The 72,089-nt window shown below is 30.5% G+C and overlaps 7 protein-coding genes, 2 long non-coding RNA genes and 1 pseudogene across 11 annotated transcripts; 4 read left to right on the top strand and 6 right to left on the bottom strand.

Annotated features, from left to right (window-relative positions):
* The first annotated feature begins 11,609 nt into the window (after positions 1-11,609).
* Positions 11,610-13,786, top strand: LOC114392346 (GATA transcription factor 21-like). 2 transcript variants are annotated; one of them, XM_028353444.1, is made up of 4 exons: positions 11,611-11,745; positions 11,848-12,056; positions 12,253-12,642; positions 13,039-13,786. In XM_028353444.1, exons 2-4 carry the CDS (start codon positions 11,874-11,876, stop codon positions 13,396-13,398), a joined length of 933 nt encoding a protein of 310 aa, XP_028209245.1. In that variant the 5' UTR covers positions 11,611-11,745; positions 11,848-11,873; the 3' UTR covers positions 13,399-13,786. The 2 variants fall into 2 exon arrangements, with proteins under 2 accessions (XP_028209244.1, XP_028209245.1); XM_028353443.1 differs by having other exon boundaries at positions 11,610-12,056.
* A 1,866-nt stretch (positions 13,787-15,652) lies between these two features.
* Positions 15,653-18,094, top strand: LOC114392886. Its single transcript, XM_028354141.1, has 2 exons — positions 15,653-15,940; positions 17,324-18,094. The coding sequence occupies exons 1-2, from the start codon at positions 15,823-15,825 to the stop codon at positions 17,599-17,601; spliced, it is 396 nt and encodes a 131-aa protein (XP_028209942.1). The 5' UTR covers positions 15,653-15,822; the 3' UTR covers positions 17,602-18,094.
* A 2,315-nt stretch (positions 18,095-20,409) lies between these two features.
* Positions 20,410-21,328, bottom strand: LOC114392197. The gene is made up of 2 exons (XR_003662260.1): positions 21,047-21,328; positions 20,410-20,712 (listed from the first exon to the last, which is right to left on the bottom strand). It is a non-coding gene; the product is annotated as an uncharacterized LOC114392197 (long non-coding RNA).
* A 7,126-nt stretch (positions 21,329-28,454) lies between these two features.
* LOC114392031 (enhanced ethylene response protein 5-like) lies at positions 28,455-33,417 on the bottom strand. Its single transcript, XM_028353070.1, has 12 exons — positions 33,036-33,417; positions 32,851-32,944; positions 32,674-32,763; positions 31,946-32,011; positions 31,610-31,699; positions 31,290-31,346; positions 30,667-30,728; positions 30,163-30,250; positions 29,506-29,582; positions 29,341-29,415; positions 29,117-29,222; positions 28,455-28,989 (listed from the first exon to the last, which is right to left on the bottom strand). Exons 1-12 carry the CDS (start codon positions 33,338-33,340, stop codon positions 28,858-28,860), a joined length of 1,242 nt encoding a protein of 413 aa, XP_028208871.1. The 5' UTR covers positions 33,341-33,417; the 3' UTR covers positions 28,455-28,857.
* Positions 33,418-34,509: 1,092 nt separating this feature from the next.
* Positions 34,510-35,259, bottom strand: LOC114393277. Its single transcript, XM_028354550.1, has 2 exons — positions 34,998-35,259; positions 34,510-34,921 (listed from the first exon to the last, which is right to left on the bottom strand). The coding sequence occupies exons 1-2, from the start codon at positions 35,068-35,070 to the stop codon at positions 34,641-34,643; spliced, it is 354 nt and encodes a 117-aa protein (XP_028210351.1). The 5' UTR covers positions 35,071-35,259; the 3' UTR covers positions 34,510-34,640.
* A 2,738-nt stretch (positions 35,260-37,997) lies between these two features.
* On the bottom strand, positions 37,998-41,615 carry LOC114392435 (signal peptidase complex catalytic subunit SEC11A-like). Its single transcript, XM_028353571.1, has 8 exons — positions 41,454-41,615; positions 41,000-41,112; positions 40,800-40,871; positions 40,640-40,675; positions 39,381-39,426; positions 38,893-38,980; positions 38,471-38,528; positions 37,998-38,244 (listed from the first exon to the last, which is right to left on the bottom strand). The coding sequence occupies exons 1-8, from the start codon at positions 41,563-41,565 to the stop codon at positions 38,194-38,196; spliced, it is 576 nt and encodes a 191-aa protein (XP_028209372.1). The 5' UTR covers positions 41,566-41,615; the 3' UTR covers positions 37,998-38,193.
* Positions 41,616-48,197: 6,582 nt separating this feature from the next.
* On the top strand, positions 48,198-50,141 carry LOC114393377 (ribosomal RNA processing protein 1 homolog). Its single transcript, XM_028354688.1, has one exon. It carries the CDS (start codon positions 48,298-48,300, stop codon positions 49,918-49,920), a length of 1,623 nt encoding a protein of 540 aa, XP_028210489.1. The 5' UTR covers positions 48,198-48,297; the 3' UTR covers positions 49,921-50,141.
* Positions 50,142-53,532: 3,391 nt separating this feature from the next.
* On the bottom strand, positions 53,533-55,204 carry LOC114392760 (annotated as a pseudogene).
* A 6,262-nt stretch (positions 55,205-61,466) lies between these two features.
* LOC114391900 (cold-responsive protein kinase 1-like) lies at positions 61,467-65,206 on the top strand. Of its 2 annotated transcripts, XM_028352903.1 has the most exons (8): positions 61,467-61,715; positions 62,208-62,369; positions 62,533-62,592; positions 62,696-62,826; positions 63,254-63,467; positions 63,663-63,894; positions 64,324-64,474; positions 64,556-65,206. In XM_028352903.1, exons 1-8 carry the CDS (start codon positions 61,673-61,675, stop codon positions 64,859-64,861), a joined length of 1,299 nt encoding a protein of 432 aa, XP_028208704.1. In that variant the 5' UTR covers positions 61,467-61,672; the 3' UTR covers positions 64,862-65,206. The 2 variants fall into 2 exon arrangements, with proteins under 2 accessions (XP_028208704.1, XP_028208705.1); XM_028352904.1 differs by lacking the exon at positions 62,533-62,592.
* Positions 65,207-67,260: 2,054 nt separating this feature from the next.
* LOC114393205 lies at positions 67,261-68,934 on the bottom strand. Its single transcript, XR_003662487.1, has 3 exons — positions 68,796-68,934; positions 68,076-68,519; positions 67,261-67,999 (listed from the first exon to the last, which is right to left on the bottom strand). It is a non-coding gene; the product is annotated as an uncharacterized LOC114393205 (long non-coding RNA).
* Positions 68,935-72,089: the final 3,155 nt, after the last annotated feature.

The following is a 72,089-nucleotide window of genomic DNA, read 5'->3' on the forward strand; positions in this document are numbered from 1 at the left end:
TTATTTTTTGATAGAAAGATTTTGTTTTTTTCAAGTAAAATCCAACAACTTAAATTTAATTTTATAATTAAAATAAAAAAATTCTTATATCCTATATGCTATCATCAAATTTATAAAAAATTATCTAAGAACTCAAAAGTTAAAAGATTTTTCCCTCTAATAATTTTTTTGACTGAAAAGTCAAAAGGATCTTGTCAATGAATTGAAAGAAAAAATATTTATTATAAAATTTAAAGAATTTTAATTTTTAAATCTCTTAAAATAGGGCTTGAAAATAATATTTTAGTTATAGAATTATTTTTAAAAAAATATAAAATTAGAGTAAAGTGTATTTGTATTTATCAAGGGAGAGAAATGGATGTTTTAATAATACTTGCATATAAAATATTATTTCATAATGGTATTTTTAACAAAAGTTAACAAAATTCTAACAAAAAAATAAAAAATAAAATAAGAGGATAGTATATTGTAATATTCACATTTTTCTGATAGAAAGATATAATCTCCTCTTGATTTTATCGTTTATAATAATAATAATGATAATAATAATAACGTATTATTGCAATGATTGTCAATTTGTCATAATGAATTCATACGTAGCTTGAGAACAAATATTAATCTAATTGGTTATGGCACAAGGTCTATACTAATACTTGCGAACGCTGCCACATTCTGCCAAATGTTGTTTCAATTGTAATCAAACTATAAAAACGCTAGTTGTATTATTTCTTTATGTATTGAAATTTCAAATTTATACATGCGTTTATATGTAGATGTAACTAGTTGATGTTAATTTTTTTATAAAAAAAAATTTATACAACTAATGCAGTTCAATAATTATCTACCAATGCAACTAATGTAGTTCATATGATTAATAAATACACTTGTCCATTATGTCATGATAAAACTGAATTTCTCGAACATGCTATTAGAAACTGCAATTGGGTGAAGCAGATTTGGAACCATTTCAAGTTTACTGCTAATATTTTGTTTTATCAACAAGATATGAGTAGTTGGATGAAAACCAATGTTAAAAGCAATAAAATGTTAGAAAACACCAAATGGAGTATTATATTTGGAGATATTCTTGATTGCATTTGATGGAGACATAATGAGATAATCTTTAAGATATTTGGCACAACATCGACGGAATTTTGTTTAAAGCCTGGACGTTATTGAGAGATATCGGAAGTAGCCAAAATATGTAAAATGTACTAAATCTGATTTATCCAAATTTGAATACTGACGAGTCTGAAATATGGAATTATCCTACGGAGGGGTGTATGAAACTTAGTTGTGATGGAGCTTATCTTCCGGTAATAAGAGAAGCTTCATGTGGTGGTGTTGACATAAGAGGTCATAATGGTAGCTTTATTCGGACTTACTCTAGAAGGTTGAAGCACTTTTCGAATTTAGAAGCATAGCTATGGGCTATTTTATATGCCTTGAATATAACTTGTGGTGAAGGGATAAGATTGGTAATGGTGGAAACATATTCTTTTGATGCTATAAAATTGCTGGATGACAGGAATGGTGAGGGGGAGGGCTTTAAAGAGTTTGTAGCTGAGATTTGGAAAATGCAAGGAAAATTCCAGCTCTACATGTTAAAACATATTCATAGAGAAACGGATAAATTAGTAGATTTTATTGGAAAACATGGATTGTCTTTATAATCTAATGTATGTTTTTATAGCAGTGTGCTTGATTTTGCAGTTCACTCGTTTAGGGGGTGTTGATGTACTAAACTCAAATTTAAGTAATATATAATTTTGTCTTGATGCTTTGTCCAAACAACTCAAAAAAAAATAAAATTCACATTACATATATTAAAGTTCCAATTAGTTTTTTTTTTTGTTAGCAAAGTTGCAATTAGTACTTGCTACTTCTTGAACTTTTCATGCTCATCAATCTCGTCATAGTTAGAAGTTGCAAATTGTGATTGCAACTTTAGCAATCCTTGGTTGCACCTTTGTTGATTGATTTGTTGTGCTTCAATTTGCAGGCCGCATCCTCGATTAACTACTTTAAAAAAAATGTAACACTGAAACTGCTAGTCAAAATTGCGGTTTGACTTGATCTACAGTAAATATATAAAAAAATATATAAAAAAATCCATGAAACTAATTAGTTTTGTTACCGTCCCATTTTGAAAAATGTTTCTAAGTGACAATGCTAGTTAGCTTACTTTTTGTTAAAAAGAATATGTGACACTAAAATCGCTACTCAAAGTGGATAAACAACTTTTTTCAACTTACCATATGTTATAAGTATGTATTTGTGAGAGTTTGAAAAGATTTATAAAAATATCTCATGATTGATCCAATAGATGTGAATTTAAACTTTGCCTTAATTTAAAATTAACATAGTTAAACATTTGAATATAGGAGATCAAATTCAACATCACTCAGACTGATAATTTATTGATTATATTATATTATAATAAATTTAAATAAGAAAAAGTGTTGGCTTTCTACCATATGAGCTCCATATATTCAATATTTAACAATTTATAAATAGAAAACGATATGATATTGACTTTTTTTTTTAATTAGGAAACAAGGGAGTTGTGCTGGATTCATTTCATACTTACATGTTGAAGTAATCTCTCCTCTCTACATTTTGTTTATTTGGAGTATGTAAGTTATAATTAATCGGTAAAATTGAAAACAAGGGCATTTTAAGCAATATAAATTGAAAGTGAAATCAGGTCACGAATGGTGATGTCCTGCAATAAAAGAAACCCAATTCAGGCTTCAACACACGTTAATGGGCCGCCTGCCTGCACCTGTCACCAACTTCGGCTATCTAATTGTCCTCAACAAAACAAAATGAAATCATCTGATTTTGTCGAAAAATGTCGACCAAAAAATTTATTAATTAATTGATTAATTATATAAAGCTTTCCTCCAATGAATTTCCTACCTTGATCGTTCACAGTTTTGCGTTCCAATAAACAGGGTCAGAATTAAAATACATTATTGGTGATAATAGAATATGTAATGTTCCAATAAATCACATCGAAAAAAGAATGATCTAAAGATTATATAGGTATAAAATTATATATATAATTAACGATGACTTAAAAAAATTAATTAATATTATTTATACTAACAAGATATATTTATTTTTTATAATCTATTATTTAATAATTTTACCGTTAAACGTACTTGGTTTAAATAATTATAAGATAAGTGATTTTTTAATAAGTTTTCTAAAAAGTGTGTGAAGGAAGATAAGTTAAAAGATTTTGTGTTAATTTGTACAAATATTCATTGATCTTGAGTGAAGTATTATCCTGCATAGTAGTGTGAGAGATAAAAAAAAAAAAAAAAGACACTTAGCCATGTTACATAATGGATAATTGTTTATTTTTTATAAACTTTTGTTTAATTATGTATCCAATTATTTTATAGTACTGACACTACATTAGGGATACTGACCATGCAATTTGGTTAATGAATCCTTGACTTCCTAACATTACTTTTATTAGGTAACAGTTGAAGAATTGAAATGATCTGAAGCAAAACTAACCTTGTTTTCTTTTAGTTAGACTGTCTCGTAGACTCAATATATAATTATTGATTGATCAACGTTGATCCATTGGTTAAGATCCGTCCTTATTTTTACTTTTCTTTTTTATTTGCTTCAGTCAACACAACAATATACTCGTCTGAGTCGTCTCCCAAACTACAAAAACAAAATTGCATTTCATTTTTCTTGGATCAATCATTTACATTGGGAATCTATAGATCTACATATATTATAGATTTGAGTACCATTTTGCGAGTTAAAGTTTAATCTGACTTGCTATATATACCTTTTTCTAATTACTTGAAATCCTTTCAAGTAGTAGCTAACGTTGTTACTAAGCCATTGGCTTCTCAAGCAATTTCATCATTTGCATGCAAGCTTAGCTTGACATGTTTGACCTCATGCCAATTTATCGTGGGAGGGGGAGGATGTTAACACCTAGTTGTCGTAATCTAAATAATTAAAGGCTACAACCCTCAGATTCAGATCGACTACAAATAAGACTAACTACTACTATTATTAGTTCTTGCCTTGTTACTAGATCATGAAAGATTCATTCACTCTTCCCTGAAGCAATTTCCTTTATTTGATATGAACTATAATGGAGTAATACTGAGATTATATGTGCTTAAAAAATAAATTGGAGAGGAGTGAAGAAATTAAAGAAACGCATGCTAAATTTAAAGTTTGGAAACTAATTTTACAAATTTCAGTACACTGTTGCAAATTCTTATACACCAAATGAAAAATGAAAATATTGTTTTCAGAATAAAAATATTTTTAGACTCTCGCTCCCAACTTTAATGCAAACATGCAATTACGATTTGATGTGAACCGAATCTGATTATTTCATCCATAAATTGATCATTATGCAACCCACAACCACTGGGATTGCGCACATCCTAAACTAACTTAGCTGTCTTTTGCTTTGCTCATCTGTTTCCAGTTTCCACGGCTCCACACCTTTTTTGGCAATAATGGATAATGGCGTTAGCCACGTTACATATCTCATAGCCCTGTAACCTTATTATATCCTAAACTTTGGAAATAATCCTCTGTGGCCTCTTATGTCACATCATTTCGGATGCCGATGCTTAAATCTTGTTTAGTTCCCCCTCCTTTTTTTTAAGTTGCACGTTTTAGATATGGACATGTGTGTTAATTTGTCTTCCGGATGTGTCAAATGACTTAGATCACTGTATCAATCAGATAGTTGTGCGAAACTTTTATCTAATCTGGATTTTTACGAAATAAAATGCAGTACCTGATGTATCAGTAGAAGGACTCTTTCTTAGTATGTGTTTGATAGAGTGAAATAAAATAGAATAAAAGTGAACAATTAAGGTAAAAGTTTAAATTAAAATGGGTTATAAAAGTATGAGTTTCATTTTATTTTATTCATTTTACTCAGTTCTCTTTTATTTCTACCAAACAGGGAGGATTAGTGATTGGGCCTTGTTTTCATTTTGGGTCTTAGAGTCCAACGTTAAGAAAAGGGCTTTTATTATGGTACACCACATTGTGAGTTGCGATCACGTGGAATCATTAAGGGTGTTGGCATCGCTATGACCATCCCCATCTCTATCACTATCAAGTTTGTGGTCGCGGCGGTGGGTGTGGCGGGGCACAACATCCAAACCTTGATGCTACTACTAATTGGTAATAACCAATAAGCCCCTTTCATGAATATTGGTCACGGAATTTTGGGTTACTTTTATCCTGGACCATAATAACATTTTTGTAACCCATTTTTCAGTTATCAAACCTACGTGTCATCCATTGACCCAAACAAACTGATATGTCTAAAGAAAGAAAAATCTTTCATGTGGTGTATATTTACAAGGTATTAAGACTAAGACATCTTAAATGTTTGCGTTTACCAAGTAGTACCAACATACATGTACCCTGCCGTGTTGCTTCTTGCTACTATTGCATTTTTACAGACTCTGCCCGAGCTATTGTTGTTAGTGTTATGTTTCAGACATACTTGAATTTAGGAGGGTACTAATACTCTTGCTGTTAGTATCTTTTTATTATAAATCAATAAAAAAAAATACTCTATTATCTATGCGTTAAAATCACATTAATTATAAATGAATTGGAATTTAATTCTAAAAACATTTTAATTTTTATAATTATAAAATCGAGGTTTAATTATTTCAATTTTTTCAAATTTAATGTTAAACATAAAAAATATATATATACTTTAAAGGTATTCAAGTGTACATAGTATTGTGCTTTATATATACTTTAAAAATAAAAACATAAAATTTGAACATATTGTGTACATAAAATATTAAACATAAAAATATGCTTTAAATATACTATAAAATCACAAAAGGTTGTACACTCTATTCTGCTTTACAATTGTTTAAAACAGGCTGTACAATTGTACACGTACTCTATGGAAAAAAACATTGTTTGCTTATAATTCATCTCTGGTTATTTCAAGTTAATGTAGTTTTAAAACTTCACAAGTTGATTTCCTTTGTAAGTAACATTTAATAAAGTAAAAAAAGAGAAATTGCATATATGTGTGTTTCGAAGTGTGTCCCAAACACATGCAGACGTACGCCAAAATATATAAATGTTAATAAATATAATTTTTGAGTCCAACCCTTCATAATGTAGAGTTTGAACGTGATATCAAACATGCAACTATACAAGGGCGATCTAGTTTATTCAGTTAACTAGATCAAAGTGAATGGTACGAGTTCGTATACACGTACGACAAACATTGGCATCACAAGCGAATGTGACCTAATCCTTCGACCTCGTTGATATTGCCGTTGTAGCTAGACAAATGAAGCTCTACAGCCTCTACTATCTATATATAGCCCAAATTAAAGTAATAGTATTACCCTTACAAAACTTTCTGTTAGGAATTATTGAGGACCACAACCCACCTAAAGCTTGTAAATTAATAATTCAATTCTTAACTTTGAAGTATATATCCTCTCAAAAGGAATCAAATCAAGTGGACTATGTACCTTATGTGAAATTCTAAACTATTAACAAAATATATATTTAGTTAGCCATTCTTCCTATATTTTTTTAAGATGGAATTTAATTTTCGTCGACAGTAGAATACTAGAATCAGACCAAAACCTTTATTATACCGAAATGATTTTTTTTTTTTGTCTTCTATCTAATTTCTCACGTACTAATCATACTTACTAATTCCTTTTGGTTTCGGCTTGATCTTCTGTATCTACGTACATGATCAGTCCCCTTGCTTGAAATCATTATCATTACAATGACAACAATCTAACAATTCCGTAAATACGAGTGGCTCATTAGGTTAGTAGCTTCCCATACCATAGTATTATGAAATCTTAAATTTCATCATAGCCTTACCCGTGCCCATGAAAATTCTGCACCCCACCATAACACGCTCAGATCAAGGGATAGAGAGAGAAAGTGTGTGTGTATGTGAGAGAGAGAGAGAGAGGGGGGGCCATGGGCGTTCTGGTATTGAGAGAAAAGAAAGTATGTCATGTTGCTGAAACGCGATGGCCCCCTTGCCAATTTTGAAAAGTACCATAATTTTGGACTTACTCTGTATTACAGACAGCAAATACATGATAATTTCTAATGAAGTCCCTGTCAGCGACAGCATTGACACTAGCATCAAACGTGTACAGGAGTGATTTACAACCCGCATACGTAGCCTACTTCGTTATCGTAAAAATTACAACCTTTTATTATTTGGGCTCTCATATTGTTTTTAGTTTTGTCGAAAAACCTCTCCTACGTTCCAAAATTGTTTATGGGTCACCATTCATGTTTCGGTTGGGAGTGTTGTACATTGGGTTATGCATGCCTCAATTTTCAACTTTGCGCTATGGGATATTTTTGCCGTTGCTTTAGTAATTAATGAATTGGAGTACTTATATATGTCCGACAGTTATTATAGTTAGAGTTCTACTTCAAATGCTTTGAGAGTTGTAAAAAAAATAACACTTTTGAGCAATCATGAAAATAGAATAAATTACATTTCTCAAGATTTGTCTTTCCCTCTTTACTTTAAAATATACGACAAAACTTAAATACATTGCTTTTAGATGTTGTTTTTATTGTTCTTCTGTCTGAATTCAAGTTTTACCTAACCTAAATAATTTGAACAAATTTTTAATGTAAACTTTTATTATACAAATTTTGTATCGAAACAAAATTTCAATTCTAATTGAAAAACATAAACAATATATATATATATATATATATATATATATATATACACACGCACTTTCTTTTATATATTTTTAAGACATTATTTTTTATTTCTTTCGTATATTATTATTTCATTATTTTTATCCTCTTTTTTTTTTCAATATCACACCTTTTAAAAAAAATATAATAAGATACGACAACAAAGGTATGACAACAATGAGAGATTCAAACTTAAAACATTATATAAATTGCACAATTGTTTTATTATCAGACAAACATTAATGAATATTGAGTCTTCAATGGTGTAATTGTTAGGAAATATGATTTCAGGTAAGAAAAAGGAGAGAAAGATATTATATTCAAAGTAAAATATTAAAAGGAGAAAGTAATATTTCAAGAAGTATAATGTTTTTTTTCTTATTTTCCTCACTTGGAATCATGTTTCCTACCGTGCTATCAAAGCAATATCACCCACGACCTTGAATGATATCTTCCTTTCTATTCATTTTTTTTCTACTTTCTCTTGCATCTGTTAATTAATTTTCCTTCTTCTTTTTTTATAGAAAATTTAGTGACATATACAAATGTATTAAAGTATATAAGTGAGGGAGGACTACTTACACTTTAGGAGAGTCAGTTTTATTGGATTAAATTAGATTCTAATCCCAAATTCTAAAATGTTATCAAAATTTATTTTAGCAATTATATTTATATGGTCTATTGAGTCATCTGCAGCAATTATCACCACTGGCAAATCCAGTAAATTTTATGTTTGATATGTCCAATTTTTTACTAGAGAGTATGTTAGAGATAATGATATGGATAAATTAAAGTATATAAATTGAAAATAATTATCATCTTACAAAATTTTAATTTTATAGAGTTAAATTAGATTTAAACACAAAATTTAAGAGCGATTGAATCATTTTTGTATATCTATGGGGGCACAACAACGAGCGAAAAAGAGCCCCCTATTGGTTTCTCATTGTTATCATTTATTGAAAACATACACAAGACATGTATACAGGTGTTAACTGGTTTGCGCCATAAGCAAGCCCTTACATGTATGAAATCAAATCAAGTATTACTCCGTTGAGATGATAAAGTTAGTAGTTGTTGTTATTATTATTATTATTATTATTTTTTAATTTAGCAGATCGATCCTGCTGGTTATTAAAAACCGGAGTATGGCATTTACGTGACACGAAACAGGAAGCAACATCATACTTTTAGGGACTATAAGTATTCTTTATAAGAAATCATTTTGCTCAAGTTGGACGAAAATCACTATAACCATTAAAATTTTAATTTGCATATGACAGCATAAGTATTTAAAATAATTATATATATATATATATATATATATATATATATATATATATATATATAAGACTTAAATTTATGATCACTAACAAGATAAGTAAAACTAAAGAACAACCCCACATTTGAATAAATAATTTTTATATTGCTATCCTATAATAAACTACTATATATAGTAAGATTATTCACTTTTATAATAGATATTTTAAAAGTTTCAGACAAACTCCTAATTGATTGAGTGCAAAAAATTTATGCTAATAAATAATAATGCATAAAAATTAAATTAAAAAAATCTAACAAATTTTATGTATACTTTTTTGAAATATGACTCACGTGTGCAGTAATAAATAATATCACTCATGTATAAAAAAAGATATACTAAAATATACATTTACTTATTTTATAAACTTAATTTTCAATTTTTAATTAAATTGAATATATTTCTTACTATACTTCATTTATCTTTATGGTATGTAACCTTGACATTAATTATTTAGTACTTATTTTATATTTTGGAAAATTCTAAACATAATTCATTAATTTTATTTTTTATGTTATGATTTCTTCATTTTAAATTTTCAAATCTCAACTTTAATTACTATAATTTTTTCCTTTTCATTTTGACATTTCTTTTATTTTTTATTTTCTCAAATCTTAGTTTCTTATATATATATTTTTAAAAATTTTGTAGCTGGCCAATATTGAGATCGGGTAAATCTACACCCGATCAGCTAAATTAAAATGCATATTAAATTAACATGGTTCATATTAAATTAAAAAAATTCAGAGTTAATATAGTCTAGTGATGTTAGGTTAGCATTTACATGTGAAAAAATAATCTATTTAACAAGAAATTTTATCTTCAATTTTTTTCGTGTATAAAATATTTTTGGACTAACAATAATTATTCATTACGGGCAAGATTAAGGTTGGAGTTAATAAGTTGAGAAACACCTTATTTTTCTGATCTAAAACAAAGACAAAAGACTACTAGCCCTCAATTTTTTTTTCGAGACGAAGATTTAGATTTATGATATAGTAGTTGATTTCTTTTTTACATAAAATTAAAAAAATATAGGTACAATACGCAGGGTAATTGCTCGTAAAATATCAATACATAATACTTTATATTTTGTACATAGTCAATAGCAGGTTAGCCATTGTTGATGATTTATGTGACTGTATAAATTAAGGAAAAAAGGAGTTAGGATTCGATCGTTTCGTCGGTCTCATATCTAGTATTAGAGAAATCGCTGCCTTATAACTTATTTTCTCTTTAGTTTGTTACAACTTCTGAAGACGTAGATGGCATCTAAAATTCTAGACGGTGCTAGACTACTGAGGATATTAGAAACTTAAAAATTGGGTGTGGCGCCTCCCCAAAAATATTCTCATTCTGTGTTGGGACCTGTCCATTTGCCTGCACCAGCATTCAATGCTTTTTGGCAATGCACATGCAAAGAGCTCTTGCTAGCTCATATCTTTCTTTCACCTTGTTCCAGTCCCCAAGCAAAAACTATACACCGCTAGGGTTAGTAATGCAGCAATAGCAAGGGCTTCTAGCGGTAAAAAAAACTTTTTGCAGATAAGGTTTTGTCATACCTATGGGGTCAGCGTAGTAGCATTCCACACACCTTTTATTTTGTCTTTTTAACTTTGTCTCTTTTAGGTGTCATGAAGTCACGTGAACCTCTTATAGCGATGGCTATTAATTTGTTACATACTACTGCGCACTTCAGTTACTTATTTATCTTTTTAATCTTATATACTTACCCTTCTGTTCACTAAATTAAAACACATGTCTAAGGGGAAGCATACCAGGAACCTCTGGGAATAGAAATTTTTCCTATTTTATATTAGGTTTAATTACACTTCTCATGTTCTTACTATTGTCATTTTGCCAATTTGATATCTCTACATTTTTCTTTCATAATTTAATTTCATTTTCTATTATTTTAATTGTATAATTTTAATTCTTTCATTATCTAAACATACATGAGAGTATAATATGATGGTACAAATGAGAGTCATGTCCTCTAACGAGTGTGACTCAATTGTTAATTCAAATCAAACTAATATTGGGATAAGTCTTGAGTTAGATTTTCACTGAACAAACTATTATTAACAGTGAGAAGTCTTAAAATGTAATTAAGTTTTAGATTGAAAATTAATTTTATAACTGATTTAAGGAATATTCAAAGTTCTTGTAGATAAGAAACCAAAAATCTTAATTTACCTGGTTACTTAAAGAAAGTATATCATTAATATTTTAGTTAAATATATATTAAAAATGAAGATCAAGTTTGGGAAAAAAATGGAGGATCAAAATTGTAAAACGATTATAATATATAAGAATAACGACAGTACAGTTAAGTACTTGTATTATATATATTAAATATATGACATATATCATAAAAGTTTCGCATACGATAACTAATTAACTAATGTAATTACAATAAGAGACAAATGCATAATTGATAATTGATATCCATTTAATTTAGTAATACATAACAAAAATTCTTCTTAATTTGGAAGTGTAGAAAAAGATCATGGTATAAATTCAAGTATATGATGATATAAACTTATCTCCGCCGTTTCCCATTCTTATAAGAGTAGCGTGTAGGAACTGCTGGCCATTTCTTTTCTCTGTCTTCTCTCCCTCTCAATCTTCTTCCACCTTTGTAATATTGGACAAAAGGAAGACCGTTTCAGTTGCATAATATTGTACTGATCCCTCTCTCTCTCTCTCTCTCCCTTGGATCTCTTTGTGATTTGGTTTGTCTGTGTGTGTGTTTTTATATGTGTGTTCCTCCATCATGATTCCAGCCTATCGCCACTCAGTATCTTCTGTTATGCCTCTGGATCTTAATGAAGATCAAAACCACGAGTTCTTCAGTCCAACTCACCACCCTTCCTCTTCGTTTTCTTCTCTATCTTCATATCCTATTCTCTTCAACCCGCCAAATCAAGATCAAGAAGCTCGATCATACTACTGGGAACCAACAAAGCAGTACTTACCAAGTCATGAAGAAGAGGTGACACATAATTAAATATCCATAATATATCTATATATACTAATTGAGATTCATATACACACATACATAGACCCCCCATAATCTTTATGATCACTATGATTGCATATATATATATATATATATATATATATATATATATATATATATATATATCTAACTCCTTTTTAATTTTGATCATGGGATCTTTTGTTATTAGACTGAGAAGATTATTCCTTCTAGCGGATCATGGGATCACTCGGTGGCAGAAAGTGAGCACAATAAGGCGACAGTTTGGAAGAAAGCAGAAGAGAGGAATGAAAATCTTGAATCAGTTGCTGCTGAAGATGGTTCGTTGAAGTGGATGCCTGCCAAGATGAGAATTATGCGGAAGATGTTGGTGTCGGATCAAACTGATACATATACTAATTCAGACAACAACACTACGCACAAGTTTGATGATCAGAAACAACAACTGTCGTCACCGCTTGGAACTGATAACAGCAGCAGCAACAACTATTCAAACCACAGTAACAACACTGTTAGGGTTTGTTCTGATTGCCACACCACCAAGACTCCTCTATGGAGGAGTGGACCAAGAGGCCCCAAGGTACACCTTATCTTATTGAAAACACAAATCCCAATAATGGAATCCGTACTCAACAATTTTCGTACTAACCAATTTCTTCTTTTTCCATCAATTTTTTAGTTTAATCACAGTACCCCTACGCAACAAATCATTTAAGCCCTTGATTTACTTTTAAGGGTTGTCAAAGCTCAATAAGTAGAATTAACTAGAACAATAGAGTAATTATTATTAATCAGTATTTTAACCTTTAAATACTAATTAAAAACTAAAAGAAAAAATATTTCTTATAAAAATCATACGAGTTATTATGTATTTCAATAAAATTCTTATATTTTAAGTTATTTAATCAGTGTCTTACAATACTAGTTGACATTTATTTTATTATTATTTTGAAATTAAAATTTTTTTTTGTGACAGTCACTTTGCAACGCCTGTGGGATTCGACAAAGGAAGGCAAGACGAGCCATGGCAGCTGCTGCGGCTTCTGCATCGGGAAATGGAACAGTAATTGTGGAAGCTAAGAAATCTGTGAAGGGACGGAACAAGTTGCAGAAGAAGAAAGAGAAGAAGACAAGAACTGAGGGTGCAGCACAGATGAAAAAGAAGCGGAAGCTTGGAGTTGGATCAGCAAAGGCATCTCAAAGTAGAAACAAGTTTGGTTTTGAGGATTTGACGTTGCGCTTGAGAAAGAACTTGGCTATGCATCAAGTTTTCCCTCAGGACGAGAAGGAGGCTGCGATCCTTCTCATGGCTTTATCTTATGGCCTTGTTCATTGATGAACCTTAATTAATAGCTAGCTAGCTAGCTAGCTAGAGCTACCACCACTTCACTTAATTTCAGTTCGTTATTAATTAGGTTAATTTCTTGTATTGCTGTCTTATGACTAGCTAGTTTTTGTTAGATTATTATTATTGTGTGAGATCAATGGTTTGAGTACGTTATATATGTGCGAGAAGAGTATGTATTGCAGTACTAGTAGTAGTTAGTCAGGAAATGGGAGGGAAAATAAAGTTACATGGGTGTGGGGTGATCTTATGTACTTGGTATGATATTATGTCTGATTTGAACAAGTTGACGACCAAAAAGTGTGGGTCTCTTCTTGATCTTATGTACTTTTGTATTAATCTTTTTTTTTATGTAAATTTTTTAATATCTTTTTTTGTATATGTAGCCTTTAATCACTCAATATATAGTTATAAAATTGATTAAATTAATTTCGAAGGCATGCTTGTGTAATTAAGCTAGTAGGTACTATTTAGAGTGAAGTTAATTAGCAGAATGTTATGGATGTAGCCATATAGCGTATTGTTTCAGATGAGAAAGCAACATGACTACTTTATTTTCTTTCTTTCCAACGTTGGGTTCGGGTCCTTTATATGACTCACTCAAAAAGCTATTAATTATTCCAGATTGACCTGACTTGCTTCTCAATCATGAAAGTGATGATTCATGTCTGCGTTGCAGCTTTTTGTTTCTTGAGAGACCTCTTTGTGGGATGTCCCGTTGATTTAGACTTTGTCTGCTTCATAATATTTTAACACCTATGAGGAGCTTAATTGCCTTGACTCTTCAGAGTCAGAAAGATCAAGCATATATGCAAGAAGCTCATCAGAAGAAAGCCGTGTATAGTGCCAATAATTGTAATTCCAGTTAAGATGCTGGTTTTAGTTGGAGACAAATGTGACAGTGTTTTGTGTATAAATTCATGTTATCAGATTAGAAACCAGTGTTCACTTAAATTGCGCTTTATCCTTTATGTACTTTGGAAAAGAGTTTTGTTTTGTAAGTATTAGTAATTAACTAATTATATACAATTAATTAAGTTTTGTTATATGCAATTATATATAATTAATTAATTATATGTGTCCATATATGTATTAATGCATGTGTATATACAAATATACTCTTAAGGAGTACTCATTAAAAAAGGTATTTTTAGCTAGTGAGTGGTTACACCTTTTGGAAGAATTTTACAAAATTCTAAGTTTAACTTACTAGTATATATTTTCTTTATAAGATAAGTGAGAATATATTACCAATTCCACACACACACCATTTCAACCCTGACTTAAAAAAAAAAAAAACTAAGCACAATTTTGAAAAAAAAAATATACTTTTCAATATTTTTTCACATAAATTTTATAATTAATGATCCTTGAAACAAGTTTTAAAATTCCTTAGATATATACTAGACTGAAAATATTTATCTCAATATTTGCAAGGATTATCATGGATTCATAGCTGCACTGCCTGCACAAGTAAATTATTAAGAAACCTCAGCTAAAAAATTTTGGCCATTGAGCAAGAGCAATGAATGATGTAAACGTGGATTGTGTGAAATTTCTGTATAAAAGTATTCATGCATGTGCACATCTGAGTGGGTTTATAAAAATGTGATCCCTAAATCACCCGTGATTTTTGTTTACAAGTTGCCCTTGAAGATGTTTTTTTTTTTTCTCTCGTTTGTATGAAGAATATTTTTTTAACTAATTTATAAAGACTAATTTATTTCTCCCAAATATACGTATAAAGTATATTTAGGAAGATTCAGAAGGGAAAAAGAAAAACTAAATTTAGGAAACACTTTTATCCAAACCCGTCACCTTTGTATCAAAACTTGATTCTTTTTTTTCTCTCTTTTTTTTTTGGTGCAGTTTCTTTTTCTTCATTTATCAATAATGTTTCAGAACTATCTATGTGTCATCAATTCACAAGGAATTGTTCAAATTTAGTAGTATCGAGTTTAAATTTTCTGCATGTAACTGCATTTAATAATCTGAGAAAGTTTTATTGTCTATTATAGTTATACTAAACTCGAGATTATGTTTAACAAAAATAAATACATGTGCTAACAAGTATTTCGTTTTATTTTTTTTGTTGAGAAAGTGTTTTTGTCCTTTTGATATTGGATAATAAATTATAGATTCCGGTAAGATCGGGACGATTGATTATTGGGCCGTAGCATGGGCCATCGTGCGCGTGAGCGTTTCGTTATGTACGAAAATGGGCCCTAAATAAAAAGTCAAAATCCAAGATGAGTTAATGTTGGGAAAAGAGAACAAGGGAAGAGACGAAGGAAAATGGTGTAGCAACGACTCGTGAAGTGTGAAAGATCAAGTACGTGAACATCTCAGGTTTGTTGTTCGGTAGTACATCACAGCAGTGCAGAGTGATCATCATTTGGTTCTGAAGAAATAACAATGGGAATGGGTGAGACTCCCCCACATCAACCTGCACCTGTGCCTCCAACTGGGTTGCTCATGAAGCGCTGCAAGTTCATTTGGCGCCTTCTTTTGCTCTCTAATCTCGCGCTTGGAGGTCCCTTCTTGTCTCTTTCTGCATCCATCATTATGCTCTCTTTCTTTCTTTCTTTCTTTATTCACTGTGAATAATGGGTCGTTGCTAGTTAATATGATCGTCTGTTACATTTCTTTCTTGAGTGTTTGCCTTTCATGTGTTCGACACATTGCCTAACACAACTAACTTGGCTTTGAATTTCAAACAAAATGCCCTCATGGCACGTGCACTGCACATGCTTTTCTTTTCCCTCAACTTCTTGGTATATGATAATAACATTCAAATAATTTGAAAGATGTCTTTGATTAAGGTGTTCTGTGGATTGGCTTGATTGTTATAGAGAGATTTTGAGTGATTGTTTGTATAGAGATAATGGCATTCATGGTACACTGCATTATTAGGTACTGAATGTCCGAAATACTTGTGCATGCTTTCATAATTGCATTGTTATTTGTTATAATGGATGGCTTTGCTGGGAAAACCCGCCAATTTTCTTTGCTGTGATCACTGATATTAAAGGTATGAATGTAATATTGGGAGTGTTTCTTTTGCATTTGAATGACATTTGAAAATTTGAAATCCAAAATTGATAAACTTGAAATTAGTCTCTATTTGGGTATTTTGGGGTATTGAAGGGAGGATTTAAGGGAGTTAATTGACACATCTCAATTGGTTATCATTGCCAATGGGGTATTTGATTTTTAGTCCCTTTTATCAGTAAATGAACTCTTTTTATTTTGTAACTGCAATACAGCAATACTGCATGTTGTGATTGGAGAACTAGTACTATTTGAACTTGTCTAACATAATTTTTCTGCAAGTCGAGTACAACTGTCATGTTCAGAAAGAAACGTTAATTAAGAATAACACCGTGGTTCAGGGTGTTATAAGATGTTTGCATTTAAATGTCAGTATGTCTAAAAATGAGTGGGACTGTTCTCTTTTTTTCTTTTTGGTTCTTGGTTACATTGATGAAGATGTTAGAAAATGACAGTTTAGTGATTGGTACCTTTTGTAAATTGCACCTTAGTATTTTTCAGGCTGATGGATTATCTATGTTCGATAATTCTGCCATGCAAAATCATTGGTCCCTTGAGTTATGTCAATTGCAATGTTAAGGCATTGTAAAATTGTGTTTTGTAATTTAAAAAGGATGGTATGAAATGATCAGTTTGACAGATAGTATTCATTGTTATACTTGTCTCATGATGTTGTATCATAGGTAAAAAAAATATATTTTTGTTTGGACTTCAACTTCTCATATCCTTTCCATACTTTTGATATTAAGGAAAAAAATTTAATGTATACCTTAGCATATGACTTTTGGCTTTGGTTTAGAGGGAACATTTGAAATATACTGATCAGTAGTTGTTGTTTTTTTCCATGATTTGCACTCGATTGCAGCTTATCTATTTGCAAGTGCAAAACCAAGAGATTCGATGGAGATTAATAGAAGAACAGCACAAAAATCGCATAAGGGAAAAGCCAGTGTTGAAGTTTCTCCTGAACCCACCACAAGTTCAATTGATTTCAATTATGATGATTTCTTAGTGCCTGTCACAACACCTGTGAAAGTGCAGGCTCCTATTCCTGAAGAACAACAACGTGAAATTTTCCAGTGGATGCTGGAAGAGAAAAGAAAACTGAAACCTAAGAACCCTGTAGAGAAAAAAACAAACTGACGAAGCAAAGGCCATTCTTAAACATTTCCTGAGGTCAAATTCAATTCCAAAGTTTTAACTTTAACTCTCGTGCTCTAACATTACCATATCACTGACAGATTAAATAGTTTCAACCCAACTGCCAGGCTTTAAATTTGACAAGCTCATCTCTTCTGAATTCCATTGTTTTGCTGGACTATAATGGGTTAATAGCATTGCATTTCCTAGAGTTTTAGGAAAACAGGCATCTTGTCAAACTTAACCTAATGGAAGTCATGTATGCATAAAAGTGAGCAGTTGGGATAACTATAGCCTTCGTCTCATTTACATAGAAAACAAGATATTGTGCAAGAATATTATTGAGTTGGTATTACATCAACAACTTTTATTGAAAAGGGGAACCATTATCTCCTACTACTGGGTCTCTACTTGTCTCAATTACGTATTCTTTCTCTTAACATGTGATATATTATTGGTTATGTACCTGTATGAATGAGCTACTTGCCAGTTATTATTATAATGAGTAAATTCTATGAAATGTGGGGGACGCAAAGATTATATGCAAATGAAGACATAAGAGATGATAGTGATATGAGCAGAAGAATATAATATACATATGGCTATGTACTCCATTTATGTTGTTTGTGGCAAACTTGTCACATGAAAGCGGTAAATCACTGATATCCTTCAAGTGGGTCGTCAGTGTGCATTAATCGAAGTGTCGTTTTGGGACTACTTGCTTCAGGTGGCTTTTATGGTCCCCAAATGGCAATGCACTTGTGCTACGTCAGTTTATGGACGTTGATGATGCCCCCTAGACCCTAGTTGTTATCCCAATACTCTTTAGGCTTTATAAACATGTTATTGAAAATAAACAAGCATGCTTATGCTTATGGGGGCATGGCATCTTCTCCATGGTAGCTGACGGTGGTAGAATTTGTTGGTGCCTCTAACATGTAGGTGTCTAGATAACACAAGGATCAATTTTATCCCACAAAAGAATACAAGCAACTATTTATAACTTTATCATGAAAAATTAATTCATCATTTCTCACCATGAAACTAAGGGTTTGTCTCATTGACCCAATGTGAAAAAATGGGTAACTTCATCTTCAATCACCAATAGAATCTAGAAATTTGTCTTATTCTTAATTTCATGTGATTATTACTATATTTAATACATTATCCTTTCTCTCCCATGTCATTTATATTTAAATGTGATTGAAACTATTATTATATATTTTAATGTGATTGAAATACATAAAAAAATATTTTTTCAATAAAATTTACATTATTTTCATTTTTTAAATTTGAACTTAGTTCCTAATTTTTTAACCATTAAGAAATTTGTTTCTGTTTCAGTAATATACTCTTATAATATAAATTTGAATAATCATTTTGAATGAGAATGTATTTTATGAGTTATTCTTAAAGAAAAGTATTTTAAAGAATTATTTGTGAGTTAACCATTACTTTGGCCCTTGAAATTGTGAGGAATTGAATTTTTTAAAAGTTAATTTAACATATTTAATTCAGATTAATAAATTAGAACTATTTTTTAATTTTAAAATAAATGAAAATTATTTATCTAAAGTGAATAAAGAGTATAGTTTTTATAATTAATTAAAAAACAATTACTAAGATTTGATATTTTTATATTTTATTAAGTATATTTATGCATTTAAATTAAAAATTATAATTTAATTATTTATCTTTTAAAGCAATAAATAATACGACATGTAAGTGATAATCAAAATGTTATATTTTCAATTTCATAATTTTATCTACAATTTCACAATTATAGTATTTATTTATAATTTTTAATTGACAATTATAATCAAAATTTTATTGAAAAAAAAATACTAGTATGTTGCAAAATGTGTATGAAAAGAAAAATGTATGAAACGAAATATGTGTATTTATATGAGATTTTGACTTCATGAGAGAGAAAGAATAAAACATTAAATATGACAGTAATTTTATTATTGGTTGAATTTAAAATAAAATAAATATCTAAATTCTATTAAAAATGAAATTGTTTAAATTCATTTTTATCTTGGATCAATTAGACAAACATGCAACTAATTCAAACATATTGTTGATCCATTAATTAGCGATGTTCTCGCGACTAATGACACTTGACCTCGAGGTTTTGGATTTGTTTAGAAGTCGATGAAGGACTAAGATGAAATGTGGATAACATGTTGAATTGTTGTGTGAATAACAAGTTTAGTTTTGTGGGTAACGAAAAAACCACCCTTGCTTCGTTTAGTTCTCTATTCAGTAGTTGGGTTCGAAATCCAAACTGCTTATGGTTTGCCAACAGTGTCCTATAGAGGTAGGTATAGCTACCTATTTAACCGATTTAGCAGTAATTGTCCGAAACATTATTTATCGACAAGCACCTCTATTTTGAATTATCGAAACCAATTGTGCATGACACTCACAAATTCGACCCAAAAAATATGGAAATATGGCCATCAACAGCTGAAAATTCTCCGTTGCTGTTCGACCAAAAATATACTGGACTTTGGATTATATATGCTAGTTTTTGCTTGAGCACCCATCCATAATCGGATTTAGAGATGATGAGGATTTATGTGGTATTGAATTTTCTCTCTGCAATGCCTGGACCATCCTCATCTTACGTACTTTATTGTCATGTAGCAGTAATTCAAGTATCAAAGGCTGCCACTCACCACATGCATGGTTTTTCCTTTCTGTTCATTTATCAGCCCAAGAATACATGTCATCACAGGAACAATCTTATCATAATCTCATCCAAAATATATATAATAATCTACATTTGATAATTTTGATACTATAAAATAATACAACAATTCACAACAATTATTTTAACATAAAAATACTGCATGGCTGATAACAGCATATAATAAACAATAGAAACACAAGCATATTCACAATGCTGAAAAATAAATATCTTCCATTTCTCTGCTAATCCCCTTAGCTACCATTACATTGGTTTTTTTTTTTTTTTTTTTTTGCACCGTTGGAGTAGTGGGATCCATAAGGAAGCATTTTATATTCTTGTACATCTCCTTAGGCTTCTCTACACTGAGAGAATGCCCTGCATTCTTAATAACCTTTAGTTGCGCGTTCTCTCCCAAATACCTAAACATCATTGAAAAAAAGGATTTGAAGTTAGTAAAACATAATATAAAAAATGTGTGCTTTATGCTTTCATGGTATACTGATATCTGGATTTGGTGTCTTTTCCAAAACTTGAAAACTTAAGCCAGCAAAAGTGAAGGAATTAGAGATGCTTTGAAGATAAAATTAATAATGTGCTAAAATTATTTGAAATTAACTTTGTAGGCTATGAGCTTATTCCATTTGAGAAGTTGAGTGAAAGATTGCAAAAAAAATGAAATTATATAACCCATCATGTAAAGTCAGAAGAGAAGAAAATACTGAGTTGTTATCATGGGAAGATTAGACACATCACCTGCAAGTAAAACCAGTTTCAGTAATGAAATTTGGTAAATTGGCAATCCGTGCTTGTGTATTCCCGTCAAGGGATAGCCAATCACAAGTTTGGATAGTTGGAATTAAAGAGAGAAAGACACGATTTTTAGCAAATACTAGGGAAGTTCCCGAGGTCGCCGTGGACATCTACTAGACCCACCATCGCCGCCACCTCTTTCCATAGCAAGAACTATAAATTAACTCATCTTGTTGTTTCTAAATTATATGTTTTTTGTGGTTCTACTTTGCCCAATTTGCTGTCGATTTTTTGGTTTCTCTTACAATTTTGTTCTATATTTTGCTTTTAAATTTTTTTGTTCCAATTAAATAGGACTTATATATAATTATAAGGATAACACTTGTTTGTTTTGTTTTGTTTTGTTTCTGTTACCTCCCAATGTAATAATTCCCAGAACAAGCAATGAACTAGGGGGTATAATTAAATAGAAGCTTACAGACTTTTGAGATATGATGGATTATATGCAAAACATGAAATATGATGGACAATATGCAGAATACAAACAAAAAGCAAGGCGAAATTCAGCCAACCTCACAGCATTTTTCTGATTAAATTTCTGCGCTAAAAGAAATTAACATGTATGCTAAATTGCACAACCTTTAATTAATCACGGTCTGAAATATACGAAGATGAAAATGAAATAGGAGATTGAAGGGTGAATTCATCTCTATCAAAATATGTTAGTTTCCTTCATCTTCTAGTTTGATATTTTAGTGAAAGAGTTCAGGTTACTAAATTTTACATTTGTTTTTTTTTATTTTATTTTTAACATGGATGAGTTGTCATTTTTTAATTGGATGTGTGTAAATATGCGTGTTAGGTTTTTGTGCATACAAGATTTGCTCTGTCATTTAACTCAAAAAATATTGCGCAAATTAAAGCAGTTATAGGGTGATGCTGGCCACGTGATCAGTGTTGTGGCTTTGAGAGAGAAATTCATTTGAGGGATAGTGGCTCTGCTAGCTTGCCTTCCAAATTAAGGATAAATTAAAGGCGGCAGATTTTATTAAGATAAGATAAAAATAAAAATTGAAAGCAATTATGTTTGGTTTATCGGAACATTAATATGAAAGCTTAGCTAAAGTAGTATGAGGAAGGGAAAAAAAATGCAGCAGAAAGTTAAATAGCATATTATGACATCTTCAATTTTTAAAATTTATGTCCAAATTCTTTCAAATTTATTACAGTTTTTTCTTCATAATTTTAATTTTTATAAATATATTTTTTAACTCTACCTGATTTAGTTACATGTACAATAAGTTCATATATTACGCTTTTAAATATTTTTGTGTAATTTATATTTTTAAAATTTACATAAATTTAATAAACTCCATCCATCCAAGACATATATTATTCTTCGTAGACACTTATCCTCATTGCCACTTTTCTTCTTTGTACCCTACTCATGTTGCACTTGCACATGTCCTTATTTTCAATATCAGCCATTTATTCATATACTAATAATTACGATTTGTTCTTTACAATAAATACATTAGCTACCAATAATCCCGTGCCTAATAATATACATTGGCTAAAAATATACATTAGCTACGGACATTTTCTCTATTATTCAAGCAAACTCTTCGACTCATATATCATACATCCTCTTTCTGTTTTTTTTTAAATCTCTCTCCTATTTATGATCACTCTCTGACGCACTTCTCTTACCAAATCGGGTGTTTTCGTCTCTAGTAAGCTTCCGTGATTTTGAATCTTGGATTACGATGCGCATCGTTCTTCAAATTTTTTAAAAGGAATCAATTTGGTTTTCAAATCTTTAACAATTTGAGAATCACATTGAAACATTTAAATTACCTGGAGAACAATTTGAGAATCACATTGAAACATTTAAATTACCTGGAGATCAAATGGATTCATTTTTTAAAAATTTGAGAATTAAATTGAATATTTTAAAAATTTGGAAATCAAATTAATTTATTTTAAAAAAATTAAGAATTAAATTAAACTTTTAAAATTTTGTGAACCAAATTAAACTATTTAAATTAATTTAAGAATCAAATTGATAATTAAACCTTTTAATTTTTTTAGACTTGTTTCCACAAAAGAATTTCATTGACTTAGAATTCTTATCAACAACTTGATATAAGTATTAACTATTTCTATCTCTTAACCAAAAGATTCAGGATTCAAATATTGTTTAATCTTTAAGTATAAAATAACTAACTCATATTATGATAAAAATATTTATCTTATATATGTTCATGGTCCTTATGAATGTTAATTACCATTTTCAATCACAATTATTTTATATTAATATCATGTTGATAAGAAAAAATTATTGTCAACTATTCGCAGCTAAAAAGTAAAAACCCCCTTAAGAAACTATAAAGGAAAAACATCTTCATGGTATTTCAAAAAGTCTTTGTCTCAGTTGTTTATTTGGGTGTTTTCAAATTTTATATATTATAATACGTTTTAAGAGATTTCTAATTGACAAAAATCATTAATCATTAACGGGCCAATAGAAAAGACATAAAAATATACAAATTAGTAATACTAGCTAGATAAATACTTTTAGGGAAATTATAAGCTATTTATAGACAGTCATTGATTAATTGAATATTTAAACGCGTGAGTTTAACACCTAGCACATGCTGAGGATTGATGATCTTCACACACAAAATTCCCTTCTTGTTTCTCCCTATAAATACTTTCTCCCATTATTAAAACTTGTTATCAGCAATTGCTAGCTTAGACACGAACATGAGTACTTGTTCTGTAAACGCATTTGTGTTGCTCTTGCTTGGGGTGGTGATTCTCAGCACCACCAGTCCAGTGCTGGCTACTTTCAAACCACTCACCCCCATTGCCAGCTACTCACCACCACCCTCTCAAATAACCACCACCACCACCACCACTGACCTCCGCTCACCACCACCATCACTCAGTACTGTTGATGACGTCGTCGCTCCCACCTGATTCATCCCCTTTCATTTACATGCATATGTACTCTTTAGTGATCTCCTAAATAAAGGCTTATTCATGCCTCTCTAGCTACAATAACTGCATGTAATATTTTAATTCCTTTCTTCTTGTAATGACAATTATATGTTATTTTCTATTTTACGTACTTTGTGTTTGCGTGCTTCTTCATTACCAAATTATGAAATACTAGTCTATATATATATATATATTTTACCCATACTAGTGAATTTCAGTTTACAGTGCCACAAAAGGCTACTTTTCATAATTCAACCTCCGCCAGTGTCAGGTATTGTCATAAGGGACAAATTATATCCAATGGAATGCTCCTAATTAATCTCTGCAAAAGATGTGGTCAAATATTATTTATTAACTTTTCTTGTAAATTAAAAATCTTAACTGTATATCAGTAGAGCTTATTATTATCATCATTATTATTATTATTTTAAGTGTAAAAAAATTTCACATAATAAGGAAACCTTTTATTATTTGGCGCGTGACGAGTTATTTTTTTTGGTTTTGTCTCGTGATTACTTTTAAATAATACGTATTAGGTTTTGACGGAAACAATTCGTTCAAATTTAAATTATAAATAAATAATATTACAAATATAATCATCCAGTATTACAAAAATAAGTAAATAATAATTCAATTTAAAGTCAATCTTAAAAAAATTTACTTACAAATTCATAAATTTAATATAAAATATCTTGAATTAGAATTATTTACTCTTTGTTAGATTCTTATTGCTAGTCATAAAATTAAGAAAATATAATTATATTTTTTTATAGAAAAGTATATGCATAATATAAATCATTTATTTGTTTAGAAATAAATTATTTAAGTAACATATTTTAATTATATTAATATATACTTAATATATATGACAAATACGTGTAGGGTTCGATGGATATTATATTACTCGTACCTATACTTATTTCTAAAAAAATTATAAATAAATACTCACTTTCATCTTAAGTTTTAATTAGTAAGTTGATAATATTATCTTTCTTGTTTGTAAATATTTCTGTAGATACCCGTAGAATTTGGATTCATTTTGTCTCCCTCTGATGATTTTTTTTGGTTTTTTGGTAACAAGCTCTGTTGAAAATTGAAATCAAGACGTATAAGTTTTTCCGTTATTCACAGTTCACACCGAAACAATTGAAGTTTTCTGAGAATTTAATGGAGGAAGACATCCGACAGATGAAAGAAATAGAATTAAAGAGAGTAAAACAAATGTGCGTATAATTGCATAATTTTAAATGTAGTTAGTTCTCGAAGTATACCAAATGACACAATTTCAAGCAAAATTCGTTTCACTCATTTTTTTTTTTTAATTTTGGTTGTCTTTAAAATCAAAAGTCAAAACTTCCGCTATTTGAAAAAAAAATGATAATCATCACGTACGCGTCAGTCTCTTACTTAAGTTTGTGACACTAGTTTTACTTGTACTTATAATTGAGAGTCCAAGCTAAGGACCAAACAGTTCAATGTGGGATTCCATGAGTGCTGATAGAGAATTAGATAATATATAGGTAAATTAAAGTTTCTGTGTAAGTAGTGTATTTCATTATAATATTGTTTTGCGATCTTGCAGGCAATATGAATGCAATGCAAGGTATACACAATTTGGATGTGACAAGGAAGCCATTTACCTATTGGAACGGCTTCACATCTTCGTTAAACCTCTAACAAATCAAGTTGAAAAAATATATTATCAAATTAGAAGTAAAACAGAATGGGAAAAATAAAATGAAAAGAAATAGAAAAGATAATAAAAAAAGATGTGTTGTTTAAATGAATACAAATAAAAAAAATTAAATTTCCTTTTTCTTATTTAGATTAGTGAAAATAAATATATTGTATAAATAACTGTAAGTTTTTATTCATGAATGCATTGTCTTAAGTGGGTTTGGATCATGTGCAGTAGTCCTGACTCTGCCGCAAGATATCAACCTTTTAGGACACGAATTTGCCAGCCTAAATTTCATCTCTAAATAAAAATGATGAACATAATTAGGTACTGCATATTCAAAATGCTGCAATCAATTTTGTTGTGTCATCCTATCCGGTAATATATTTATTTGAAAATTATATTTTTGGTCTTCGAATTTTTTCACTTTTATAGTTTTCGTCTTTTAACTTTTGAAAAACTGGTCTTTATCTTTAATTTTTTTTTCGTCTAGTATTTTTTATCATTTCGGTCCAAATTCACCCTTTAACGACTTACATGACATTATATATATTGATATTTTATTTTATTTTTACATTTTCTAGCTGTTAAAACCGCCAAAAATTATGATATTAAAAAGATTAAAAATTATTTTTATTTCAAGGCAAATGAAACTTATATTATTAAACACCACTGTCACCACACGTACAAGAAACACACGAACCAAGATTTACAATTAATCATCCATTTTTCTCCTTCAATCTTATCCTTTTAATCATTTTGGTTTGTGATTCTTTTCTATCGGTTTTAATGCTTCTCAGCTTGAAAATTTTCAAACCATTATCCTCAAATTCACCTCTTTCTATATTATTCATGCATAAGGATCCCAATTAATCACTACCAACTTATACATTAATTGTATCGACACATTCATTTGCAGTTATGCCACCATCCTGCTATACATATTTGAAGTGTTCTAGCTCACGATTGAAGGATTTGTTTTATCTTTATTTCTACCTGTACCAAATCCATTTCTTTGATACGGAAAAAACATCACTGCATCAAAGAAGCACCGTGGTTATACAACTTATACTCAAGTTACACCACAAGACTTTTTTTTCTTAAACGTCAGTATTGCTATGACATGAAAAAAGATAAATAATAAAAACGAAAGACATTCGTTGCAAACCTAAAATCAGTCAAGATATCAATAAGAAGCGAAGAGGAAATAAATTAATTAGAAGAGAAAAACGAAAAACATTGTAGAAAACCTTGTGATTCAGGAACTTACGGTGCCCGGGCCTCTCTCCTTTCATTGGTTCTCGTCCTTGTCGAACCGATACAGTGACAATCCAGTATCAACTGCACTGATCCAGAGAACGTGATCGAGTGTCAAAAGGAGAAAATTTTTGTCTAATGAGATGATAAATTTACAATCTCCTTACAGTGGGTAGGATTTCTCAATAGGTTATTTACATTTAATAAATGATTGATCCAACTCATCGCTTATGACCAGATTGTTCTGCTATCCGGTTATAATTACATTTTTCTATTAGTCGTGCAATGGAGTCTTGTAGGACGGATTCTGACATTTACATCAGATATGACAAATGAAACATCATACATAAAAAAGAAATATTGTAATGAAATAAAATATGAATATTATATAATAAAATATCTAAATTGATGGTTTTTTTTTATAAATCAACTTTTCATATTTTTTTCAAGTATTTTAATTATGGGAAAGTGTCGACTTAAGTGTCCAAGTTAACACATTATTTTTTAAATTGAACACCTAATAAGAAACATCAAATAAATATTTGAGTTTGTCGTGTCGAAAACATTTATGATATGGTGATACTTCCAAGAAGAGAAGTATTCATGCTTCTTGGTTTGGTTTGAAGGAAGTCTCCAGTTCCGTTTCATTATCTTATCCTGCAACTGGCCTGTAAATCCATTTAAGATGGATTTTTTAAATGCATTACGCCAAAGAGTTCATGTGGCACGACTTCCAAATGAAACTATCGCATTGTGTCATTTTTTATTTTTGTTCAATCACGTTGTGTGATTTCCTCTTCTGATTATTTTACTTTGTTACTAATCCCTAAGTAAAATGTACACTAATTTTAGGTAGAAAGTCATAATCTAGTAGCACATTTTGTATGCCTTAAGCACCTAATATGATATTGCGCTACTAATTGCAGAATGATGTTTAAGGTTTCTGACATCCATTAAAATATATATCTGAATTTCCTTCATCATTTAAGGTATGAATTTTGCCTTTTTTATATCATTAGTATTTTGCTGCATGTCTTATTTCTATAATTAATTTGTAAAGAGTTAAAATGAATTTAATAAAAGGTAGTTTAATTCTTTTGCAGACATAAAGTTTCAAAATATATACATTGAATCAATAAAAAAATCTCTAAGCATAAAAACATGTTACTTCATTTTATTGGTTATAAATTAAATAAAAAAGAGATTTGACGAAAATAGTGTGAAATAGGATTTAATGCCATTTAAATAACTTAATTCATCGACATTTAAAGAAGAAAACAAAAAAAAATGGGCATTTTTTATTAAAAGAGATCGATTATAATAATTAAAATAAAATAAATTCGAGTAAAAATATATTAGAGGACTAAAATAAAAAAAATGATAACTTGAGAAAAATACATTCCTGAACATTTTATCAAAACTGAAAAGAAACAGGGAAATTATTTTGACAAATAAAAAAGGTTAGTACCTCTATCTAAGAATGTTGTCAATGTAATTAAGCAGAGAGCAAAAACACAAGATACATCACAATTTTGTATGTCCGACACAGACAGATCCATGGCCGCAGCCAAAAATTCAGGTTATTGCAATGAGATCAGCAGTATCTTTTAACAGTTTATTTCCATTGGTAGCATATTTGCAGCATACAACACAAGAGGAACCTAAACTACAATCCAATTTGCAAGAGCTATCATCTAAACAAGATTAGCTTGCTTTAAAACCGGAGCAGCACTGTGATATTTTGATGACCACGTGTTTGGGAGAATTCTCAAACATTCAATACAATAACTAATGGCTGAAAAAACTGTCTCAAAGTCACCCTGTCATTACCATGCTTCCTAGCCCCTCTGAATTTCAGTGTCATGAATGAATGCCCCTAAGAATTGACAGGTTTTCCATTTAATTTAGGGAAGGGGTCTTGCTTGCTCAATACAACAACTTTGCTTTTGTGGGCAAAGTAACCTTTCATAAGATTCTTATATATCAGTATGGCCACTATACACTCTACCTGCAAAAGCATCATATATAAATAAAAAATGCATTATAAAACAGCAATAATCTCCTGCATTCATTTTTGAAAGATATAAACAAATTGGAAATAGTAGAGAACAAGGAGGAAAAATTAAAGAAATTACCTCATCCACGTCCATATCAATTTCAAGCCATTTCAATGCTTTAACAATAACTTCTAACTTCACCTGATGAGCTCTGCTTGGGTCCCTCTGCTTTTGAATGATGTAACTGCCATGTTACAACCAAGCAATAATATGAAACTAGTGATTCATTAAATAGCCAAGTCATTTATCAATTCTAATATTACTTTGGAATAGGAGGGTACAAGGTGATACTGGATACTTACATCTTCTTTACTAATCTCTGGTATACTTGAAGTTCTAACTTCTCTAGGACAAGATATACACCTGATCTCAAGAACCTGCAAAAACAAGTAGATAATTATGCCCTTTTGATTAAATTTAGGAACAGCAATTCCTTGTCATGAAAGAATGATGATGGGCAATTCTACCGGTCCTCATGATCTTGCAGTGCACACCGAAGAAGCCGAAGATCGCCCCTTCTTAGAGCTTGTACAATTTTACTATACTGCCCAAATGTAAAAAAGAATATTTACATTAACATTTCTAAGGCACATAAAGATGTAAATACTGTAAATGTGTATACTACCAAATGCAATAAAGCTGATGCATGGTTTCTTAGGAAAGTTATTCTGTAATATAATCAGGCACTACATATTCCTCCTAGCACTTGATGTGAACAATTTGTTTTCACTCATTATCTGTATTATAAATTAGTCATCGTGGTTGTGTTTGGATATATATATATATATATATATATATATATATAGTTTTTTTTCGTAAAAAAGGAAGAGTTCCCATCAGGAACTTGATGGGTATATAGCCTGCAAACTGACACTTGAATCATAATTCAGTTTTAATTATATATATTTATATTTACTTTGTTCTGGCTTGTCTGAACTTGATGGGTCAGCCTAGCCATTAAATTAAGTAAACTAAGTTATGGCTTACAACTTACAAGGAAACATAACAGAGTTGACACCTACTGGATCTAAAAGGTTTATTACAATTAAAAAAAGCAAGACAAGAAACATTCCTAGTAACAAAGAGAGAGAGAGTAAAAATCCACCATAAATCACCTAACATACCTCAAGTAGATTGTACTTCTCCAAGAGACTGTTTTTAGGTAATATGCCAATCGAAAGCTTCACTGGAATTAGATGTTTAAGAATCATCCTATGTCAAACAAAAATAGTAAGTCATAAACCTTTACACTCATATAAAGAGAGTTATATCAGGCTTTTTTTTCTTACTTTCTTTTAACATTGAGATGAAAAATTGATAAATTTTCTCAAAGCTATTCAACCTCTTACAGGTACCTACCCATTTGAACTTCTAGATATTTCTTTTATTTGCTTAGAACCAACAAGAGTATTTAACAGATAAAATAGATGAAAAAGTTTGAGTCGATCAACTATTTCTAAGAGAAAGCACTGTGCAATTTTTACATCAAGTCTTACCCATTTCCCCAAAAATATGCATATTTACCGTGCATGCATAAGTATAATTGCAAGGAAAATATATACATACAACCTACTGATAACTCATTTCATGCAGATGCAATGTACACAGTTGGCACACCTGAACCAAACCTTATATTGGCTTCACTTTGAGGATTGCAATGCTTCAGGGCATACGATAATTTATAATCAGCCTGTCAAGTTAAAAATATAAACTGTATAAATGATTTTATAGAATTATAAAGGTATATTTTCATTGTTCTTTACTGTTGCCCAGCTGTATAAGTATAATTCAGGTAAAATTGGAGATAAAACACCCATCATACAATAACAACAGTAGTCAGCATACAAGCATGCCACATTTACTTTTAATTTTGTTTATGAAAGAAAATATATTTATTATAGTGCTTAGCTCCTGGGCTCTTTTATTTAATTATCTAAGGAGCTATTTTCAATAATCCAAAAGTTAATAATTTGAAAATAGTGATGATGTGGTTACTTTACTATTCTGTCCTTTTTTCTTTGAATGAAATTATACTAGACTGGGGTAATATCCTTCAAAACAATAGTAATAATAATAAGCTTAATACAAAAAGAAATACTGTAATTCATTTAAAACTTAAAAGTACTAAAAAAGAATATAAAAAAGGTACCATTACAGAAAATTACAAAGTTAGCATGCATTACTAAATGTGTATCCAAACACAGAACACAAGCAGATCATAATTGAATTAAAAGAAATATAGATCACTTACAGAAGGAAAATTTTCATTGAAAACTTCAAGACGACCAGTATAGTACATGTAAATGACCTGAAACACATCATAAAAATAAATGATCTAAAATTATATGTGTATATAAATTGAATTTAATTAAAATACACTAACAGTATAAAGATTTTTTACACTGTCAGCCAATCATAAAGTGTTGTGTATGGTAAAGTTATTGACTTGACTTTTACAATATTTTTTAAAAGTCATACCTAAAATAATTTTTAATTGGTTGACAGTGTAAAAAATTATTAACACTAAGAGTGTACAAAAGTTAAACACATACAAATTAGTCCAACTCTGACCTTGTCTCTTTTGGGAAATTCCTCAAAATCAAATATGCGTGCAGTTTCAATGCTTCTTATTACACTACGGCAAAGGTGAACTGTGCCAAGCTGCAAAACATTCACAGAATAAAATCAAATTCTAATTTCAATTTTCAACCACAAATGTCATGTTATCTCTGTCCTAGCCAACCTTCCCTGATACCATTAAACATGTCAAACATATGATTAACACCAATCTACAAGTTCAGACTATTGTCATTCCATATCAAGTCAACAAATGTGATCCTAAAAAGAGCACTATGAAAGTATGAAATATGAATCACCAAAAACGGAAGCAAAAGCAACAACAAATACCTTAAAGTAAATCTTGAATAGCTGACAAGTTACATATAATGCTCCAACACGCTTAGAGCCTTTTCCCTGGAATAGAATCAAGTTACGAGTTAGTAGAGTACCTCTGAAAGCCAGACTCCACACAGTTACTTAACATAGTAAGCATAGAAGTATATGTTGCACAATGAAAAGTTGAAAACACAAAGCATGGACAATTTTTCCTAAGAAAGGATTCATATGATTGCACATTCTGCTTTCTTCCAAAGTACGTAGTCTACATAGACACAGATATAATTCGTTCTGTGAGTGATACATGAACAATTAGGCTAAAAAATAGCCAAATTTTAAACTGTAAAAAATAGCCAAATTTATAATAAGTATTTTTCCTGTGTTTGGTGAGTTTTAATCCCACGATCTCTTCTTCCATCTAGTTCTACGGGGAAGAAAATGCATTAGGACACTAACAGCCACAAGCACACTAATTTTTGTGGCAATATGTATATAGGTTATAGTTTATCTTTAATATCTAAGTTTCCGGAAGATATACAATTGGTAGCGTTATTGGTGGGCTTCCCAACAAGAAAAACAAATAAAATTTAAATAAAAGATAAAAATTAACGTACTAAAGCTAGCTACAATCATCCATAGCCCATGTTTAAATAAGGATTTCAAATTAGCGATACCAAACTAAATATGAAAAGAATAATTGGATTTCAAATGAAACTGAGCTTATGGAAGCATTCATATACCGCAAGGGTGCCAAAAACTTTCATAAGGACGGAACCGGCGCCTTTCAACTTCTCAGGGGATTTCCCATTGGAAACCAATTCTTTATCAGCCTAAAATCAAAAAACAATTAACACACAATCCAACCAACTTCCAGAAAATGAGAAAGTAAAAAAAAAAAATCAAAATCATAAAAATACCTTCTCGGCAAGAACCCTAATATCGTAAACAATGACGTACAAAGCCTCCATAGCCCACGCGGATTCCCAATTACGAAACTCCTGGATAAACGCACTGAACTCCACCGTTTCAGCACACGAAAGAATTAAACTCAATTAAAATAATAATAATGAAAATAATAAGTAGGGGAAAGTAGTAAAATTACTTGGCGGTTTTTTCGAAAGCGTTATAGGCTTCGAGCAAGTTGTTCTGGCGGTAATTTTGGAGGGATCGGAAGAGAGGGACGAGGATGTCTGTGAACTGGGAATGGTTGTCGGATTGCTTGATGAGTCTGTTGGCGTCTTGGAAGAGGTTGAGCGCGTCGCCCAGAGAGAGAAGGAATGGGGAATTAGAAGAGAGAGCGAAGAGAGACTTGAACGTAGCTCCGTCTTGGCAAGAAATCGCGTCGGAAAAGCGATTCAGATACTCTGTTATCCTCCTATGAGCTTCCCCCATGCTCATGTACGCCATTGCTAATTGCTACTACTTGCTTCGTAACACTGTTGCTTCACCTGCAAATTCTACACTCTACTACACTCACTCTCAATTACTGAATCCTGTTTTCACCGAAGCCTAAACTTGGGCTTTGCCTCACTCTTAGGCCCATTTACGGCCAGACCAGAAGCCCAAAAACTGAAGCTAAGTGTATTTTGAATAATGTTTTTTAAGAAACACGTGCTTTTTTAAGTAAAAAAAAAAAATCACAAAATAGTGAGAACTAAAAACATACTTTAACCAAACAATTTAGACGTAGATATCACTTAACAATGATTCGTGGAAACATCAATAAAAAATATTAACGTAGAAATAGTTCAAGAATTAACACCAGTCAAAATATTGACAAGAAATTAAAAGCAAAAATCCAAAAAAAGAATATTAAATTCTTATTATAATTGACAAGAAAAAGCCTTTCCCCTTCATAATAATTGTATTTAGCATAAGGAGAATTTTTTTGTTAATTTAAGGGTATCACATTCATAATCTCAACCGGGACCATAGATTTCAGATAATTTCTTCCGTACATGGAGACAAAAGAAAACCGATTACTTTTAGCTAGATCCGCAATGCATGCAACTATGCTAGGCTGTGATTGAATTATTATGGTTCGTCCGAGAGAAAAGCCGCAAAATAGTTCTTTATGCAATTCAACTTTGCAATCTCTATATATTCGCTTTGGTCGGCTAATGACTACTACTCAAAACACCTCAACAACAAGTACACGTCAGAATCATTAGTGAAAAGTACTATCAAATCAAATACTACAAATGCATGTACATGTGTTGTGACATCATTAAGTTGAATGCATCCTAGCCACTCGTTCCATAAGCATTGAAACATATATATTTCATGCACGCGCGGTTACATCTTTGCCAAATAAAATCCAATGCAGAACTTGCGTTCCAAATAAGAGAATTTGAAAAGAAAAAAAAAAGCATACGTAACCAAAGCCATTTTTATCTTTGTTACTAGTAAAAGAAAAGTTGAAACGGAATACTGTGTGCCCAAACCCTTTAGCGGTTCCTAGTTGACAATAAACACAGGGAGGTGGCACTTTCCCCTTATCTGCACAGAGAAGGACAAAGCGAACGGTTACTTGGTATCGCATAACATACCAAAACCGCAAGCATGGACGGAGCAAATTAAGAAACGCAACACGATCTTCATTTACATATATAATTAACGAAATAAAGTTTCATTGTCCTTGACTATGTACAAAACATTGACATTAATTATTTCCACTGTGCAAAACTTGATGATAATCATTTTTAATTTACTGTACATTCACGAGGTTGTCACGGTTAGTCCAAAACAAGACCCTCGAAATTGATCTCTGCTTGCTGCAGCCACGCTTGCGAAATTTAGCGTTGTTGGAGCTTCTTCTGGCTGCTTCCATTGGCATTTGGTCATGTTGCAAACTTACGTTCAACATGTTCCACATGACCTGAACATCTCTGTAGCCGCACATTTGCACATCATCTCGAAGCTTGAGCAAACCGGCACTGATTCCGTCACAATCGGCAGAGTATTGAGCGGCACCACCAACTCGACCACCTATGAAGATGATAAAATAAAAAAGATTTGGATATATTGAGAATAATAAAGAAAGGAAGAGAGAGAGAGGACTGACTAGATTTGCGATGATGTTTGAAACGAGTAGAGAGTGAAGTCCAAGTCTTAGTGATTTTGTGCCAGCAATCCATTGAGAGGAGAGTTATGTGAAGGAAGGGATTATGGATATATATAATTGGCACCGAAACCTGGAACACGTTGGTTGATGGAGGTGCCAAGCGTCTCGTGTTGGTGGCAATACTTACTAGTACTATATATGATAGATTGATAGTATGTTGTTTTGTATATTTGAGTTTACACTTGTTTCCTTTTCGTATCGTATTGCCAATTAAGAATAGTGGTTCGCCTCGTTCGGTTTCGGCTGCTCTTGTCACATTCTATGAATCAATCTCTTTAAATGGTCCACGTTTACACGCCTACTGACTCGCACCTATTCTGACTTCTCATTCTCCACTCAGCAGCCTCTTCTTTTCCTTTTATGCCTTCATAACTTATTACTCTGCTTCTCTATTCCCCTTGTTTTTTTAATTAATAATAAATCAATATATTTATTCCTATACTGCTTTTTTTTTACATAATTTCTTGTACGGCTATATTTACTCTGTTATTAAATGCTTATAATACCTCTCGTCTTAAATATAAAAAACAATATTTTCTTGGTTATAATTATAAAAAAAATGTATTACTATTTTTTGCTAATTTTTGTATTAAAAACTATCTTTCAAAAAATAAGCATCTCTAAAATCATTTAATATTTTATGTGATCTTAAAGTAAAATTAAAATTTATGAAAATTAACCGAATTAACTATTTTTATTTATATTAATGAATTATGTAGTTTTTCTTATATATAAAAAAATGTAATATCAAGTAGGCTTAATTGTAAAAAGTAGCTTTCTATTTTTTTTCATTTCACTAAATTGATACCTCTATTTTTAAATTCACTATCTAAGTCCCCAAAAAGTTAAACCTTGACCATTACGTTTTCACATATAATTGGTCATTTAATATATATTTATGTGTTTAAGAAATATCATTATTAATAACTAAAGTGATTAATTATTTATGTTATTTTCAATTTACCTTTATCAATAATTAGGTAACTAACAAGTATCTCATAAACAATTACTTTAATATCAAAACTTCATCCACAAAAAATCCTTAACTTTTACATTACCAAAAATCTTTAATTTCCAAAACCAGCTACACGAATCCTAATTGAGCAAAGAGAACGTGAGATGTAAAATAATCTAACAGTGTTCAATTTTTCATTTGGGGACTAGATAGTGAATTTTGAAAAAATAAGAAAACTCTAATAGTGAATTAAAAAATAGGGAGACCGATTTAGTGAAATGAAAAAAATAAGAGAACTCTTTTTATAATTAAGCCTATCAAATATAAATATTTTATTATGTATATTGCTTTGTTTATATGTATATTGCTTTGTTTACTTGATTATTGCTTACGAACCAAACACTTGGATTCCGACCGAACCAAACACTTAAGTATGCTATGATCAATATTCATCATTCATAACTTAATAATCTATCATATTTCATTAATCATATCTTGTGATATTACACTTACGTATCTAACCATATAATGATCAAATCTTATCATATTTTAATTATATTTTATCATATCTTATTCCCATAATCCTGGAAATAAAGATATGATTATATCTTTTGGACCTCTATATAACCCAGGCTAGAACTAGAGGTGTAGGCTAATTACACATTTATGCTCTGGTTAGGAAACTCTAAATCCTATAGGAACCTTAGACCAGAACAATGATATTTTTTCTTATATTTAAAAAAATATTTAAGTTTAACTTATTTCTTTTATAATAGTTTTTTTTTCTTTTTACAATTCATTATTGTTATTTTAAATAATATATATAACTAAATTTACTAATTGTCACCAAAGGGATCCATTGGGAGCAATTTGTGAGCAAAATCTCTCATTCTTTTGCAAATGCTATCTATCTCTACATCCAACCTCTTTCCGTCTAACTTGTGAAGATGGCCATCGACCTCTACTAATTTGTTAAGCAATTCATCTTCGTTCTTCTTCACTCTCACAAAGAGGTCATTTATCTTGCTTAAAAGTTTCACGTCATTAGTAGTCCCAATCTTGGATAATAAAACATAAATAAAAACATAAATACTTATAGATTAAGCACTGACAGGTTCTCATATCGGCAATAAAAATCAAACTCATGTGCATATGGGTTCTTGGAGTTAACCTAATCTTCAAAATACGAGATTGATTTTTCAATAATCCTCAACACGGAGACTTTTCAAAATACAGGATTCTTTAACCTAATCTTCTAAGTGGTCTCATTAAACAAGGTCCTTGCTTATTGAGATTGTTCAAAATACCATTTATTTAGGGGAGTTATGCTTGATATCAAGTTTTAATGAACAACACTAATCTAATTTCAAATATAAACAAATTTCAAATAGCAAAACCTTATTTAATGAGACTACCCTCAAAATACCCTTCATTTAGTAAGACCAAAGATTCAAGTTCTAATAAGAGATAGTTTTAAAATAAAATGTTATTTTTAATTAAAAATGAGATAATTTAATAAAATTAATTAATTTCTTTAATAAACGTGAAACATGTCTTTTTTTCTTGCTTATAATCGAGACCGAGACCGGAGGTCAGAGGGAGTAGTTTACACAAAAAGTTTATTTCTTAATTGAAATTCACATAATGTAATGGATTAAACTAATGTTCTTAATAACTGTAAAATCAATTATTTTTGCTTATAAATGAGACCGGAGGAAGTATAAAATAATTAAAAGAAAAACTAAGCTAACACTCCAACACCCATACAAACATAATATTCATTTAGGATCGATGTAGATAAATTTTAATAATTATATTAAGATTTATAACGCACCAGCAAGACAGCAGGCTAAAATTTGTAGCAAATAAATAAAGTGGTTTGGTAAAGGCAGCAGGTGGCATTGTGGATAAGGAACAGCTGATTTATAGGCTTAATCTTAAACTGCACCAAATTAAAATATAAAGGAAGGGGGGTTTCAATCAGATACCAACTCATCAAGGACTAGGAAGAAGTAAGAATATACCAAAATTAAACTATTTTGCATTAATTCTTAACATTATATTGTCCCCCATACTATGCATGGTACAAAATGACTTCAGATTCATCATTTAATCTTAACATTATATTCTGCTCACACTACCATCGGAGGTTGGACCGCAGTTTGACTTCAGATTCATCATTTAATCTTTCGAAGTTATCACGAGCAACCCCAAAGCACCAATGAGAATATACTGCAAGGAAAGATACAGTTTTTGAGCACTTCATACTTGCTGCAACTCAATATATGTCATGCATCTTTAAAATGGTCATCATTTTATCCCGTAGTAAAATATCATAGATTGCTTTGCAATAGATCAGACATGACAAGGAGATATAAGGTTTGCTTAGTGATAAAAGGTGAAGGGAGGGAAGGATAGGTCGTGCGTGAACAGAATAGATTGGGCACAGCAAACAAACCTTGATAATAGGCTTTTCAGTCATAATGATGGTCACCCAGCCTACGTAAGGTAAGAACCTGCCATTGACAAATACAAGCAATGAAAATGCTTCATACTATAAGAAAACTTGAATGCCAAACTCTTGGTATCATTACGGGACAAAGTAGGATTAACCCTTGGCATGATGCCCATGTTCAAAGGCCCATTGGGTGTTAGAAATTGTGTACATGGTTAGATACTATGCTCTTCTAGTGGCATTTAGCATGTAGCCAAAAAATGCATAATGCTTTAATGTCACAGAGATCTCTCTTTATCATAGTTGGAGAATTGAAGCATATAACCTAAATACTGTAACAAAATTATGCGCGGTCACCACAACAGGTGAGTACTGGCTTAAACAATTCTACAATAAGTGGCAGAAGTGTAACTAAAATGCTATACCCGACGGCTCTACCCATAATGTGGTGCCTTTGCAGCCAAAGTTGACCGTGAGCATACAGTAGCCTGTCATCACCATAATTGTTGTCTCCTGCCAAAGACAACAAAACGCATCAAGGGAGTGCTACATTAGCATATAACCAGCAATTAAAATGGATTACTAAACAAAAAATTATGAAATAGAATACTGGAGAGAAGAATGAATTTCAAATTCGGAACTAGGTTAGGTTTAGCATAAGAGAGACACTAACGATATATTTTTTAACACATTCTTTCTAAAACACTCCAATTATTGGGTGAATTTCATGTAGATCTCGCTAAAAAGAGAATGGGACTGTTTTTTTACTGGGATCCTTGTGAAATTCGTTCAGTACTAAAGTGTTGGAAAAAGTGTGTTGCTAGCATCACTAGTATTTCTGTAAATGGAGGACCTAAAAATTAGTATTACCAACATTTACGTAAGTTTTATCTGGTCATGAATTAGGCATTACCTTTAGTGAGAACATCAACCTCCCCAGTATCTTCCCTCTCATGTACCTACAAAATGATCAAGTGTTGAGACTCTGAAATACGGCGACCATAATTTTCAGAAAGCATAAAGAATATTAAACCAGTGAATATGTGCGTGTCTCAGAAAGGATAAGTCCCAAGTAATCAATCATATCCATTATCCCGAGAAACATTCCTTCATTAATTTCTAATATTAAGAGTTTAATTGTATAGATATAACAGTGTCATTCTTTCCCTTTATTCTTAATTAACCCGAGACTAATTGGTGACAAGAACCAAATCTTTTCCTAGGTTTTTATTTCATAACATAGAAAACAATTGAAAGTAAATAGATTGAAAAATAAATTTTTGAATGAAGACCCCTGGAAAACCTGGCCATAAGGCCGAATCAATGAACATCAAAATTAGTTTTTTATTCATCCAAATTCAAGCACATAAATGTCTTGTATAAAGAAAATTACAGCAACTTTCCTTTTTTAAAGCCATGAGGAATTTTTAAGAAACATTAGGCCTAAAATTTTATTTAATCTTGTCATATGTAATATAATAAAGTGTTAGGATTACATTAACAAAACTAACAACTTTTCTCTCCTCCTCTATCCAACCCAAGACCATAAAATAATGTAAGACCCAATCTGTTTTAAAACTTCTTTCTTATTTCAGTACCTCCCACATCACCGAATTCTATTCTCAACCAAACTTCAAAATATTTCATTACTTCAGTTAGGAGATTAAGTGACAAAAGAAAACAAGTTGTCCCAGCCTCTTATACTTAAAACACAGCAGTTTGAGTTTTTGAAGGAAATAAACTAACATTTAGTAAAAAGTTCTTGTTATCTAAATTGATGTTAAAGGTGGTTCCTTATATTTGCCTTATCTGGCTACTTTTGGTAAAAAGGATCTATTTTCCAAAATAGAAAGGAAACAAACAATCTTTCTTCTCTCCCTTCCCTCAGTTGACCAAGCAACAAAAGAGGGGCAGAGAGTGAAGGAAGAAACTTCTAATGGCATTCTACTATGATAATCCTTATCCCTCATGATTAAGTTATATAAAATAAGGAAAACCAAAAACAGATTGTACCTATGTAGATAAAACCCAGGTATAGAATTCAGTTTGTTATGTAATTTATGTTGCGTTACAGTTTGAATAGGAACAACTTCAGCTACTCACTCATGAAATGGCATACTTTCCCCTAATTTTCCATTGAAAAGACAATTTATGTGTCCAAGAGGTGCTTACCTTAATTACACGATGAACAATTGGAATCTCACGTCCCTAGATAAAAGAAAAAAAAATGTCAATAAGGATAGGAAATAGTGAGCAGAAAACAAAGAATCAGAAAATGAATAAACAAACCTATTATTTGAAATATAAAGAAGCAAGCCGATAGAAAGCTTACATCGACATTAAACACAACAATCTCCCCTGCCCGAATTGGGTCTTTACTCATGTGCAAGAATAAGATGTCTCCCTGGAAATAGCATGAAAGCAAACATTACAAAGATGGTGGAAATGAATATTAGTAGATTATTATTGACACAAATGAAACAGAATTGAATTATGGGTATAAGAAACAGAAAAGACTTCCATTTGACATACCCGCTTGAATCCGGGTTCCATGCTTCCAGAAAGAACAACAACAACAGGAGATTCACTGCCAGTAATGCACATCAATGCCTTCCATATTATCAGTGCAGAGGTAACAATCATGCCTGACAACAGTACATGTGACATAATCAGGCATAGCGTATACAAAATTATCAACCAAAAATTAATTTAATTTAATTACTGTCTGCAGCATATGCATATAAAGTACGGTAGAGTCCGTCTGTACAAGACCCACCCTATGTTGTTTGCATAATCTATTTAACATAAATCAATCATATTGTGATCCTGATAATCTATGACCAGTGAGAGTGAAAAGTGAAGAAATTAATTTATGTTCTAGACAATGCCCCATTATGCTTTTGTAACTGTTAAATGATAGAAATTAGAGATAAACCCTAGAAGAAGGTTAGACAGGAGAAGTTGAAAATGGAAGAAGTGAACTGACCGAGGCTAACAGCCTGGGTGAGGACCTGGCGGATCTGAAGAGATTTGATGGAATCAACACTCTCACCTATCCAACCCATTGTTATTGCTATTGCTTCATTTCTGTCTCCCATGTTTGTTTTATTACCTTGTGCACAGTAGCTAATAACTGGGTCTAATGGTTTTTTTTTTAATCTTTTACTCTCTTGAGTATTGCTATTGGCACTACCAGAATTGCTAATGGCATTATCAAACAAAGGTAAATGACTACTTTACTCTTTTTGAGTTTTCCTACACCCCAACCCTTCCCCCCTCCTCTCCTTTGGTGGCCCATCAAAACCTATACAACAATAGAATCATGATTGCTTTATGATTACATTGTAAGTCTTAGTATAAAAAGTTTCACATCGTTAATACATGACCATTAAATTCTTATTAGAATTTATCAGATTGCACTTAATCAAAATTGATTTTATTGCATTTAATTCAATAATGAGCCCGAGGATGACACGTAACCGCTTCCAATTATATAAAACCTTAATTTATATAATATATATTGAAAATATTGATATTGATATTGATTTGTAATGTTTTTTATTTTAAATATAAATATATATATATATATATATATATATATATATATATATATATATCTATATGTTGGTCCATAGGTGTGTCTGCATTAGTATGCGTATGTTTGTAAGTATATCTATAGGTATCGGTCAAAAAATTAAAACAAAAAAATTAATTAAAAATAAACAAATAAATTTGAAGCATATTGTTGTATTAAAAAAATACTTTAATTAACAACTTCAATATATTAATTATCTTAATTATTCTTTTAATATATCAATTGCTTAAACCAATCATGGTAGATTTAAGCATACCAACTTTTTTAAGTAAATCAGTTTGTCTTTATTATTAAATTTTTTAAAAAAATATTAAATGAGAAGATATATTTTTATAGGTTAATTTTTTATTCCTGAAAAAATAATATAATATCTTGAAACAAATTTTCCAAATAAATTAATTTTTTTTCCTTTTTTGTTCATGTTTTGATTGATTTTTATCTTGAAATAAATGTTCCAATTTTTTTTTTGGAATTGATTAGATTAAATTTAATTATAATTGATTTAGAGTTAGAAAATAAGTGACAACTTCCACATACACATGCTCATGCATGGATGTAGAGACATATATTTTAAATAAATAAATAAATATTACAAATCAATGTCAATAGTATCAATTTATATATTATATAAAAAAAGTTTTATATAATGAAAAGTTGTTACATATTATCTTGTGACTCATTCTCAAATTAAATACAATTAAATTAATTTTAATAAAATGCAATCTAATCAATTCTAAAAAAAGTCTAATGGTCACACATCACAGTCTAACATACTCTTATTATGCTTTTAAATATATTTATATATATATATATATATATCTGTTAAAAAATTTAAAAAAGTTAAATTAAAAAATATAAATTTAAAACATATTATTATACTAAAACACATACTTTTAAAGCATGTATTTACATTAAAAATAAATACATATACGCAAGTACTCGCATCCGTATTATTGTGTTATTATGTTCTTGGGTTGCCCATTACCCATTAGACCCTTTTAAAAATAATAAAATAAAATAAAAAATTAATATTTAATTATTTTTACAATTTAAAAATAGTAGTTTGGTGGACTCTGTTTTCAAATTCTGAAATTATTTTAATTTATATTAGTACATGAGAAATATTTATTTTATATAACAAATTATAATAAATAAATATTTTGAACATGTAAATTATATTTTAAATTTTTATAAATAAATGAAATTTGATATATCTTTAAAAATTTTATAATAATTTACACAATATTATTTTATGTGTTTACCTTTTTTTATCATATTATTTATTACATTTTAAAATTTTATAATAATTTCTTGTATTTTTCTTTGTTGTACAAGAATAATTTCTCTCTCTATATATATATATATTGATATGATTGTTAATTGTGTTTATTTATACGATGAACCATTCACTTTATATAATTTTAGTATAAATATAAAATTATTTATTTTTAATATAAATACATGCTTTAAAAGTATGTGTTTTAGTATAATAATATGTTTTAAATTTATATTTTTTAATTTAACTTTTTAAAATTTTTTAACAAATATATATAAATATATTTAAAAGCATAATAAGAGTATGTTAGACTGTCATGTGTGACCATTAGACTTCTTTTAGAATTGATTAGATTGCATTTTATTAAAATGGATTTTAATTGTATTTAATTTGAGAATGAGCCACAAGATAATATGTAACAACTTTTCATTATATAAAACTTTTTTTATATAATATATAAATTGATACTATTGGCATTGATTTGTAATATTTATTTATTTATTTTAAATATATGTCTCTACATCCATGCATGAGCATGTGTATGTGGAAGTTGTCACTTGATATTTTCTAACTCTAAATCAATTATAATTAAATTCAATATAATTAATTCTAAAAAAAATGTTATTTGGAACATTTATTTCAAGATAAAAATCAATCAAAACATTAAAAAAAAGGAAAAAAAATAATTTATTTGGAACATTTGTTTCAAGATATTATATTATATTTTTAGGAATAAAAAATTAACCTATAAAAATATATCTTCTCATTGAATATATATTTTTAAAAAAATAATAATAAGGATAGACTCGTTTACTTAAGAAAAAAAATTGGTATGCTTAAACCTACCATGGTTGGTTTAAGCAATTGATATATTAAAAGAATAATTGGTTTAAAAAATTGATATATTAAAAGAATAATTGAGGTAATTAATATATTTAAGTTGGTAATTAAAATATTCTTTTAATACAACAATATGCTTCAATTTTTTTTGTTTATTTTTAATTATTTTTTTGTTTTAATTTTTTAACAAATACCTATGAATATACTTGCAAACATACGCACATTCATGCACACTTAGCATATGCTCAAACACACACACACACACACACATATATATATATATATATATATATATATATATATATATATATATATATATATATATATAAAATAAAAAAGAATTACAAATCAATATCAATATTTTCAATATAGGTTTATATAATTAGAAGAGGTCATGTGTCACCCTCGGACTCATTCTTGAAATAAATGCAATAAAATCAATTCTAATTAAAGCAATCTAATAAATTCTAAAAAGAATTTAATAGTCATGCATTAATAATATAAAACTTTTTTATAAGACTCGAAAAAACCAAAACCAAAATTAAACCTAAATCCATGTCTATATATTAAATAAAACAAAGTTATTAGTTATGATCGCACATGACAAACAATAGTTAATTTTGATCCTGCATAATTAGTTTTTTTCTTCCATTAAAACAAAAAAAAAATCCAAATCAAAATTATAAATTTTTTTTGTGTTAAATCAATCAAGCCTAATTTTTTACTTGTTAAATTTGTAAATGATAAAAAGGTGACTTAGAAACAATCACAAAATATACCACTAATTTAAATGTTATTGTTATATTTTTTATTTCAATGATATATATATATATATATATATATATATATATATATTAATTTTACATAATATCATGATACTAATTATGCAGGATCAAAATTAACTATTGTTTGTCATGTGCGATCATAACTAATAACTTTGTTTTATTTAATATATAGACATGGATTTAGGTTTAATTTTGGTTTTGGTTTTTTCGAGTCTTGTAAAAAAGAATGCAATAGTTAATTTTTTTTCTTGAAATAAATGCAATAAAATCAATTCTAATTAAAGCAATCTAATAAATTCTAAAAAGAATGTAATAGTCATGCATTAACAATATAAAACTTTTTTACAAGACTCGCAAAAAACCAAAACCAAAACCAAAATTAAACCTAAATTCATGTCTATATATTAAATAAAACAAAGTTATTAGTTATGATCGCACATGACAAACAATAGTTAATTTTGATCCTGCATAATTAGTTTTTTTCTTCCATTAAAACAAAAAAAAAATCCAAATCAAAATTATAAGTTTTTTTTGTGTTAAATCAATCAAGCCTAATTTTTTACTTGTTAAATTTGTAAATGATAAAAAGGTGACTTAGAAACAATCACAAAATATACCACTAATTTAAATGTTATTGTTATATTTTTTATTTCAATGATATATATATATATATATATATATATATATATTAATTTTACATAATATCATGATACTAATTATGCAGGATCAAAATTAACTATTGTTTGTCATGTGCGATCATAACTAATAACTTTGTTTTATTTAATATATAGACATGAATTTAGGTTTAATTTTGGTTTTGGTTTTGGTTTTTTGCGAGTCTTATAAAAAAGTTTTATATTGTTAATGCATGACTATTAAATTCTTTTTAGAATTTATTAGATTGCTTTAATTAGAATTGATTTTATTGCATTTATTTCAAGAATGAGTCCGAGGGTGACACATGACCTCTTCTAATTATATAAACCTATATTGAAAATATTGATATTGATTTGTAATTCTTTTTTATTTTAAATATATATATATATATATATATATATATATATGTGTGTGTGTGTGTGTGTGTGTTTGAGCATATGCTAAGTGTGCATGAATGTGCGTATGTTTGCAAGTATATTCATAGGTATTTGTCAAAAAATTAAAACAAAAAAATAATTAAAAATAAATAAAAAAAATTGAAGCATATTGTTGTATTAAAAGAATATTTTAATTACCAACTTAAATATAGTAATTATCTCAATTATTCTTTTAATATATCAATTGCTTAAACCAATTATTCTTGAAATAAATGCAATAAAATCAATTCTAATTAAAGCAATCTAATAAATTCTAAAAAGAATGTAATAGTCATGCATTAACAATATAAAACTTTTTTACAAGACTCGAAAAAACCAAAACCAAAATTAAACCTAAATCCATGTCTATATATCAAATAAAACAAAGTTATTAGTTATGATCGCACATGACAAACAATAGTTAATTTTGATCCTGCATAATTAGTTTTTTTCTTCCATTAAAACAAAAAAAAAAATCCAAATCAAAATTATAAGTTTTTTTGTGTTAAATCAATCAAGCCTAATTTTTTACTTGTTAAATTTGTAAATGATAAAAAGGTGACTTAGAAACAATCACAAAATATACCACTAATTTAAATGTTATTGTTATATTTTTTATTTCAATGATATATATATATATATATATATATATATATATATATATATATATATTAATTTTACATAATATCATGATACTAATTATGCAGGATCAAAATTAACTATTGTTTGTCATGTGCGATCATAACTAACATGTGCATGAATGTGCGTATGTTTGCAAGTATATTCATAGGTATTTGTCAAAAAATTAAAACAAAAAAATAATTAAAAATAAACAAAAAAAAAATTGAAGCATATTGTTGTATTAAAAGAATACTTTAATTACCAACTTAAATATATTAATTACCTCAATTATTCTTTTAATATATCAATTTCTTAAACCAATTATTCTTTTAATATATCAATTGCTTAAACCAACCATGGTAGGTTTAAGCATACCAATTTTTTTTCCTAAGTAAACGAGTCTATCCTTATTATTATTTTTTTAAAAAAATATATTCAATGAGAAGATATATTTTTATAGATTAATTTTTTATTCCTAAAAATATAATATAATATCTTGAAACAAATGTTTCAAATAAATTATTTTTTTTTCCTTTTTTTTTCATGTTTTGATTGATTTTTATCTTGAAATAAACGTTCCAAATAACATTTTTTTAGAATTGATTATATTGAATTTAATTATAATTGATTTAGAGTTAGAAAATATCAAGTGACAACTTCCACATCCACATGCTCATGCATGGATGTAGAGACATATATTTAAAATAAATAAATAAATATTACAAATCAATGTCAATAGTATCAATTTATATATTATATAAAAAAAGTTTTATATAATGAAAAGTTGTTACATATTATCTTGTGGCTCATTCTCAAATTAAATACAATTAAATCAATTTTAATAAAATGCAATCTAATCAATTTTTAAAAAAAGTCTAATGGTCACACATGACAGTCTAACATACTCTTATTTAAATATATTTATATATATTTGTTAAAAAAATTTAAAAAATTAAATTAAAAAATATAATTTTAAAACATATTATTACACTAAAACACATACTTTTAAAACATGTATTTATATTAAAAACAAATAATTTTATATTTATACTAAAATGATATAAAGTGAACGGTTCATCGTATAAATAGACACAATTAACAATTATATCAATATATATATAGAGAGAAATTATTCTTGTACAACAAAGAAAAATACAAGAGAAAAGTAAGAAGATAAAAATAATTTTAAAATGGAATAAATAATATGATAAAAAAAGGTAAACACATAAAATAATATTGTGTAAATTATTATAAAATTTTTATACATATATCAAATTTCATTTATTTATAAAAATTTAAAATATAATTTATATGTTCAAAATATTTATTTATTATAATTTGTTATATAAGATAAATATTTCTCATGTACTAATATAAATTAAAATAATTTCAGAATTTGAAAATAGAGTTCACCAAACTACTATTTTTAAATTTTAAAAAGAATTAAATATTAATTTTTTATTTTATTTTATTATTTTTAAAAGTGTCTAATGGGTAATGGGCAACCCAATAACATAATAACACAATAATACGGATTCCAGTACTAACCCGTTAGGGTTTTTGTTTTGTTAAAAGAAGTTCAATTTCCAGACATCAGAATCCTCAAAGCAGCTATTAGGGTTTCTGTTTCTTCCTCATCTATGGAGGAGCACGCTTCCCATGTGGGTCGCTCCCTCGTGAAGCAGCTGGCATGCTGCAAGAGAACCACCAGAGACAAATCCCTCCGCCTCCTCCTCAAATCATGGCTCCCGTCGCAGTCCCAACCCCTCTCCGACGACGACGCCAAGAAGCTCTGGAAGGGTCTCTTCTACTGCATGTGGCACTCCGACAAGCCCCTCGTCCAATCCGATCTCGTCGATCGCCTCTCCTCTCTCCTTCTGTCCCTCCACCTCTCCGTCTCCCTACAGTACTTCTCCACCTTCCTCCTCACCATGCGCCGGGAGTGGTCCGGCATCGATGCGCTGCGACTCGACAAGTTCTACCTCCTCATCCGCAGGTTTGTCTCCAAGTTCTTCTCCCTCATGAAAACCAATTCCTGGGATCTCCAACTCGTGCATCGCTTGATCAATGTTTTGGACGAGAACACTCTCTCCTCTTTGGAGAACAAGTCTCACGGGAACGGTGTTAATTACCACATTGCCACTGTGTTTCTTGAGGAGCTTCGACCTTTTCTCCCGCTCAAGCAGGAGGTTCTCGAGGTGCTGCTGAAGCCGTTTGTTTCGGCTATGGGGAAGGTGCAGGATAAGGTCTTGGTGGGGAAGATTAGGTCTGGTGTGTTTGATTTGTTGCTTAAGACGGGGAAGAGTTTGTTGGAGGTTAAGAAGAGTGGGGACGGGGTTGAGGTTGATTCTCGTGATGAGGTTCTTCTAATTGGAACAGTTGCACTGGTGATGGGGTTTTCTGGGAGGCTTTATGAAGTGGGTTCTTCTGCGCAGTGCATTCAGGGGAATAGGAAGGTGCTCTTTGCGCTGCATTCTGAGTTTTTGAAGCTGGAGAGGGAGGCTGCGAATTCGGGGTTTGAGTTTGTGATTCCTGATGTTGTTGTTGATCATGATGAGGAGGAAGTGCCGGAATTGGTTCCGCTGGGGCCTGCTGGTAATGGCGAGGTGTTGAAGAAGTGCGAGAAGGATAAGAATGTTCCTGTTGAAGGTGGCAAAAGCAAGAAGAAGAAGAAGAAAAATAAGAAGGGTGATGCGGCGGCGGCTCAGGATTCGAGTGACAAGGAAAATGTGGCTAGTGAGAATGGTGGGAATTTGAACGATGAAAGCGCAGTGCTGTTAAATGAAACTATGATTGCTAACCTGCAAAGGCAATTTGAGAAGGTTGCTGAGGAGGCGGGCTTGGATGATGGAGTTGCGAGCGCGTGTGATTCGCCTCAGGCTGTGTCTGCTTCCGGAAGAACTCTGTCTAAGAAGAGGAAGAGGACAAAGAGTTTGAAAGGGAAGGTGTCTCAGGATTCTGCTGAATTGGATGGCGAGGAGAGTGCAGTCGCAAAGGGTGGGGAGAAAAGTAAAAAGAAGGTAAGATTTTCGATGAAAAATAACTTGGTGTGGAAGCCACAAAATCCTTTACCTCCTCAGAGTTTGAGGTTGCCTCCCTCTGCAACACCCAGAGGAAGTGCACTCAAAAAGGGTTTGCCTCCAGGTCCTATCAGGGAGATGCCTCTTCCTACCAAAAAGCCAAAACTGAAGAGGGCCAGGAAGTCAATTAAGGGTGTTGCTCCTGTCAAACGCCTGAAGAAATTAAAATCGCGTGCTGCATGAATGATTTCATTTTCTGCACCTTGTTATGGGGTTGTGTTTCCATGACTTGTTTGTCATACAATTTTAGTTATTATTATTGTGAAATTTTCCAAAGTTTATTGTGATAATTCATCTTTGCAACAATTGAAAAGCAAATTGACCTGTAGTTTAATCAACTATATGTGTCCATGCCGACTTCTTGCTATAATGTAATGAAATAACTTTTAACTGCTTGAAGATTACCTTTATGTGTGGTGGAAAAATGAGAATACAGAGGATAAGATATGATATGAAACTTTCAATTATAATCTTTTCCTCAAATTTCTTGCTTTTTGTACAGAGAAATGACTTTATAATATTTCCAAGTCGTATTTAGGCATCACTAGGACTTGGCTATACTTGAGAAGTATGATAGCTTCATTCATCTTCAAACCTCTTATGTAGTTGGCATGGTTACCTTCACAATTGTGTAAGAGAATGGATCTTTTGAATTATTGAGGATTGAGCATAATGCAATAGGTTATTTTTCAAACTCAAGCTTTGTTGGTACCAATTTGTAAGATATTGATAGCTAGTGGAGGATTTGCCTTTCTTTGGATAATGAAGGAAGGCTTGTGAGTTGTGAATGAGTCTTGGATCAGCAGTAGCTCTAATTGTTGGTTTTTTATGTTTAAGGGGATAAGAAATTGAGAATGATGGTTCATTGCTTTGCATTGTGTTGGAGTTATTTCAGTGATACCCCACATCTGGTGATTAACAGGGAAGTCGATATGTTCTTTGACAAAGGTGAAGCACTGGTGCCATGGTGATCAACCCGTTCACATCTGGCGTGATGTGTTAGGAAAACAGGAGGAACACTAGGGAGTTTGGATAATTGGAGGTGCGGTACTCAAGCTTTTGGGTGAATTTTTGAGACATTTTGTGAGTTAATTTTGCCATTCTTTTAGACGTTTTTCTAATTTTGTTTGTGTACATAAAAATAGGCCCTCGTGTTCTAGGGCTCTTGTTTTTGCGTTTCCGGTGCAATAGAACATAGAGTTTCAGATATAAGTAATGCTTATAATTTTCTATTTTTTTTTTAAAACCTTATATTTATAACTTTGGTTCCTTTATTCTTGTTCTAGGGCTCTTGTTTTATATCTAACTAATATGAATGTGAATGTGACCATGGTTGATTTTTCAATCCTGAGCTCAATCACCCTTTTATTGCCTGTTTAGTTCGTTGTGTTGGTTTTTAGTGGGTGGCGATAACGTTTATACGAAACTAGGTAGAGTATTTTTTTTTGAAGGTGTATACCCTTTTGAACCATTGCATAATGCATTTTATTCAAACATAATTAAATGCATATTTCAATATCCAAGTAGGAGTATAAATGTGTTCTCTGGGAAAGCCATTTTTTTGCATTCTCATGAAGATTGTTCGTCTTCTTTGCGAGTTAATGTAATGACCTAGCGAATACACAGATCACTGTTGAACGATGATCTGATAAGGTATTGTTTTCGTTTTCAAGGGGTATTGTTTTCGTTTTCAAAGGCTATTGTTTTCGTTTTTCTCTTGTTGGTTTTAGGGGTCCAAAATCCAAATGGTTGATTAACTTCTGGCAGTTCTAGGTTTGACTTGTGATTGTGTTGACAGCTTATTACCGCCTTCTGTTGCATGGTAGTAGTACTTATAACACAATAAGAAAATATGAGTGATTTCGACGCAAGGAAATTGACATCAAAGTGGAGCCATTTTCCACACATTTAATTCAATTATGCCTAATGCAAGTTTGTCAATCTATTGGGTGGTATACATTATGTAGTAATTATTAAAGGGATGAAACTCATCACGTTCTTCATTTATTTTTTCAAGTTTTTATATCAAACGATAATGATATGTGGATTTTTTTTTTTTGCAAAATATTAATAATAAACTTTATTTAAATTAGAGGAAATATTTAAGTTATTATTTGATTTAAAAAGTTGATAATAAGATAAAGAAGTTGGTTTAAATCTTTTTTTTTTGTTAAATAAAAGCCTTCGTTTGGAAAGAAAAAAACATTTGGGTCCTTAGAAGTTAGAACAGCTCCAACAGCGTATCCTACTTAAGAAATAAGGAGCGGTGCTGGCCAGAGATGTTAGAGAATAACTTTATTTTTTGTTATAAAAAAAATAAAAAGCAAAAATGAGTAATTCATACAAGTGAAACTGACGGTTAATTTTGTAGAGGTGTTGGGATAGAGTTAGAGAGGTTGTATACTTAAATTACTTGTAGAGATACCTAAATTGAAAAAAAAAGTATAAATAAATGATATGTACAAATGTGGTTCATTTAAGAACTTAAGGGGAGATTTTAAATTGGAGTAATTATGCATCTTAAATCATGATTTTGTTATACTCTTCATTATAGGAAAAAATAAGTCTTTAAAAATGTCATTTTCCCTTAAAAAAATTGTCATTTAAGCTTTATAATGTAGCATTATTGTATTTTTCAATTATAGTATTAATGATGGTAACAATCTTCCCCTTTATAAAAAAAGGATGGATAACAATTTATAAAGGAATTAATGATGATGATAAAAGGTTAATTTTATAAATTATTATTCCTTTTTATTTATTTATTAATTTTTTTGTGATGTGTAAAAAAAATTAGGACAACAATTATTATAAGACAGAAAAAGTGATTAACATTTTATTATTTTTATAATGAAAAATTCTCAGTTGTATTTATATTGACCAAAATATATTCATAACTATATTTTGTTTTAGAAATATATTCAAAATTAATGTTATAATATAATTTGAATTTAATGGAAATGTAACAACATTATGAGTGTTAAAGTTTTTACTTTGAATCAAATCATAAATATATTTGGTATAACTTTTTTAAGTAATTACTATAAAAGTAAGTAAATAATTTTATAATGAATAATTCTTAAGTAAATAATTTTTTATATTATTAATACCTATATTATTTATTCATATTATCTGTGCTTTTTTTTTTGAAAATTATACAAATTATACATTTAAAATTACTTTATATTAAGATATATAAACAAAATTATTTCCATTATAATTACATTGATGATGTAAATTTTTTTATATTGTTAATACCTATATTATTTATTCATATTATTTATGTTTTTTTAAATTATACAAATTATACATTTAAAATTACTTTATATCAAGATATATAAAAAAATTATTTCCATTATAATTACATAATTTCAAATGCATTTTTAATCAAATTTAATTTTATAAAATCAAAATCTTCAAAAGTCGAACTTTGCTATCATTTACTAAACTGATAATATGTATGGTAAGAAAAAACTAAACCAGTAGGACAAAGGAAAAAAAAAATCCAGTGTCCCAAAAAAATATCAACCAGGCAAGGCTTTTACCTATTCAACATTAATCTGGATTTTTGTTGACCCAGCAAAAACAAAAGTTTTTTTTAGTATTGACTGAGTCAAGATAATTTTCCTATTTGAGTTCATCTGAATTTTATTGTTCTCTTACATTATACATTTATGCTAACTAACATTCTGTTTTTTTCTTAGATTTTTATTTGACTAACCTTTAGAGGAAGAAGATGAAGAAAATCGCACGTAACAAAAAACAAAAAAAAAAAAAACATCGTAACCAATAAGATGAAGAAAACTAACCTTTATTTTTTAATTTATAACCCTCCAAACATTTATTAATAACCAAAATTACAACGAATCTCATTTGCACACTATTTCACAAACAATAGAATGCATATTATAAAGTATTAACCGAGGACCCTTAGTGTTTTTATTAATTTACACTAGACAGGAAAAAAAATTGAACTCATGAGGTGTGAGAGGTTTATAATCTGAAAATGGTTTTTGTTTTTATGCGATTGTGCACTCAGGATGAAGCCCCTGTGGGAACCGCTTAGTATCAGTGCAGTAGTTGTAAATCATGTAGTTCTTTTGCACCCACTGAATCCTAGCTTGCCCTGTTGCATCCAGTGATTGTTTCAACCATGCTTGGTTTGATGATGGATTATTGTTGGAGGAGCAAGATGAGCCTGAAGAAGAAGTCCAAACACAGCTTGAGCATTGAAGTTTCTGTAAGAGGCTGTGAATGGGGCTTGGCTCCAATCAGTCTTCACTAGGCCTCCCCTTGTGGCCCAATCATCAAGGTTCCAAAGACTTGAAAATATCCTCATGGCTTGGTTTTTGGGAAAAGAAACCCCTTTTGATTCAAGATCCTTGAACTCCCTTATGGGTGTCCCATCCACAGAGAATCTAACATAAGAATAAAAAAGAAAAAAGGTTAATCATAAAGTTAATATAGATATCTTTTAGTTACTGTTTTTTAACTTCTTAATTAAATATTAATGAATAAATATAGAATAAATAATCTATTTATTGATACATCAAAGAGTTTTTTGTGGGGTCTTCCAATCACAAATTATGAATATTTGTTAAGCTTTTTCACTTTTATAATAATAATCTTAAAAATTATATTAATGATTATTTTTTATTGGTTGTGAAATTAAACTTATGAATATAAAGTATATATAGATACTGAATTCAATTAATGAAGCAGGGCATAAAGAGAGAAAAGAGGTGGGCATACATTTACATGATGCTCTGAGGATTCCAAAGAATGGAATATGTGTGGAAGTTCTTGGTGGGGTCAAACCACCAGATAGAACTGCTGTTCCCTGTTACCTTTCCCTTGTGTGAATACGTTTGAATGAAGAATATAAGGATCACCACTCAAGTTACCCAGAAATTCAAAATCTATTTCATCATGAGTATCCCCAAGAGAAGATAGCTGCATCATTTACAACCAAATATATAGTTAATATTATTATTATTATTTATTCATTTTTTCATGGGTCAAAACATTTGATATGGCAAAACTAATTAAATTGATTGATAAAGAACCACGTGCAAGGTAGGACACTTACATAATAAGCCGTGACTGTGCCTGCAGAGTTACCAGGCACAAGCTTTATTTGCATGTCAAATTTTCCAAACAAGTATTCATTCCTAGAACGAAATCCAGAGCCAGAGGTTTTGTCTAGGGACAAGGCCAGCTGAGAAGTTCCCCACTTTTGAGGATTTTGGCACGTCCAGCACCCCATGTTATCTCAAAGTCTTGGTTGAAGTTACCAGCAGAGGCTTCAACCACAAAGGTTGTGATCAGAAGGGCAAGAAATATCTTACTTGCCATTCCTAGAAGTGGTGCCTACGTTTGGTTGGAAAATATCCAGCAAGAGAAAGAGAGAAGGGACACAAAATGCCAAGAGAAGTATTTTGGTGAGGGATTGGAGTGCATGCAAAGTTGTGAAAGAAACTATATATAGGAATTGCTTTAAGAGGAGGCAATTATGAATGTGAAGGCCCTGAAGGGTCATTGGGTTTTGGAAGTGGTTGGGAAAAATTACAAACGTGTTGTAGAGTGCAAGAGAGATAGATATGTGAGTTGACTTGTCTTTGGTGGAGTGTGGGGACCTTGCCAGCTAAGGAGGGATGATATATCCAAATGTTCTCGAATTATTTGGGGTTCTCAACCCAAAGTTTTTATTACTATTAATTATAAATGTATTCATATCGCACTTGAAAACATCGGCTTTCAAACCTCATATCAAATGGCAGCAGTCTAGGTTATGGCGGTAGTCTTCCTATAGCTAATAGTTCCACGAATAGACTAATTACTTGGTGGTAATACTATTAAATATATGCTTTTAATAGTTCCTCTTCTGCCAGTTGGAAGAAGATGTGCCTTATTTAACACCTTTTTATGTAACATCAAATTTGTTTCGATTTGGTGAGACTAATTAATAACTTCATCTTAAAATTGGAACATAGTACATGATTTGAGATACACAAGCTTCTGGGCTATACACAAGGCATAAGGTATATTATATATGCTTAACTTTTGAGTTTGAGAGATAATTTTCTGGTTACTGTCAAAAAAATCAAGTGAAATTGAGAATGGAGCAGTTAGGTCACTAGCTAGGCTTTCATAGCATAGTCGTAGCAAAGAAAAACAATGGGTTTTGAAAGGTTGTTATTTGTATTATGTAATCAAGTTTAAGAATAAGTGGTGTACATAGGTGGAAGTTTCAAATTAAGTTACGCAGGGCGAAGGGTTATTTTTTGAATGGAAAAGTGTTAATGGAAGCAGGTGTTGAGTGGGAGGATATTTATAACAGTATTTTGGACTTTGGAGTTAATATATTTAAGGGGCTAGCTGGAGAAGCTAGGTAGAGAAATGAGTTGCTACTTCTTGTTTAATCATATATTATATCAGCTTTCTGCCAAAAATGGGTCTTTCGCGGGTCAAATATTGCTTTCGTGCAAAGCTGGTTATGAACGTAGTATGTATATATTCGTTGCCATTTATGAGAAGTGGAATATCGCATACCCTTTCTTAGCCAAAGACCATTTCCTTCTTCTGGACTCGTGTTTTGAAACTGTGACTTAATCAAGCCTCTGTTTTCTCATTTTTAACCATGCCAATTGAGGAGTATCATTTCAAAATGTTCCCATATTTGTGTGTATTTTAATACTATTAAATAACGTTTTGAAAGAAACGTACTTCTTCGAGTTTAATTAGAAGTTGGAGTTTAAATAAGTAAAGTCAGATTAGTCTTTATGTTTTTTTTTTTATAAAATTAGTCTTTATGTTTAGTAGGCTTGTTTTTTACAATTAATATGTAAGTTTGATCTATTTGGTTGATATTAGTTATTTTAAACCTAATATGACATTTTCAATTTTTAACTAAAGAATATTTTTAGAATGTATTGATAGTAAAAAACTGCTATTTAATCTTGGATTATTACATATAATAAGATTGTTAATTCTATAATTACTTTAAAAATTATCTTTAAAGTCGAAAATGTAAATTTTTTTTACACTCATAATATATCAAAATAAATTTCTTCAACTATAAATCTGCACTAATAAATAAGATATTGGTAGGGCCTATCCTGGCCTAATTGTGTCTTCAAATGAATAAGGCCTTAAATTTTTTGATATAATATTTGAAACAGCAACACTTTTTTTAATTAATTAATAAACAAAGTTTAAAGTGAATTTTTTCCCTTAAAGATAGGTCTTATTTTATATTATTTTTCTTAACTATCCATTTTTCTATAATTTTATCTTTAGTTGATTCTTTAATACTGCTGATTTAGTTTTTTGTGTGTGAAATACTGTTGATTTTAGTTAAACAATACATTTTATATTTTTAAACATTTTAAAGGGTACACTTTAAATCTCGTTACACTTTTTCTTCTTCTGATATTATAAAGTATAAACGCTATTAAATTCTAATTAAGATGATATCAAAATCAATTTTTGCCTAAACCTCTGTCTTGCAACATTTTATTTGTAATTTGCAATAGCATAGCAACACCTTTGTATCTGAAAATAAGTAGGGAACTTAAAACAATGAATCTTTAAAAACCAGATACAACATTTCTCTTTCTTTAGACTGTGTCTCGATGATTCAACTGTACAAAACGAAGAATAAAGTTTTTTGAGATCTGAATCTTTTGTCCAAAAACAAGCCTGATCTATTAGTGAATGAATCTGCATTTGCAAAACAAAAAACTATTGTCTCATGTAGTGTGATTGCGTGAACTGCACTATAGTCTATAAGTGGCTAATAATTGAATATGGGAAAACTGTGACTTGAATCGAACTTGCTTTGATATCATGTTCACAATGAAAATATAAACAAAGAGAGAGAAAGAAGAAAAGGAAGATGAAGAGGTTGAGTTCTGTTCAACAAAAAACAAATCAAAATGCAGAAGAGAGACAAAAAGAAAAAATAAAACCAACAGGTAATAAGGCTAATTTATCCTTACAGATAAGTGAAATAACAAAAAATACATATTATTTAACAGATTTCACATAACATCACGTTCATCCAAACAAATTTAATCAGTTTTCTAAAATCAAAATATCTTAACAAAGAATTTAAATCGCGTTTGAAATGCGAATAAAAAAATTGGCGGGTCATTTGAAATGCATCGAATATCTACAGGAAAAAAATGGGCAATATTAGGTATTGGGAAATCAATGGTACGGACTATGGAGGGCCCAGGACCACAAGAAAAAGTGGTTCCAATGTAGTATTGTACTATTGTTTATTGTTTGCTGCAACTTGCACCACATTCTTCATTCTTAGCCAAAGGTGGTTTATTTACTCAAGCTGCAGAACGCGTAATTAATTTCTTTTATTTACTCTTCACCATTTGCCTTCTTGATTACTTTTGACCTTTTTTGAGAGGAAATGGTCACATATCGTTGCCGTTCTCTCATGTCATTATCTCTGGTAACTATGTTTCTAATAAATAATCACCAATCGATTAATTAATAATTGTGAACATGTCAAGATCAATTCAATGTGCAGAGCCAGTCAATTTTGTCTGTTAATTCGTCTTACTGGGATATTAGATTTAGCAATGATATGTGTAAAAGAATTTAACGTTTGAGTTTGGAGTTTTCTACTTATGATCAAGTTGGGTAGTCTATTCCATCAAAATTAAGCTTATAGAAGATAACTCTGGCTGTGGCACTTGACTTTCTAGACAAAAACATCATGGATTGAGTGACATCGTCATTGGTTGCTATCAATAATATTGCTGGCTTCCATTTAGAAGACTCGTAGTTTTGCTGAATTGAATCTCAAAGAAACCCCAGGCAACAAAAACATGGCAAATAATTGAAAATTGAATACTGCCAGTTAATGGAAAATAAGCTAATAACTTCACTTTTAGTTATGTAAGTTTAAAGTTTAATTATTAATTTGAGATCCTCTTGATAGTTGGGGTCGGCTATTCCATCAATAGCTTTTTCATGTTAATCTGCTTTGTCAAAAAGGAAAGAAAAAACGTAGAATTTTTTTTTCTTTTTACCAATATAGGATGAGACATGATCATTGGTGGGCATGAAATGATATGTGTAAAAAAATTTCTTTTTACCAATATAGGATAAGAAAGAAAACCCAAACAATCATATATAATAGCATACCAAACAATTGAATTCTATATTTCGATAGATATGATGGATGAGAATTCCTAATATGGCATGCATATGACTATATGAGCGAATATCATTGTTTTAATATTTACTTTTATTATCGATATGATAATTGTGTCATCTCACATTACTTTTGAGTAAATTTTAAATTAAAAAAATCATTAACAAAAAGTAAAAGAGGCTTTAGTTATTGAAAGTTTCAAAGCATTGATGATGCTTTAGTAATTAAAATCATGGGAATTATCAAAATCAAACTTTAATAAGGAACAAAACTTAAAAAAAAAAGTTCACACAACTATGCGGATTCATTAATAAACTACTATTTCCTCATAATCGTTGTGCTTTTTTAATTTTTTTTATCTCATTTTACTTTTTGAATGAAATATTAATGTTTTTTACTTATATTTCTTGTATCATTAATGATATAAGCTAAAAATTTAAAATGATAATTTTGTTAATTTTAAAATTATTTTACACTATTAATATATAAGCATTCAATTCTTTTGTAAAACTATTTTTCTTTTTCATCCATTAATTAGTTTTCTTTATCTATGTAAAATAATTTAGGATGATAATTATAATAAGATGGATGGAGTAGTAGTTTTTTTTCTCTGTTATTTATATATACACAGTTTAATTTGAACTGGATGTGCTTACTCTTAATTAAAATGCTGTTTGGTGATGGGTCACTTCTAAACTGCAGTTTATGTGGTTCACACAAGCTTAACAAGACCCAATTATTGCTCGTGTCAAAACATGCATATATACTTCCAGGAGTTAGGCATACATATTGCCAACATTCTGTCTTCAATGATGTGCATGGACAGAACTTAAAGCAATCTATACTTCCACACATCCGAATCCAATCATCTTCCACAACCAAAGTGGTGCTGTTCTTTATTTGTTAACACATATAATTGCTAAATGTTCTTTTTCTTGCCTAGGTTGGTGTTTATTTTAGTGTGTGTCGTCTATGTATATATAATTCACTTAGGCTATACTACGATTTTTTTTATATAAAAAAGAGGAATATAAATTTATAATTGTTGAGAGTACGTGGGATTAGTGATTTATCGTGAAACTAATGCTTTTAAAGGAAATGCTCTCTCTTTATAATCTTCTAGGTTTTTTTATCTTCTGAATTATAATAAACTAGATGTTCATAAAATTAAATTGACCCGATAAATTTGATAATTCAAATTCAACTAATAAAATTGATTTAAATTGTTTCAATTAATTATTATTTTTTATTTTAAACTCAAACCGAATTAATTATAGTTAGTTTGGTTCTCAATTGTTTTTCAACTCAAACGAACTTGATGATCCGATAAGCTATTCTTAAACGTTTAAATTAATACATTTTAAACTTAAGAACTTATTTTTTTCCATCTATTTTTTTTTCTTTTCATTCTTTTCGCTGCTAAATACTCTTAAACTTTGACAACTTTGAAATTGAGCTTCATGGACTTATAGTTTTCAAATTTGACTTTTTTATTTCTTAAAAATAATTTTTTTAAAGAACAAAACTCTAAATAAATAGAGTGTTTTAAAATTAACTGGAAAAAACTTACTTTTAAAGAGAGGAAAAGAGGGGGAACTAAATCAAACACTACAATTTTCTCTCCCTATTTTAGTCTGCTAGTATAGTTTGTTTTTTTTTTTTTTTATCATTGTGAACTAGGCTAGAAGGGCATTTATTTCCTGCACTTCCACTATTACATCCTGTATTTCCCATTGCATTTCGGAAATCTCATTTTAAAATACAAATTTACATTTTGAAATATAATGTGAGGTGCAAGATGCAAGTGAGATTGTACGATACAATAGCCGGCTAGAAGACATTGAGCAATGAGCATAACGGGCTTTGGGCCGATGTTTCCTTCACTTCAAATTCATTCGAATAAACTGGGAGTTGTTATTCTCACTTCGTCTTATGATATTCTCAGCACACACGTGGGACGGTTTTTGCAATTTCCAAAAATATGCTTCCCTCATAAATATGATTCCGTTGATATCAAGTAAAAAATACACGCCAAATTGTGAAGAAAACGTGAGTGAACGCGACAGAGGAAGGGAAAGGGTTGCGAGAGTGAGGAGGGTAGACAGGTTATTTTAGAAATGCTGGAGTAAGAATAGCAATTTTGGAGGTGAGAATAGCAACCCCAATAAAGAAAAGGTGGGGCCAATGGGTCCAGCGGTGGTAACTGGGGAGAAACCAGGGACGCAGAAAGTGACAAGTGGCAAGGCAAGGCGGCATTAGAAGTGAACAAAGAATTGAGTGAAAAAATAATAAAATGAAAAAAGAATTGAGAATGTTTCAAAGTGAACTGAGAAGTGTGTTAAATACTTAAAATGAGCAAGCGCTACTACAACTTGTCATTGTGATGGAGAAAATAAGAGAGCATCTCTCTCATTCTTATTTATTTATTTATAACTTTATAATCACACAATAGACAAGTTTGATATTTGAATTTTTGCATTCGACCGCATCTGTATATGCTCCCCAATTGAAATGTCCGACCATATTACTATTACATTGTTTCCATCAATTCTACGGGACACCTCTAGAATAGAATGTTTCTCCAACTTTCTTTTTTGTTTTCCAACATAAAAATTGGCAACAATAACAACAACCAAGAATTAGTAAATACAAAACCAGATAGAAAAAACCATCGGAGAATGGTTGCTGTTGCCAGTTGTTGAACTTAACCCTTTCATATTTGCCCATGACAATATTGACCAACACCGTTCAACCAGAATGCATGCTTCTGTCCCCAAGATGCCTCGAAGAATACTCCCAGGTCTCATTTCATTTCATTCTCTCGACTTGTAATTGTACTAAGTTGTTAGTTCTCACCTGCCTCGGATAATTAGCTGTTTCATTAACATAAACATTGCAAATTAATGAATTATTTGCATTTTGATTTTTTTTTTATCATTACTCATTATAGCATGCTAACCACTGTCCAATTACAATCCATGTCTCACGAGAAATTATTATACAATCTAGGACCTTGTAGTCTCGACTAATCCCCACACAACATGTAGTCATATTTTTTCAATTTACAAAAGAAAATAAATAATGAAGATTGATCAGGATAACGTGGTTCAGTACGTCTCACAATACATGCTTGAGAAAATGTATTCCAAATAATACATTTGATTATTGTGAAAATCAAGGCATTTGAAATAGGATGTATAAAAGGGTTCTCTGAGTTTTTTCAGATTTTTCATGTTCTCAAGTTAAAAGTTCTAACAAAATATGATGAAGTCTTGTGACCCACTGATTGCAGAGAAACCTCCTATTCCTTCACACCATGACCCTGGAGTGTTTTTCTTCCTTGGAGGGATTGTAGTGCTCGTCATATTGCTGATTCTTGTGTTTATATTTTGGAGGCGTATTAAACGGCCAGCAAAGGTGATGGAGAACACAGTTCTAACAAGTCAGCAGCATGGTAATTTGAGGATAGCATCATAAATAAAACCATAGCATACAAAGCAAAATATTTACTACCTCAATTATCTATAATATGCCTGCAGCACATTTGGTTAATTTTGTTGTTAGTTGTACTTATAATTATCCTACTTCTGTTATTTGTGCTTGGCACTTACCAAAAGGGAAATATATTGAACCGTCAGAGGTGATGAAGATGATAGTACCAAATATAAAACAGCCAGGTAGTTGAAAGAAAGCATAAAAATATTTGACTTGAAATATATTTATGTATACAGTGTACCATTGAAGGCCTTTATATTTATTGAAGTTCCATTATGTGTACAGGACCAATGGAGTTCATTAGTGGGAACCTTCGGACAATTAGCTACTTTGACTTCCGGACATTGAGGAGAGCCACTAAGAATTTCCATCCTCGAAATCTACTTGGAAGTGGTGGATTTGGGCCTGTCTATCAGGTATAGGTACTAAATCTAATGTCACTTGCTTTAATAGGCAATTTTGTTTGTTGATTTTGAGAACCTGATCTCTTAATCATGGTGCACCTATGTTAGATATGAGTCCTTTTAAAGAATGCCCTAAGGGCTTGATTAAGGAATAATAAATAGAAAAATTTTAACAGAAATCAGGTGGACTTGTACTGGAAATCATGGTCGTGTGTGTTAGTAACACTTTTTCCATAAAAGCTTTTCAGTTTTGATTCATTAAGAAGAGCACTAAAAGCACTTGTTAATATTCTCCTAACTATATTAAGAAGGCAGTGGACAATTTGTTGAAATTCACATTAATGGGGTGTTAAAGAACTTATGTTTGGTAGTTGAGCCTGACATAAATGTATGTTCTCCTATTGTGGTTACCGTACTGAAATTCAAATTGTTTTGACAGGGAAAGTTGGCAGATGGAAGGCTTATTGCCGTCAAGACATTGTCTCTTGACAAGTCTCAACAAGGTGAAAAAGAATTTCTGGCAGAAGTGAGAATGATCACAAGCATTCAACACAAAAATCTGGTTCGCCTTATTGGATGTTGCACAGATGGCCCTCAAAGGATACTTGTGTACGAATACATGAAGAACAGAAGTTTAGACCTCATAATATATGGTATCCTGCTTTATTTTATATAAACTGTCACTCTTGTCAGCATGGTGTTTATCATATGTAAAAATAAGTACTTTCCTTGAAGTTGTAGATCTTGTGTATACTGTATACCATGTCCAATGTGTCATGAGTAATTCAAAGAACTGAAAATAGTTTTAAGAAAATAATTCCTAATTTGGATGTTTCTGTGATGATCAGGAAAGAGTGATCAATTTCTGAATTGGAGCACTAGATTCCAAATTATTCTTGGTGTAGCACGGGGATTACAATACCTCCACGAGGATTCACATTTAAGAATTGTTCACCGAGACATCAAAGCAAGCAACATTCTTCTTGATGAGAAGTTTCAGCCTAGGATTGGAGACTTTGGGCTAGCTAGGTTCTTCCCTGAAGACCAAGCTTACCTTAGCACTCAGTTCGCAGGAACATTGTAAGTCCTTAATTTATTCAAATGATGCTCCTCAAAAGCATCGATCCCTGGTTAAATATAAATATCCTCTATAGTTATATATATAGCCAATCATATATGTTCTTCACTCATAAATAGTCAAAATATCTCATTGTACTCATCATGATTAATTTTAGTGCTGCCAACTACCAAGATTTTTAAAACTTTGAATTTTGTTGAGTTTTAATGGTTGGAGACACCTCAATCAATATGATCAACACAATCACCTTTAGCCGCATATTAAAACTATCATTTTTGAATCTTGACTCTTGTATAAATTAACATCTAGACTCTAAGATTTTTATCATGGACACTTAGCTAATGATTTTATTTGAGATCAATGAATTCAAGATAAATATTATCTTTAGTCAAGATTTTATATTAATGATCTTTCTTGTCTTATTTGGTCAGAGGTTATACAGCTCCTGAGTATGCCATTAGAGGAGAATTGTCTGAAAAGGCAGACATATATAGTTTTGGAGTTCTTGTGCTTGAAATCATCAGTTGTAGGAAAAACACAGATCTTACTTTAGCATCAGAAAAACAGTACCTCCCTGAATATGTAACTTCTCAACTTATTTATTTATAGCATATTTTCCCTCAGATGCTTTAAAATGCTTGTATAAAAGAATCTTGATTGCAGGCATGGAAACTTTATGAGAAGTCAATGTTGATGGAAATTGTAGATCCAAAGCTGCAAGAGCAAGGCATAGAAGAAAAGGATGTCATGCAAGCATTCCACGTGGCCTTGTTATGCCTTCAGCCACACGCGGATTTGAGGCCTGCCATGTCAGAGATCGTAGCAATGTTGACATTCAAAGTTGAAATGGTTACAGCACCAATGAGGCCAATCTTCGTTGATCGAAGGCGCGTAATGGATGATGAACACCACTCATGGGAAACCATATACGAGGCTTTCACCACTGCAGTGGCATCCCGGCCCACGTAAAACACCAATACTCTAGAACGTAACACATGCATGCACCTGGTCCTGTCAAATAAGGAACAATTTCCTTTAAAGAAGGAAAGAGATATAAGGTCAAAGGTTCGGACAAAGTATGGATTTCACTTGGTTTAGGTGTTGTATATATATATATATATATTTGGAAATGAATCATCTCCATCATCTTCATTGCAAATTTTGTACCTATCTCTTCCTCGCATATATTTACTAATAATATATATTGGCAAAAATTCAACACTAGTTGCAAAAGGAATCTACATATCCTGTAGGGACTAGGGAGTTCTGTGAAGTTTTTGCAGTAAGGCTTGGGATAGGTGTTTGCTGCCCAAAATAGCCTCAAGAAATTACATGTGAGCTTCTTGTGTATTCTATACTTTAAAAAATTATGTATATAATTATGATTTTTTTTTCTCCAACAAGTTTTAATAAACTTTTTTTACACCTTAAAAAAAGCTTCTTTTTTTTTTTTTGTCTCACAGGGTAAAGAAAAAGTAACAATAACATTGACATTCGCTGAGAGGATGATTAATTAGATATCAGATAAGAAACTTTGGATACCTCTTGATTAAGAAATAATAATAAAAAATATACTATGCATAAAAACGTTTTATCAATTTTTATATTCTGTTTTATTAGCAAAAAAAAAAAGAAGCTTATGCATAAAAACGTTTTATCAATTTTTATATTCTGTTTTATTAGCAAAATTAATTTCAGGCTTGCTTTTTTTAAAGCACATCAAAGTGTACATTTTGACTCCCTTATAGTTTTGATTAAAGAATAACATTCAGTTACAAATGTTGATTAAAACGATTTAGATTATGATAATATAACATAATATAACTCCATAAATTTTTTAATCAATGGTTATAATTTCATTATTTACTATTTAAAAGTTAAAATGCACTGACCAGATTAGAGGGGGTAAGAAAATGTCTATAACTAAAATTTCAGAAAAATCATATTTGATATCCAATTAATGGTCATTTTAAATGTCTATAACTAATTCAAGACAAATTTTGTAAAAAAGATTAAAACTTTTACCCTACTCATCAATAAAAAAAAATCGTATTTTTAGCTTTTATAACAATTATTGTAAAAACTAATTAAGTTATGATACATAAAAGTTTGTGATTAGGTGAAATTATAAATCCTTTTGCACTATAATAACTCAAAAAAATGGTCATTTTAAATGTATGTTTAATTTTGTATAAACATTAAATTTAAATTTATCATCAAGTACATAAATAAACTGATATGATCGAGATTGTTCTAGTTTAAATAGTAATATCAAATTTAAGCTGAAACATATTTTTGCTTGTCAACTTCATGCTTTGGAAAGTATGAACCCCTGTTTATATTTATGTTCCAAACACATCCTTAGTCATTATTATTTTACAATTAATTTGGGAAAGAAACTAAGTGTTTTGTATAAACATAACTTTGGATCCACAAGTTCAATTCGAAGAAAACCCATCTGTTGAGTACTTTGTGAATGGAGCTATACTGTTCAACATTGATGGTAGATCCATTGATACAATTTTTAAAACATATCTCTTTAATTTGCCAGTTTGTAATTCAAAGAGCAATAAATAAGGGCACAACTAGTCGTCTCTACATTCTTTCTGTCATGAAAAAAATGATAGATAAACTGGTATCTTATTATAAATAAGAGCTACAACTAATCACAATAAAGTGTATGATTTTTTCTATATGAAATAAAATTATCTATACCCACAAAAGATCATGAGAATATAACAAAAATTGCATCATAAGAAAAATAATAATTATAAATACAATAATTAACGTAATTCAACACCTTTTATCCACGTTTATGTAATCATCTCAAAAGTATTTCAAAAATGATAACACTTTCACATAAAAATATTTTTCTCTCAATAAAGTAACTTTGTTTCATAATTTTTTTTTCTCATACACTCTCTCTTCATTAGTGTCTTCTCCACTAATTCTCCTTTCTATTTAAAGTGAAGATTGTCACCAAATATAATAAATAAATTTTGTTGAAAGTTAAAACAAAAATAACTTCCAATGTATCCATTCAAATAAATTTTATATATAATAAAATATAATATTTCACTTTACATTTAAACAACCTAAACTTTATTGATTAAAAGTCAATTTCCAATATGCACATTATTTTTTAACTTGAAACTCTACTATCTCATGGATCAAAATAAAAATTTTCTAATTATATTAAGAAAAAAATGAGTCCCATACCACGCAACACATTTAATTCAAGAGTCTTATTAATAATTAAGTGCCATAAGGACATGGATTAGAAAAAAATTATTAAAATTTTATGAGAATGTATTTAAAAATTATAGGAGAGTGATTTTTTTACATTTCAATAATTTTTTTTACCCATTTAGTTTCTTAACTAGAGTATTTGCTCCAGTAAAAAAAACTAGTGCATTTGCCTTGATTTAAAAATCTACACACACACGATATGGTTACCATTACCAGAAAAGACAATGATAACCAAATGATTCTCTCCCTATTCTTCCACATCATACCTTTCTAATCCTAGTCCTATTATCTTCTCCGGTCCCTCTTCTAAAGCTTCCATAAGACAACTATCAAAGCGTGTTCTCCGTGTGCCAAGAAATTCTGAGTTAGAGAGACAAAAAGAAAGGAAAGAAGGCATGCAAAGGCACTTTTTTCCACATCCTCTTTGACTATTCTTTCTCCATACCCATTGTTGCTCTTCTGTTTATAATAGTGTTTTGACTCTTTTAAATTTCCAAAAGGGATGATGAGATGACACGTACAACAATAAAAATCTATGTGCATAGCCTCGAGATATACAACGAGAGAAAGGGACCGTAAACGAGAATGGAAAAGCATCATGGTTTATGTCAAAAAGTAGCTTTTGGTTGGATACAAACAAGGAGACAAAGACAAAAGAAAAACTACTTTTTGTGTGATGTGTGTTAAGTTTGCAATTGCAATTGCCCTTCCCTTCCAATTAATACTGAATGGCAGATAAGATAACCCACATACAGTGTCACAGGCACCAGCACCACATTAATTTCTCCCCCGACACCAATTCAATGTAGGCCTGGCTACACACCCTTCGACATATCGCTATTCAACGGATCCGGTTCCCTGCAAATTAAACGGATCTGTCAAATTACGGATCCTCGTTTATCCATTTTGACTCATTATTACTTAATGCTCTCACCTCTTTAATCTATCAAATATATATTAAACCACTAAATGAAAAAAAATACAAGAAATAAATGTTAAGAACCAGAACACGCCCTTAGAATTCGAGGCCTAAGGGAAACCTCCAGAAACTAGATTAAGAAGGGAAGTGTTTGATAATTTTCTCGTATCCTTTCATACACAGCAAAGGCTCAATATATATAGCCTGCTTACGGTTACAACCTAGAGACAAAGGGCCAACAAGGGATAACAGAAATGCACAATTCCACTACTCATATAACAGCAGAATTATTCTGACAAGCATATTCTCCTACTAGGTGCTAGCCATTTCTGCCAGCTGTTCCCACTTCTAACAGGTTTGTAGCTCCTTCACACCTGCTTGGGTGGATTAGTCCTCCTTTTGGGTCTTTCATTGTTGTCCCCTGTATCCTTTGGCATAGTCCCTGGCTTATCAAATAACCTTACATGGAAGCAGCTCAATTGATATTTTGAAACTAATCCTTCTATTAAAAATAATTTAAAGGATCCAAAAAAACTTATGATTTTTACAATAAATTTTAATAGGCATATGATAAGTTAATTAATTTGTACATAAGGTTTAATAGGCATGCACTATTAGCATGTTTAATTACTCATTAACCCTCAGACCAACTTATTTATCGATCTTACAGTTTAATGAGATCATGTAAAAAAAAAAATCTGTATTTGGAAGAACCTAAATTTTCTGAAACCTAACCTATATGAACCGCGAGTTATACGAGCTGGTCCGCGGATCGAGTTGAGCTTTTTAATTGAATGCCGTTTATTGATTAGCAAAGCAGGGCATGGGTCATATCCCAATCCCCTTGTTTCTTTTTTTAACTATGAAATCATATCAAGGCCCCACCCAAAACGTACGTAACATCTCCTCTTAGTTCTATTATGTCATTTTCTCATAATTCTGTTTCCTTTCTTCTCACCATTTCATACATTAAAAATAAATAAATAAAAATAATTGTTGCGCTCTCATCGAAGAAAAGAGACAAAAAACACATTTTTGGTCCATACATACTCGGTGGAGCTTAAACACACAGCTAGCACAAACATGAAAATAGTTGCAGCATTAACATGCTGTTTCTATGCCCACATATAAGAATACAATTTAAGGTAGCTATCAGCAATGATAGAGCCATAGAAACCTTTCAATACTAATTCATTTACAAGACAAAATAAAAAGAAGCAAAAAAAAAGGGGGGGGGGGGGGGGGGGGGGAATTCAACTAGGAATTGGGATAGAAAGTAAAATTTGGGAAGAAAATGTGCACATTTCTTCCAAAGATCACATTTGACATATAACAATATCTATGACTTGATGGAAGAGAGAGATGATGATGGTTCATGGTGTGTTGGTAGGCAAAGCCGATGATTCTACTCTTCTATTTCTACCTGTTGTGCAATGGATTTGGACCTGTGGGAACGAGTCTTTTGGCTTCTGATAATGTGTTGTTATCATAGCAAGATAAGTGTCTCTTGCGGTTGCATTTGTGGGCACCACCAGGTAGCACAGTACTCGTCTTCTTCTTTGTTCCATCAAACAAATTGCTTGCAAGGACGGTCTTCCTTGCCACAGTGTTGGACGCAATACAAGCCCACAACAAAAGGCACAACACAAGTATCAGCTCTGCTATTCTCATCTCACCAAACTAATTAAGTTTAATTCAGAATTAGAGGGAGCAAAAAGAGATAAAGAGGCACAAGACAGATTAGAAAAGCGACGAGAAAAGGAGGGAAGGGAAGAGAGGAGTAGGAGGAAGAGCTGGTGCTGATATTATTATTAGTGAATAAGATGGGGAAAGAGGTGGGGTGAGGTGAGTGTAATAAGAGGGGGTTTATGGCTAGGAATGGGACATTAAGTATGGTACCTCGGATATGCAGTAAAAGACTTTGAATTTGATACATCACATCTCTGTGGTCAGAAACTTCACCAAACCTCATTAATTGACTTCAATTCTACTTGACAATATGTAGGTTATTCAAACCAAACGGAATTTGAACATAAATGATCCATGGGTAAAATATGGTGCCAAAAGCACAACATTCTGTTCCTTAGACAGTGGCATGGCAACCTAGCCTAACACACTCACACACACCCCTCTAAAAAACACAACTTGGGATTGGAGAAATTCTCCCTGGGTGGAGCTTCACCACGTGCCGCTTCACTTGAGGGCCATACTTGAAAAGCTGACACTCATTGATAAAAAAAAAGGAGTTGCAGGGAAATTAATAAATGGGTGGTGGGTTTAATTTTGACTGTAGCATACATTGAATTGATCAATGCTCTTGCTTGCTTTTGAAGCACGTCTTCGATCTTTCTCTCTCGAAGGGGTGAGATAGTTTTGATTGAACGAATGATGGAGGTGATATGTTGGGTTGCAAGTTGCAAAAAAAGTTTTGGTTTTTGGTCTGTGTGGTTGTGATACAGTACTTTACATGGATAAATATATTATGAGTAACAGAGACAACCTGGGAATGGGTTAATGACAACGCCGGAGTAATGAAACGACAGTTGGTGCTTCATTAAAGCCGGCCATTTCTGTTAAAACAGCAAGCTTGGTTAGTTAGCTATCTTGTCCAATGCTTATGCTATCTCACACACCCCATCTTCTCAGTTCTCACATTGAAGGGGTACAGAGAAAAAGGAAAAAGGTACAGAGGTCAGCGATAAGCGATGTGACCCGTAATGGGTGAGGCTGATGATATCATGAGATAGTCTCTGTTCCCTCCCTTTCCACCTTTCCGTAGCCAAATCTATACCGAAGATGGACAGAAAGAAGAAGTCCTAATACATGCCATGTCTGCGGGTATTTATACTTTGTTTGTTTAGATCACAAATCAAATTAATGAGCGGTGTAAAGAAATAAATAATTAAAAAGATGTATTTTTTTATTTTAAATTACATAAAAGAGATTTTTTTTCCCACTTATTTAATGTCAATTAGGGGTTGATTTCGGGTTAGTTATTCGCAAGTAACTATTTAAAAAATAAATATAAATTTTCTCATAAAAAATAAATATAATTATTTGTAACACATCGTGGATAAATAAATAAAAATGTTTGATTAAACTTATGTTAAAAAATATCAAACATGATAACCCATCTTTAATATATCACACCACATTATTACATTTGTCAAGTTAACTAATAAATTTATCAAAATAGATTAACACAAATGATTAAAGATTCAATACTAATTTTTATTATGAGTATAAATTTGAATCTCTTTGATGTCATTACTTTTTTTAGTGGACAACCTCATTATGAGTGAATCTTTTTTATGTCATTATTCTTTTTGGTGGATAGTTTTAAGGAGATCTCTTGAGGCTTAACGACTAGTTGGTAGCTATAATTTGTGGTTTGGACTTGCATAACAATTCTCTAAGTGGATGTTTGCTGGTAGCCTCAACATGCAATTAATACCTTCCTCGGTTGTAAAATGAATTAATTATATTGAAAGTTACTGTATTCGATGATTTATATTTTTTACTAAAAAAATTATTTAATTTTATGTTCATGTTTTTCTTTTATATAAACATAAGGAAATGGTATTTTTTTAACTTTTTCCTCTCTACCAAACAGGCTACAATATTTTTCATCATTTCTCTTTTTTTCCCAAAAATTAAATTATTTCAACTTAATGAAAATTATGCATTTGAATTCTAGGTATAATGTTAAATATTAGAAGAAATTTTTTATTGCTTATTATAATTTTATATGAGTAAATAGACATTTTGGTCCTTGACTTTTGATCTCTTTTGTAAATTAGTCTCTATCTTTTTGAAATATAAAAAATAGTCTCTATTTTTACATAAGTTTTGGAAAATGGTCTTTGTCGTTAAATTTAAAAATAATACTGTTAGTGAAGTGCATTGTTGGCAATTTTAGTGTCACATAGACTATCCAACGAGACAAATTGTTTCAGATTGTGACACGTAGACTGAACTTTGATGCAAAATTTAAAAAGTTGTCAAATATTTTCTTCTTCACTTGCTTCT

The sequence above is a fragment of the Glycine soja genome, chromosome 17 (genome assembly GCF_004193775.1).
Source record: "Glycine soja cultivar W05 chromosome 17, ASM419377v2, whole genome shotgun sequence".
NCBI classification, from domain to species: domain Eukaryota; kingdom Viridiplantae; phylum Streptophyta; class Magnoliopsida; order Fabales; family Fabaceae; genus Glycine; species Glycine soja.

Bases quoted from the DNA above. Each gene is read 5' to 3' on its own strand.
- LOC114392346 (XM_028353443.1), top strand. From the start codon at position 11,838: ATGATTCCAGCCTATCGCCACTCAGTATCTTCTGTTATGCCTCTGGAT. The intron at 12,057-12,252 runs GTGACACATAAT...TTTTGTTATTAG, and splicing joins TACCAAGTCATGAAGAAGAG to ACTGAGAAGATTATTCCTTC. The intron at 12,643-13,038 runs GTACACCTTATC...TTTTTGTGACAG, and splicing joins GTGGACCAAGAGGCCCCAAG to TCACTTTGCAACGCCTGTGG.
- LOC114392886 (XM_028354141.1), top strand. From the start codon at position 15,823: ATGGGAATGGGTGAGACTCCCCCACATCAACCTGCACCTGTGCCTCCA. The intron at 15,941-17,323 runs GTCCCTTCTTGT...ACTCGATTGCAG, and splicing joins CTCTAATCTCGCGCTTGGAG to CTTATCTATTTGCAAGTGCA.
- LOC114392031 (XM_028353070.1), bottom strand. From the start codon at position 33,340: ATGGCGTACATGAGCATGGGGGAAGCTCATAGGAGGATAACAGAGTAT. The intron at 31,700-31,945 runs GTATTTGTTGTT...AATGTTTTGCAG, and splicing joins TATTCAAGATTTACTTTAAG to CTTGGCACAGTTCACCTTTG. The intron at 29,416-29,505 runs GTAGAATTGCCC...TTGTTTTTGCAG, and splicing joins CTGCAAGATCATGAGGACCG to GTTCTTGAGATCAGGTGTAT.
- LOC114393277 (XM_028354550.1), bottom strand. From the start codon at position 35,070: ATGGATTGCTGGCACAAAATCACTAAGACTTGGACTTCACTCTCTACT. The intron at 34,922-34,997 runs GTCAGTCCTCTC...TCATCTTCATAG, and splicing joins CAAACATCATCGCAAATCTA to GTGGTCGAGTTGGTGGTGCC.
- LOC114392435 (XM_028353571.1), bottom strand. From the start codon at position 41,565: ATGGGAGACAGAAATGAAGCAATAGCAATAACAATGGGTTGGATAGGT. The intron at 38,981-39,380 runs GTAATGCCTAAT...TGTCTTTGGCAG, and splicing joins GGTTGATGTTCTCACTAAAG to GAGACAACAATTATGGTGAT. The intron at 38,245-38,470 runs GTTTGTTTGCTG...CTTTCCTTGCAG, and splicing joins CTGAAAAGCCTATTATCAAG to TATATTCTCATTGGTGCTTT.
- LOC114393377 (XM_028354688.1), top strand. From the start codon at position 48,298: ATGGAGGAGCACGCTTCCCATGTGGGTCGCTCCCTCGTGAAGCAGCTG.
- LOC114391900 (XM_028352903.1), top strand. From the start codon at position 61,673: ATGCATGCTTCTGTCCCCAAGATGCCTCGAAGAATACTCCCAG. The intron at 62,370-62,532 runs GTAATTTGAGGA...ACTTACCAAAAG, and splicing joins TCTAACAAGTCAGCAGCATG to GGAAATATATTGAACCGTCA. The intron at 62,593-62,695 runs GTAGTTGAAAGA...TTATGTGTACAG, and splicing joins ACCAAATATAAAACAGCCAG to GACCAATGGAGTTCATTAGT.